This window comes from Macrotis lagotis, chromosome 5, assembly GCF_037893015.1.
Source record: "Macrotis lagotis isolate mMagLag1 chromosome 5, bilby.v1.9.chrom.fasta, whole genome shotgun sequence".
NCBI lineage: Eukaryota > Metazoa > Chordata > Mammalia > Peramelemorphia > Peramelidae > Macrotis > Macrotis lagotis.
The window spans coordinates 213,828,121-213,900,209 of NC_133662.1; the positions used below are offsets into that span (position 1 = coordinate 213,828,121).

Sequence of the window (72,089 nt, forward strand, 5' to 3'; positions counted from 1 at the left end):
GCTGATTTTGTTTCATTCTAAATAAATTGTTTCTTTTGAGGAAAATGTTTTTCTGCTTGGAAGTGAATTGACGACAAACCTTTGACCCCTTTGTTTGCAGCCGAGGGGGTACTTGCTGCTGCTCAGATCTTGTATGTCCTGAGCAAGAAGCAGTTAAACCATCATTCCATGTTGACAAGCCTGGTGTGTCCAGTCTGAAGGATCTCTAGTTGAATGTGTTACTGGGGGTCATTGGCTGCTCAATCCTCATCCTTTGGAGGGAATGGTGCTGTTGTTGCTGGGATGCAAGAAGCAGGGAGAGCACCTTAAGCCTCAGAACACTGCCCAAGTCTGGGGCTTTGCTGGTTGGAAGAGCTGGAGTTGCTGAATTTTAAGTTTTGATTTATTTTGTTCACCCAACACGTTTGGCCTTAGTTTCATTTTTAATTTGAAGAAAAAAAAAGTTTGAAATTGCTTTGTCTTGCACTTTAAAACGCTCGCACCAAATTGCCAAAAGAAAGAAAAATGCTCCGTTTGCTTTTAAATGTTAATGATGTTAATAAAAACCTTTGCTGACACATTTGAGGAGCTCCTCCGTCTCCAGGGGCTTCTCAGCAGTTATGCAGTCATGGGTTTAGTTCTGAATGGATGAAGAGTTCCTGAGAGCTAGCCTTTGTAATTAAACCATTCATGGGTCTCAGTGCCTTATTTGACCTCTGGTTCCACAAGCCTTGGATGTGCATGCATCGTGATGGTTTCGTAGGTACGAACGCACACTCAGTCCCTGTCACACTCCGGTTTGTAGTACAGATTGTGAGGAAAAAAAAAAAGGCATTCCTAAGGAAAGAAAGGGTTGCCTTAGTTCCTGCGTGGTCCTGTATGGGGGCTCCTGAGCTTTGGAAGGCTTCTCCCACTGTAGGAGCACATCTCCCATGTTTGCCGCAGGAGACATCGTGGCACGGGGACGCCGCCAGAGCCCAAGAGGAAGCTAATCTTGCTGCACCCTTCTGGCTTCAGACACCTTTTGTTGTTTGCCAATTTTTAAAGTTAACTAGTTGCAGACGAAGACAACCTTGAAATGCAGGCTTATCTGGCTTGTGTTGAATTGTAACCTCGGATGGAAGAGCCCTAGTGCTGTCCGTCTCCATGCAGGATGTTGATTGCTAGGCAACAGGTGATTATCAACAAAGGATGCCACGATTGTATTCTGCACAAGGTGGTGTTCCCGTGGCAAACAGCTGTGTAAACTGGTAAACAGGTAAGGGGGGGGGGATTTCAGAAGTCAAAATGCATTGTGGTCTATAGGGTGAGGGTTTTTTTTTTTGGCTTGTATTCCCTGCTGGATTTCTGCAGGTAGAAATTCTCAGGTGCTTGTAAAGTTCAGTTACTAACACCTTCCTCCTTCACTAAAGGCCAGGTTACCAGTTTCTACATGGGAGGTAGAAGGAGAACTTTGGCACCAATGCAGTTTTTTTTTTCCCCTCCTATTCTTAGAGGAAGCTTCCTTAAAAGAACGATCACTTAGAAGACATTGGAATCCAAGCTATCCAACCTGGACTTTTGCATTTTAAAATCCTCTGATTTGGTCCTCTCTACATTTTAAATATTACTTGGGCCCTAGTTTTGCTACCCAGTCTGTCCCCTGATCTTGGGAGCACACCCTTGGAGGAGCAGGTGAGGAACTTGATTTTGAGATATGAACTGCTTACTGTTAGCAGAGAGTAGAATTTCTTCTTTGTAGGGAAATTTACTGCCCAGTGAACTCAGGTGTGAAATATGAGCATTATTCCCTTACCTATTTTGGCAAGAGACACCTGCTATTCCAAAAGTTTTGCTCTCATCTGTAAGCATTGACTTTTAAACCTAGATTTTGATGGTATCAACATAATTTTCGTATACAAGAATAATAGACTACCTGGCTTAGAAGGAATGAGATTACAATGAAAAAAAATCATTGACTAGATTAAATAGGTTAGGCTTCTCATCCAAGGAAGGGGAGAGATAGCTTAATTATAAAATATAGTAAATCTACAACTTTTTGATTGAGGAGAAGAATATTTAGGGAGCTTAAAAAGATGAGTTACTTTAGATTAAAAAAAAATTTTTTTTCCAAGTCCAAGTAGGAGACTTAACACCCTTTCACAACTCTTCATGTAGCAGTCATTGCTCAGTTCCTAATACTTTTTTTTTTCCTGTTTAACCAAGGATGTAACTTTTTTGGAGTTTTCCCCTGCCCTCAAGGACTCCTAGAACTTGGGGTAGGGTGCAGGGCTGTTTCATTTCCACTTAAGAGGTTTTATTTCTTCACTGGCTTTATGCTTTACAGTTATCTCAATTTATCCTTCCAGCAAGCCTGGAGGCAGATGCTATTTAACCCCATTTTATAGACAAAAGTAATGGGTCCCAATAGAGGTTTGGGGACTTACCCAGGGTCACAGCAGATTGGAACTCTTGTTCTTTCCTGACTCCAGTCCCTGTGTTCTGTGCCACCTAGGAATCTGGTTTTTATTTCAGGCTATTCAGAGTCTTAATTTTTGAACAGGGATACTTTCAAAAACACACACACACACACACACACACACACACACACACACACAACAAAATTTGCACAGAAGATGATTTTCATTGAAGATTTTGCAAAATGATTTCTCATCCCAGTTTAAAAAAAATATTTTTATTTGCCATAGTTGCCATTTTGCTATTTAATAATAGCAGAAGGTAGTTATCTCATGTACCTAATTGTAGTAAGTAAACATAACTTTTATGGAAGCTCATGCTTTAGACTTTTATAAATTTTAAATACACTTCCAGTGTATGTCATACAAAGGGAAACAAATTATACACATGAGAGGGTTCATTTATTTTACATAGGGGTAATTAGACTGGCCACAGGGTGATGATTTTATTTTTTTGTTCACAAGGACTTGAAGACTAAGTCATAGAGGAGTTATGATCTAAATTAGTAGAGAGAGAGATCCTATACCAGTGAAGTCATAAGTTATAGAAAGGATGAAGAATTTTTATGGAAAGAATACAGAAGAAAAAAATTTTTGAAGAGCAATAGTGAAGCCCTTCCCTTCTCCCATCCCGCCCCCCCAATAGTTTTGGAAAGAGATATGCCATTAACTGATTTAAGGATGTAGAATGAACCAGACCTCCGATTATAAAATGAAGACGCTTCCTTTGAAGAGTATAGCCAGCTTTCTAGATAACAATCTTTATTATGATTTAAGTTTAAATACTGCTGTAAATAAAGAGCACGGCTAAGTACTTATACACTTTGAACTAGGCTGCTTAAAAACACAGACACACCAACAAGTAAAAAGAGGGGTTACTCAGTGAAACATTTAGGTAATTTTTTTTTTCCCCTGGCTTGGTGGTAGGTCACAAGTTAGTATAACATGACAGCTTTGACAGAGGCAGTATATTTAAGGTTCCTAGCACATAATTTTCCTAGAGAGTAAGAGAAAGATGATCTACATTGTCAGTCTGCCTAGAGGGACAGTCTCCTATTCATCTCCTCCCTCAACACCTTTGTGGGAGTTCAGAGTGAAATCCTGGATTTCATCCATCATGCTCACCTCTTGGTTCGTAATTATATCGGTCTAATCGTTAATCTAAATTGTTAGTTGTTTCTACTTGAAATAACACATTATTCTTTTGAATATATAAATTTAAAATGAACCTTGAGATAAAGTAATGTCCTGGGTGATACAATTCAAAGGACCCGACTATTTTCTTAGGTGTCAGAGTTTCAAAGTCAACTTAAACAGTTACTGAAAATCCAGTTTTGTGTAAGGTCTTTGCAGTGTCAAGAGTCTCAGCATAAGAATCTTACCCTCCAGGAGCTTACAAATCAACTGAGGAGGTAGATGACACGTTAAGTGAGAAAAGCTAACAACCCTAAAAGAAATAACACTGCAAACAGTAGAGCTATCATCCAGATGTTTGCAGTCATTATAGACAACCACATAAGATGAGCAGAGAGGAGGGGTCATTGGGAGATAATGCCAGGCTGCCCTTTAACAGAAAAATAAAGTTCAATTGGAAAAGGGGGAATGAGGATCTCCAGAGAGGAGTCATCTGGATGGACAGCAGCACTCTCGAGGTGGCTGAGGGAGCTCTGAGGATAGAGGGGGAGTAAACCAGAGAGCCCGCATTACACCTTGGGGAGCTTCTCCATTTGAGGGCTGGCAAAGGAGAGAGAAAGAAAAGACTCCTCCAGAAGTAGGAAGTAGAAAATGTCATTGGGGGAACAGGAGTAGTCTTCAGGTTTTAATGTGGGAGAAAGTTAGCAAGAATGAGGACAGTCGTTAAATAGGGTAGGGATAGGGACTGCCTTAGATATTTAGATATTCACTGACTTAGAAAATTCTTAACCATCCCAGGGGACTAGCTTCTCTACAACTTTGAGAGTTGCCTTGAACTTTGAGACTAAATGACTTGTCCAGGGTCTATAACTAGTATGTGTCTTGTGAGATCTGAACCCAGGTCTTGCAGGCCTGAGGCCAGTTTTCTGTCTGCTAAACCATGCTATTTCTCTATTATTGGATGGAATATGTTTATCTAGCACTTTTCTCTTGGAACTCAGTTTTATCTTGGTTGTCTAATTTAGCCTTGGTGAAGAACCCTTATTTTAGAGAGACGCTGACCAATCTCTGAAGAAGTTAAATGAGTTTACCCCAGAATGCTGTCAGTGGCTTAGCAGGGGAGAGATAGTCTCAAGGCTCTGTAAATGAATCTCCACAGAGATGTAACTACTAAAACCCATTGGCTTTATATGCCTAGACCTGAGAGTTGATGATGCATATATTGTTCACTTAGCTATGATCCTAGCTAGGCTGCTAACAGAAGGATTAATGCTGAAGGGTTGGAGCTGAAGGTGAGTGTATGTGTGCTAACTAGTGTTCCAGAAGAAAATATAAAATCATTTTTCTGTTTTCAGTGATTCATGCTGCTGCTCCCCATCATCAGTGCTATAGCATCGAGTCAGTGGCTATAATGGGTACAGATTTTATCTAGTCACATCAGAAATTATGAGCCTTCCATGTGCCAGACACATTGCTTGGTGAATACTGATTCAAAAAATGAAAATTGCCCAACTGAAAGTTTTATGTTCTATTGGGGAAGGTGACCCTGCCTAGGGCCAGGGCCAGGATTGGAATGCCATCGATGTTTGGAGCTCCCTTTACTATATGGGTTGGTACCTGCTCTGACTCAGGGTCTGCAGTGGGGCCTCAAGCCAGGGACTCTTCCTGGAGGCCGGTTCTCCGGCAATGCCGCCTCCAGCATAAATGTGGATGAGTAGAGCTAGAATAATCAATACAGGAAAGTTAGAGAAGGCAGACACAGAGGGTTAGGAGAATCAGGAGAGGTTTCAAGCAGAGGCTTGAAGGGAGAGAAGGGATTCCCTGAAGCCGAGAGTGGGGGGATACAAATGGGAAAGGGGCTGCTGTGTGGATGCTACACAGAGGAGGCTGCTCTGGCTGGACCGTGGTGTGGGGGAAGAGGCCCATGCCCACCTGTGCAGATCAGCAGAATGCTTTTCCTCTGAAGGTAGTTTTTCTTATAATTGTTATCCAGATTGAGACTTTCAAGGCATCCTTCCCCCTATTTCTTTCTTCAACTTTCTTCTCTTCATGCTTATAATAATGTCCTCCTTAATCACTTAGTTGAACTGCAGTCATCACTGTGTTACAGCCTAACGAGCTATAATACTTTTTCACATTTATAACTTATCTTTAGGCAATTGTTTCTTTCCTTGTTGATCTAACATTAGTTCCTCTTTGTAGCTTGTTATTGTACATGGACCAAATAAAGAAATACTGTGTGTGTGTGTGTGTGTGTGTGTGGTGTGTGCTTGTCTATGAGAGATTTCTAAAGTTCTGAAAAATTTGTTAACCCCTTTTTGCTATTATCTATTAATAGTGACAAACTTTTAAGAAAAATAAGCTATATTTTAGCTACAATAATGGCTAACGAGAACTGATGTTTGAAATTCCTTCCCTTCAGAAAGACAAAGATATTCGATCCAAAGAGATATACTTTTACTGTATTTTCAAGACAGAAGAGTTTATTAATATATATAAAGATTTTTTTTTTTAGTAAGGAAGGGTCAAGCAAAAAATTTTCTTAACTCAAAACCTCAGGTTAAACAGAATAACAGTGTCTGAGCCCTTGTTTACTTTCTGGCTAATAGCTATTGGGCTAATGCTTATGTGTTTTTGAAAGAAAAGAAATCATTGTTTTGCCCTTAGTTGCTCAGTGTTTCTGTAAAATTCTTTAGGTCTGAGACTAGAAACAACAACCTCTTGATATAAACCTCTTCTTGATTTCATTTTGGCATCTCATTAAACTGTTGTGTCTCGGTTTCCTAATCTGTAAAGTTAGGTATAATAACTCAAGTGCTCTAGAAATCTCCACACATTATACTGTTAAGCTTGGGTTTCTGTCTAGCCAAGTTGCATAGTGTGATTTTTACATTTCCAAATATTTGACGCTTCATTTCCTGAGTTAAAAACTGTTCTTCCCTTCTGGGGAAACAGGCTGAAGGCTGAATTTGGCCCTGGGGCCCCTGCTGGCCCAAGGTAGAGTGTCCAAATTATTTAAATACTTAACGTTAGACTGAAGGAGCTGTAGAAAGGTGAGATTTTTTTTTTAAGGCTTTGCTCCAACTTACTTTGCAGTATTTTAAGTGATTTTGGGTGCCAGAAGGATGTACTTTGCTGTTTTGTTGTTTTTTTTTTAACCTACATTTATTTATTATTCCAACTACATGCAAAGATAATTTTGAACATTTCATTTTTGTAAAATTTTGAGTTTCACATTTTTTTCTCCCTCCCTTTCCTTCTGCCTTCCCTTAAACAGCTAGTAATTGGATAGGGGCTATATATTCATTTACAGCCATGATAAATATATTTCCATGTTTGTCATGTTGTGAAAGACAAATCAGAATAAAAGGAAACAAGAAACCATGAGATATTTTAAAAAGGAAAAACATAAAGCAAAAACAAAATTTTTAAATGAAAATATGCTTTGGGTCTGCATAAAGACTTCATAGTGCTTTCTCTGGATGTGGATGGTAATTTCCATCACAAGAAGGATGCACTTTGTATCTAAAATTTTTTGCATTGACTCGAAAAACCTGTATTTTTTCCGTTTTACAAGTTAGGGCATCTCCTCTTGTCCTGGGGAGTGGTGGCAGAGAGCAGCTCACCCCTGCCTCCCCCTCGGCAGGTTCTCAGGGCTGTCCCAGCATTAGGACCAAGAGAATCACTTTGCTGGTGAAAAGCATTGCTTATAAGGATCACTCTTCATAGACATTTCTATTTTTGAAATCAGTTGGAAAATTCATTCTGCAGACTCTCTGTGAGCCTTAACTTGGTTGTTTGTATGTGGTGAAGGGGAGCTTGGGCTGCTTTATTTCAATTAGAGTGTATATTTAAAAAAACACAATATTCTTGTAGTAATGATAGCGATAGTTCTTTTGAATCCTATTCTTGCTCTCTGTCCTCCGAGAAGTTTAAAGCCCTGTTTCTGTAGTCCCAGCAAATTTACTGTTCTTTTGAAAAAATTCCTTGAAGCAAGTAGTATCAAAATGATTGGTTAAACAATTTTTTTCCTCCTGGGTCTCGTTTTAGGCACCACTGACAGTCAGAAATGTATAACGGGCTTTGGAATCTGTTTATGTTAACCAGCAGCTAAAATGATGAGTTCTCATGGGCAGACCTCAGGCCTGGACACTTGTCCTCCTGTTTCTGTAGAAAATACAAACTGGGTTGGAAGGCAGAGCTGCTCAAAGGGAAGGGTAAGTTTCCTTTAAATTCCATATTTAAACCCCTCGTTTTCTTGATGGTGGCTTAATGTCTGTTTGAACCTGGGAATGTCCACTAGCTCTAAGCTCGCTCTCTTATCAAGGATGCTGCTGATGGGCACTGACATCAGTCACCCAATGAAATGGAAGGGTTTAAATCTGGATGCACTCTTCTGGGGATTCTGGCTCCCCTTTTCTTGAGCAACAGGGTTAGAAGAGCTCGCTAGGAGAACGACTTTGTTGTCCCTCCCCTCTGGGGCGTCTGGATTTTGTCTTTTTGTTCCTTTGCTTGTTGCGCTTTGTGATAAAGAGTGAAAACAGGAATATTAGTTAAATACAAGTGACATAAAAAGTCATATGGATTATACTCAGCTGTGCACGGCAAAAGAACAAGTTTACCATTAGTCATATGTCCTAGTCTCATAGGTTATAATTTTCTATTTGGGCCATAATATTTGATATCCTTTTTTAGACAGATGCCCCCCTTTTTTCATACAACCTAAGCCCCCTACCAGAGAGCAAATTATTTCCTTGCTGTGGGACTGGGGCACACTACCCCCATTTGGTCCCACCACCACACTTGTTCCCAATTACCTTGGGACAGCTGATGTTCTCTTATTAATTAATAATCACATTTTGATTAATTCTCTAAAATTCTTGATTTTTATCACCGGTCATGATTGAGAGTTAGACTTTTATCTTCTCAGAAAATATTATTGTCTACACTCAGTTGCAAGACAACTGGAGAAAATCTTTTTTTTTCCTTTTTTTCTTTTTAGCAGTTCCAAATAAAACTATTCTTAGGAATTACACAAGTAAAAGAGGAAACTATCCCATTCGTGCAGAAAAGAGAGAGCTTCTAATTTTGTCCCTTTGGGACATGATACATTTAAAAACTCTTAACAAGTGAGATGTTGGATCTTTTCGAGTTCTTGATGCTGGAGCTTGAGTCGGCAGAGGGGGATTGGTCCATTGGTCTAAGTGTCACTCTCCTGTTTTTTAATGCCTTCTCAGATTGTTGTTCTCTTTGGTACCAGAGCCTGGCAGAATTAGGCTTTAGCCTTCCTCTCTGTCCAAAGGGCCCGCCTTGCTCCTCTCCTTGCCCATCGTTCCTTCCCTAGCCTCAATCCCTTTGCACAGGCTGCTGCTCCCTTTCCTCACAGTGTTCTTTAACCCCTCACAAACCAGCTTCTGACCTCAGCATTTCACTAAAACTGCAACCTTAGCTCAACCCAGTGGCCTGTTCAGTCCTCATCCTCCTTGTCCTCTCTGCAAAACTCTGACCTTACCCATCACTCAGGAGGACCTAGCTAATCACAGCTTCCCTGTCTCCTCCAGACCACCCCCCTGACCCTAGGTGTCCCTCATACCCTCCCCCCACCCCCACCCCCCCGTCCGGCTGTCCTGGGCTCTTCTCTCTTCTGTCCTCATTCACTTGGTGGTCTCAACAGCTGATCTCAACAGGTGATCTTAGTCTGACAAGGCTCGAATCTGTCAGGCTTTCCCTGACCTCCCTCCAGGCCTCCAGTCTTCCATCTCTGCTTCCCTTCAGACATCACGATCTGTGAGTTTGGCCCATTCTCTCTTCTGACATTGCCCCCACTCCGGTGCCACCCTCATCACCTGCCTTGAGGGCATGGGCCCAGCAGGGTAATCTGTGGGTTGGCCATATGTGTGTCTGTGTCTGTGTCTGGCTATATCTGTGTCTGTCTGTGTGTAATTAAAAATAGCTTTCCAGAATGGTCTGACCAGTTCAAAACTTCTACCACCAATACACTGATGTGTTTATTGTTCCATTGTGCTTCCAGCCTTAATGATTCCCCTCTTTTGTCAATTATCTGTGAGGTGGAAACTCAGTTACTTTGATTTGTATCTTTTATCATTCATTTCTAGTGTCCTTTTATGTGGTTTCTAATTCTATAGTTTTTCTTTTGAGAACTCTTTGTTCATGACCACAAATTGCCTTTGATTTTATGTCTTAGTTACCTATACTTAGATATCAGTCCCTTATCTGAAGTATTTTATATACATTTTCCCCTTAATTTTTATTTTCATTTATTTATTTATTTTTAGTTTTTGCAAGGCAATGGGGTTAAGCGGCTTGCCCAAGGCCACTCAGCTAGGTAACTATTAAGTATCTGGGGGCTACATTTGAACTCAGGTCCTCTTGACTCCAGGGCCAGTGCTATCCACTGCACCACCTAGCTGCCCCTTCCTTAATTTTAAAAAGATAATAATTTTATTTTAAAATAAAATGTTTATTGTTCTTTTGTTTTAATGTCCCTTCAATTTCCCTCTGTGTTCCTTTCCTTCCCCACTCTTAGAGAGACAGCCCTTATAGTAAAAGAATCTTTAAAAGAAGAAATAGAATAAGAAATTCCAGAAAACTAATTCTTTGAAAAATCTAAAATGGAAGCGGCTAGGTGGCACCGGCCCTGGAGTCAGGAGGACCTGAGTTCAAATGTAGCCCCAGACAATTAATAATGACCTAGCTGAGTGGCCTTGGGCAAGCCGCTTAACCCCATTGCCTTGAAAAAAACTTAAAAAAAAATAAGAAAAAGAAAAATCTGAAATTCAGTGTTTCATATTCATGTCCCTTTCTTTCCCAACTCTCCAAAGGAAGTGGCAGAGTTATCTTCTCATATATCTTCTTTGGGGTCATGCTCTCTTTGTAATTTTACAATATTCATTTTCCTTTATTTTTAATTACATTTTTATTTATAACTTTTATTTTTAAATTGATTGAATTTCCTCCATATCCCTCTCTTCCCCTTTTGGAGAACCAACCCATGTAAAAGTAAAGTAATTTTTAATAAAAACAAGAAAATGAGCAAAGCCAATTGATATGTCAAAAATATCTGAAAATATATGTAATATTTCATATCCATGAACCTAATGAGCAAAGAGGATATCTTTTCATATATTCTTCGGGGCCATGATTGTTTCTAGTTGTCTCCACATTGTCATTGTGTATGTTATTTTCTTGGCTCTGCTTGCTTCCTTCTGTGTAAAGTTTTTTAATTCTTTACATAATTCTCTATATTTGTCATATCTTACAGTTCATTACACTCACATGCCACATTTGGGTTAGCTATTTTACAGTCAGTAAGTTTCCACTCTGTCTCCAGTTTTTAAACAGGAAAAGGTCTTGCTGGTGTGTATGGAGTCTTTTTTTTTAATTGGCTTTTGCAAGGCAGTGGGGTTAAGTGACTTATTCAAGGCCACACATCTAGTAAGCATCAAATCTCTAAGGCAGAATTTGAACTCGGGTCCTCTACTCCAGGGCCAGTGTTCTATTCACATACTTCACCTAGCTGCTCCCATCCTTTCTTTTTGTCAGTGACTTCTTAGGGTAGGTGTCTAGCCTGAGCACCTCCATTTCAAGGGGAGAAGCTTTTTTATTTGCTCTCTCCAGAATGCCTGTACTAATTCACAACTTCAGAACAGGGCCCTTGCGTCTTTTTTCTTCCCATGATCGGTCCAGTGGCTTCCTTTATTTCTCTCAGTGACTTTTTTTGTCACTTTGAGGCCTGAGGATTATATTGTGCTTTGGGACATTGGGACATTTTTTTTCATTTGGCTGTTTGTAATTTTCCTATTGAGAGCTTTTATTTAATTTCCTTTGACCATTTATCTATTGGGGGATGACTTTTGTCATATTCATTTCTATGAGTTGTCTGTGGATAGGACGGTAGGAAATGAATTCACAGAAAACGAGAGACAGAAGAAATTACAAAAGCCAACACAGATAGTATTTATTACACGACATTGAAGAGCTTTCGCAGAAATAAAATTAATGTATCTAGGATTAGAAGGAAAGCAGTTGACTAGGGAGAAAAACTATTCTACCAGATAATACTGAAAAGGGTTTGGTATTATTATTTCTGCGTGTACCCATTTTGTACTAATTTTATTTATGCAAAAGCTTTCAAAATATTAATTGAATTGAATTTTTAACCAGTTACCTATTTTTGTTTTGTGTAAGAGGCTCTAACCTTTGGTCAAAAAAAAAGTCACCCTCTCTAGTTGTAGCATTGGAAGATATTAGACCTGCCTTTTTTCCCTTTCGGCAAGTTCCAATTGTGCTAAATTTTATTTCATGAGTTTTCCTCCCAAGTTCGGCCTGTTGACATCCCTTTCAATCTTGGCTCTCCTCAGTACATCTATTGGAGGCAGGTTCTTTAGGACATACCAGCTAAGGAACAATGTAGGAACACAAAACTCTGAATTTTCAGGTAAAATTATTATCCGTCAGCAACTGTAGATTCAGCTTCTGTTGTGTGTGAGGCATTGCGCTAAGAGCTGGTACACAAAAAAGAGGATAAACTCTTTCCTCAAGGAACTTCCAGTCCACTGGGGAAACAAAGAACCAACAAGTATCTATAAACAGGCTTTCTCAGGATTAATTAGGAACGGCCCTAGGCCAAAGAGGGCTTAGCAAAGGCTTCCTGTAGGAAGTGGGATTTGAGTTAAGTCGGGGGGTGGGGGGGTGGGGGAGTGAAGCGAGAGAGAGAGAGAGAGAGAGAGAGAGAGAGAGAGAGAGAGAGAGAGAGAGAGAGAGAGAGAGAGAGAGAGAGAGAGGGTTGGAGCAGGTAGGGGCAGCCGGAGAAGATGGATCCTATGGAGCAGCCGAGCTAGGGATGTGAAGACTGGGAAGAAGCAGGGAGGGACAGGTGATGAAGGGCTTTGAATGGCAGGCAGAACATTCTGTATTTGTTAACTGGGGACAATCGAGAGCCATTGGACTTTGAGGACTGGGGGTGTGACATGGTTAGAGCTGTGCTTTGGGAAATTGAGTGGGGCCTCATTGGAGGATGGAGTGGGGAGAGCCTCGAGGTAGCCTGGACCAGGCAGGACCCCCCTTCCCACCACCTCCAATAGATGTGAAGTGATGAGGAGCTGCACTGGGAAGAGGACCATGGTGGTGGTGGGGGGTAAGAGTCCTAGGGACTGGACTGAGGGATGGGAGGATGGTATTCTTTTCTGCAGTCATTGGGGATGGGGAGGGGTTAGAAGGAAGATCTTGAGTTCCGATTTAGACATCCTGGGTTTAAGAAGGAGACTCGCTATAATTTGAATGTCTAAATGGCAACTGGAGATAGGAGATTGGAGGTAAGCAGAGAGATTAGGGCAGGAAAGGTAGATTTGAGAAGAATCAGAATAGCTAGAAATAGTAATTAATCCATGGAGCTGCCGAAATGACCAAGAGCAGTGGTCTAGGAGGAGAAGGTGGCCCGGACAGAACTTGACTGGAGGCATGCCCTGGATGGGGGTCCAGCCAAGGAGACAGAAGGAGCGGCCCGATGGGAGGAGGAGGGTTGCTGAAAACTCAGGGAGTAGAAAGTGAGGCTGAGGGGCCAGAAAGCACTGGGCACTTGGGGGACCAAGAAGTCAGAAGAGAGGCACGGGTGGCACCTATTATGGGAAGCCTCAAGGAGCTTAGGGATGCCGGCTAATAGTGGATTTGGAAGTGAGGGTCTTCTGAAGATGGGGGAGACACTGGAGGAGGAGGAACTGAGCTGGCACAGGAGATGGAAGAGAAGAGAGGAGGGTGGGGTTGCAGAGGCCAACCTGCTGGAGGGGACGGACAGACAGGATTGCCCCTGCTTTGATGAAGAGCTGAGGCAGCCTCTGAAAGAGAGGGTCAGGAGGTGTCTGAGGGAAGGATGAGGACAAGGAAGCGCCTGGGGAATGGATCCAGTTTTATTTTTTATTTTTTTGATAAAATATGAGGCAAGGTTCTGGGAGGTTTGAAAAGAGACAGAAAAGTTTGGGAGAGCCCTGGTGGAGAGTGGCATGAGTCAAAGGGAGTTACGGTAGGATTGCCGACAGCAGCGAGGGCCCCGTGGGGTCGGGAAGCCCAGCCAGAGGTGGGTGGCATGTGGCTAGGTAAGGCTGGTACACCCAGGGGTCAGGACAGGGAGAAGAGGAGAGAATGACCAGTGTAGTGTAGAGGAGAAGCCTGGGAGAGAAGTGAAGAGGTGTGTAAGGGAAGGCAAAGGGAGAGGTGAAGAGCCAGCAGCTGGTAGCCAGACGAGATTTCAGAGTGCTTGAACGTTGGTGGGTAGTGGCAGGATTAAGTGGGGGACCACCTCTGTGTGTGACTGAGGTGAGGTGGAGGAATATGGCAAGCAAACATTTCAGAACTGTGGTTGGGTGTTTGAGGAAAGGGGGCCCATGGAGTGGGGAAGGCTGGCAGGCCCTGGGCTAAGTAAGCACTTAATAGACAGATTATCTGATCCTCCAGATTATCTGATCCCCCAGAAATCCTGTGAAGGAGGGACTGCTCCCACCCCCAAGTTACAGTTGAGGAAACTGAGGCAAACACATTCAGTGACATTCCCATGATCACACAGCTGGTTAAATTCCTGAGGTCAGATTTGAACCTAATTCTTCTGCCTCCAGGCCCATGTTCCATTCAAGAGTCAACATGTACATGGAAACGCCTTTGTATGAAGGGAGGACTTAGGGAGGAAAGAAGGCACGTAAACCAAGGAGGAGGGGAGGTGGCTGGAGGTGTGCGCTGGCAGCCACCAGGCCCCGTGCTCTATCCACTGCGCCACCTAGCCACCCCCTCTTGATTAGTTTTAAGGGAAAAATAATAGTGCTTTGCAGGAAGAATAGACTTCAAATGATTTGGAAACATGACAAATGTATTGAATCTTTTTCAAGTTGATGTATAAATAAAAATGGAAAATTCCAGGATCATATATTTGACTAGTTCTGTCTGGATCTTATTTACCATTTATCATTTGATCTATAGGATTGTTGATCTTAGAACTATCTGATGATGACAAAATGGTAGTCCACACTGACACAGGTTAGATTAAAACTAATTTTAATTGAAAGTCTAGTTTTAACTTCATCATTGGCTAGATGGAGATCATTTATTCTTCATGCTTGTCAGGGATCTCTGGTTTGTTAGTTTTTCTCCAGGCTTTAGTGATTGTAGGCTTTATTTTGAATCTTTTGTATTGCTGCTGCTTAGTCGATGTCCTCTCCTGGCAGCCCTTCTCTTTACCCATTTCATGGCCAAGGGCACCAAGAACAGAGGAGCTGATGAAACCAGAAAGCATGTCCCAGAAAAGATAAAGGAATAAATGTATGTCTGGGTGCTGTCATATAGCCAACCTGTAGAGAAAGAGACATTTCTGTGAAGCTGATTATCTTTTCTAAAGAAAAAGTAAAAGACTCTTCTAGAGCAGAACATTTTATCCCTTTTAAGAACTTAGCTCATTTATTTGGGATCTCACTTAGACTTCATCAATTTAATGTAAGTCTTAATCCAAAATTTGGAGATTTTAAAAATAGGACTTAATTTTGAAAAATGATAAAAAGGTAACAAATGTCAGAAAATTCAGAGTATGCTACTTGACTCAAAGAACAATGGTCTCTGGGTTTGGCCCTCATGCCTTTCAGGACTCACTGTTAAGACTGAATGAAATAATTAGGTGTAGAGCACCAAAGAAATACATTGAGATGCTATATGTAGTTTCCTGATCTGTAAGACCTTTGATAAATTCAGGGTTCTTGTGAATGGAAATATATTTAAGGTAAATTCCACATTATAACTTAATTTTAAGAAATTTGATGTGTTTATCTTGGTAGATGAGAAAGAATACAGAATCACATTCTAAAGTCAATCACAGTGTGGTTTTCTATTTCTTGACATAGCAGATCACTGAGAGAGGGAATGGGGATAATGAAAACCAGAGGAGATCCGTTTCCTATTTCTATGTAGCTTGATTAGGCTATTGAACTTGGTAGAATCATTTCCTTATTCCTGCACTAAAGCAGCAGTATGACACTATGCTCCCAGGCAGCTAGGTGCTACAGTGGATAGAGCACCGGCCCTGGAGTCAGGAGGACCTGAGTTCAGATGTGACCTCAGCACTTGACACCAAGTGTGTGACCTTGGCCAAGTCCCTTAATCCTGACTGCCTGGCATCCAGGGCCATCTCCAGTCTCCTGATTCATATCTGGCTACTGGACCTAGATGGCTCTTGAGGAAAAAAGTGAGGCTGGTGACTTAGCACAGCAGCCCCTCACTCAAATCCAGTTCACATGCTTGTCATGGCATCACCTCCCAGATGCTGTGGTCTTCTTCAGAAATAAAGGAAAAACATCAAGTCATCCAAGTAGCTGTTTTGGTCATTTCTTTTCTCCCAAATTCTTGGGGGTTTTAAAGAGAAAACCCCCTGGGCCATATATCCCATTTTTTTCTTGACATTTATTTATCATATGGAAGAGAATACATGTTGTTTATCACTAACTTCAAAAGGATATGTGAACAAATTCACTATTTTTTAAGTTACACATAAACCTCGATTATTGGGCATCCATAATACCATGGTGAACCTTAAGAAAATGAACAACTGAAGACAGATTTATTTATGTCTTTGGTTATCAAAAGAGCAAACAGAATTAGTGAGCTTTGCTAGCAATAACGTAGAAGGTTTACAGATAGGCAAAAGGCGCTTATCTTGTGTCTGTGGATGTAAAAACACAACACAACTATCATTCCATGAAAGTAGTGTCTTTTTCTTTCATGTGATGGATGTGTTGGGTTATATCTCTTTCTGTTCCCTTAATTGGCTCTTCTCCAGAACTGAAAATGTATTTTTGTTTCCTTTTTTTAACGGCAGTACAATAGCTATCTCTTAAAAAAAAAAAACCCAAGAACTTAAAAAATGAAAGCAAGCAGTTCTTTATTCGTTATTTCCTCCCCTTTGGCTCTTTGGTTGTCAGGAGGAAAAAAAAAAGATAACCTTGCTGTTGAATCATTTTCACCCCCTTGTACAAAAAGTCTCTTGTCCAAGTCAGACTGATCACGACTAAACTGTAGAACTGGAAGATGGTGAAATGGTTAGCATCTTACCTGGTTGCCACCACCATGCCCTCATTGTGCCTTTTGAAGAGGAAGATAGATAGTAAAAATACCCATTTTTATTAGTTTTTTTCCTCCAAAATTTAGTAATCTTAAAATTTTGAGAGGCAAAAATAGATGTTTAGGGAAAGTCTGGCCATCTCTATTCTATGCGCTTGAGAGTAGTTACTGATATTTTAAAGGAAATCTTGAATGTTGTTTAAAAATAGAAATAATGAAGATGATTGGGAGAAACAAGAAAGAAGATGGAGAAGGAATTTGTTATCAACTGTTGGATTACTATTGATTTTTACAAGGAAGGTAGCCATGTGCTATTGCTCATTAAAGATGAAATGTTGTTTTAATGTGTCAAGTAATGCTAGGATAGATATATTTCAGAAAGCTCTAGATGAAAAAGGGCTTAAAAAATATCATTGCATTCCCCCAGCCTCTTAGCAAGTAAGGTTCTACCAAGTCTTCTAGACTTTACTGCCCAGAATACCAGGTCAAGGAGTTACTTGTTGGACTGCCAAGCCTGTCAGGTAACAAAATAGGATCAGATAGGTAGATTCATTAGAAGGAAGGGGAATATCATTGATATCTTTTATAGAATATTAGTAGATGACAGTAAACCAGGACTCTAAAAGCTTCTAGATTGTGGAGAAGTCCATAGTAGAGATGTGTAAGAGACAGGGATTGATGTGCAGAGTTTGAGTTATGGGGTCAGAAGGTGACCCAGTTTCAACTGGACTCATGAAAGTCTGGAAACATCTAAGTGTCTACTGTATGTCCAGTAGTAGTCAAACTGCCTCTTCCTCGAAAGAAAGCTCATTTCTCCCAAATAAGGCAGTGATTGCACCCAGTTTATTTCTGTTTATATAGGATTTAGACCTAGTTGTTTTAATGCTTGAGTAAAAGAATTCTTATTTCAGTGTCCAGGATACTTTAAAGACTGTAATGAAACATGGCCCCACAATTCTGAAAACGAGGTGCTTTGAATGGTTTTGGAAATGTCAGTATGCCCAGGGTCCCCAAGAGAAATACTCAAAAGTTTGGACTAAAACCACATGCTTTTACCAGATCTTAACTGAGTAATCTTTTTCATTAAATTGTTAGCTGCAGGATTCCCTAGAGTCTTGGGTCTTGGCAGTACCTTGAATATAATAAATGCTTGTTGAATTGTGTTGATATTGGACTGAGCTATCCTAAATTTATTTCACAGGAAGTGCTGTTTAATTTTCCTGTTCATCTTCAACATAAATTGAAAAGCCTCTCACTTTAAAGATACACCTGCCTCTCTTTACTGGAAGGTATTAGGCACTTAAAACCCTCCCACCCACCTCCTTGATATTGTAGATAGGTAATCCCTTAAGGAGGCCCTCTCTTGAGTTGTTAGAGTTGTTTATCAAGAGAATCCTGTATAGATAATCTTTTGTGTTCTGGCTCTGTGTGTGTGTGTGTGTGTGTGTGTGTGTGTGTGTGTGTGTGTACCTCTGTGTGTATAGGGAGAAGGGTTAGGGTTAATAGAAATTCTTGAATAGAAGTGATCTAATTTTCTAAGGAGGGAGGGGGGATTCAGAGCAAAGTTTCATTTTGCTAGCATTTCATAAGGAGTTGACACGACCTCTGTGTGTTCTCCCCAAGACACAATATCCTATCTGGAAGGGACTTGAAGGTAACCTTGCCTGCCTCCCTTATATTTTAGATGAAGACCTTGAGATTCAGAGGAGGAAAGGACTCAATCCCTGGTTACCTAGCTAGTTAGTGGCAAAAGTAGCATTAAAATTCACTTCTTCTGACTGCTGGAAAGCAACAGGATTAGGTGACTAGCTTCTTGAGGGATCTCATTATATACTTGGAATTATAATCAATTTGTCATTATTCACTTTGGAGACGGGATTCTTATAATAGAGGTTGCCCAGAATTGTACTACTGACTGGATAAATCATTTAATCTTTGTGGATCTCTACTTTAAAAAAAAAACAACCCATTTCTTAAATTCTATCCATCTTAAAGATAAGAAAATGGAGAGAAGTTTTAGCATACTCTTAAACTTGCACCCTAAGGTGGAGGAGTTAACTCTCATGAGATGCATAATTTCAGGGTTGGAAGAGTCATTAATGGCTCTAGCTCAGGCTTACCCCCAAAGAATTCCTTTTACAAAAGACCTCATGTAACAGCAAATTGCACATGTATTGTAATTCATACTTCTGAATCTTTGAAGGAACTACTGTTGGTAATTATAATTTGCCATAAATGCAGCCTATTGTTAATTAAGTATATGGGGTCTACATTGCTCCTTCTCTAAGGGTCTACTCAGGCTCAGTGAATATAGGAGTGAATTTTTTTTTTTTAAACAACATTTTGGAAGGAGGAAAAATCTTTAAGGGAGGAGGATGCATAGTAATAAAAATTTTATGTAACATCATAAGTGAATTGAGGGAAAATGACTTACTTTTGTACTTATGACAGGTAAGTCTTAATTCCAATCCTTGATGAGGCAATTTAACAAATTTGAGCTTTTAGCAGTTTGAGATTGGTCACACAACATGGATGGAAAATGAAGAATTGCAGGTAAGTGATTTTATTTTTTACTTTGATTTTGTATTTAGGATTTGATGACTGTTTACTTAAATAAGCAGCCCAAGTTTGTTAAAGGTGTTACATTTTCTTTCAAATTTACCTTAAATCAATAAAGACTCATTTGGCATACAGAATAAGAATAGGGAATGTTCTGAAGTATGAGCAATGAGAAATCTGAAAACCAATCCCAGGGTGATCTGGTCAATAGGTAGTAAGTCTAGTGACTTAGTTGGGCCTCAAGTCTCTAGGGCAGTGCTGGAATTCACCCCAGGGTTAGGTCTAGGAGAGGCTACTTCAGCAAGGCTGCTGAGTTTGTCTTGAAGCAGAGCCAGCTTTCTGGAAGATCTCCTGCTGTATTCCTGAGACTTGACAGAAATCAAATTGACTTTTGGGGGTTGGAAAGGTTGGTGGGGAGCAATATAAAATTCATTTTTATGGTCCAATATCTGTGGTGTTCTCATCAGTAAAGTTATGTTCTGATTATGAGTTTATCTACTCTTTATTCTGACAGAAATGGATATAATAATTTTTATAAATCCTTGAAAACATATGTGGATATATTTAGGCTCTAAAACAGTATAAGTGCAATTATGGTATGCCTAAAATTTGACCCACTCTTTGTTGACCATCATTGAATTGAATGAAACAAGTGATAAAGAATAATTTTTTTTTCCTATTTCACTTCCTTACAGAAAGGGGAAAACTGAATTTTCTGGTAAGGTATTAACTCATTCTGACTAGGGATCCCTGGGGAAAGTTGTCTTCTGTGGAAGACTTACGTGATAAAGGGACCTAGAGAGTCTTATAGTCAATTTAGGCAGTAAGAAAGAGAATGTGCTTCCACATGCACTGAAGTTGAAAGACCCATCTTTGGCTTTGTTTCCTGGCATTTTTCACAGATAATTCTTAAGACTATTAAAACTTAAGACAATTCTTAAGAGTATTCAGTACTGTTGAAAAGACTGAGTCAATCAGTGGGTTAATATTTCTGCTGCTGCTTTCCTACTTAAACTGGAGGAGGGATGAGAAAGGTACAGATCTGACTACTGCTATCAGCAAAAGCCCTCCCAGTCATTGTGTTACATGACAGAAAGTTAAGTTGACAGACCTGGGAGCTACCAGAGGATTCTCCCCTTCTTGGTTGCTTACAATCAGATTGGCTCCTGCAGTTAATGAGCTGTTATAGTGTAGGGAGAAGAGTTTAGCTTAATTGTGTTTTCAGCAGCTCCCTGATTCAGGTCCTTAGAGAAACATTTACTACCTAGTAATGACATCTCTTTCCTTGACATTACAAAAAATTAGAATTTACACGAGATTTACAAGTTGTTTGCTTTTAAAATATATATGTATAGATAATGTACATATATATAAAATATACATAAACAGACATACATATGTATGTGTATACAATGTACATATATAGACATGTGTATGTGTATATGTGTGTTTATATGTGTATATGTATATATACACATGTTATGATACAGAATTTGGACATTAGAACATCTGTTAGGATTTCCCTGCTCATTCTAAGTATTTCAATATGCCAATCTCTTGGTTTTGTAATTTCTTTATTATTCTTCTTCCCTTACCCCTCAAGACCTTCTTTTAGTTTTCCAGTATGCAGAAATCTTGAAATTTATTTTTAAAAGTTTAAACACTAGAATTTCAAATCTCTGTGTGTTCTACCTTTAGGATTATGAATGAAATTATATAATCTCTTACTGATGTATTATTGAGGAACATTTCTTGGTGTCTGAAATCTAACTCTAGTATTAAATTGCTTAGGTGAAAAATAAAAGGTGGAAGATCAAATCCTTTCTTGTCTCCACCTCATGGCTGGTGGAAGCATAAAAGTGAGTTTCCAATGGTTGTATTTTTACCAGATTGGAGAAAGTGTGATATCTATTGTCTGTTGTCTAGCATGCAAAAAACATCTTCTGATAGAAATTGTTCCTCACCTCCTCTGACTCTAGCCCTCAATATGCTGACCTTGTTCAAGAACAGATACCCAGGTGAGATTAAAAAAAGATGGATTTAAGTTGAATTCTTAGTTTGAAGAAATCAGCAAAAAAAAGCATAGACCTGTTATTCTGCTTAGCCTTCTACATCAGAGTACTTCTTTGTCATATTTTGTTCTAATCTTATTAGTTTAGACGATCCCCACATTTCTCATGAAAAGTCAAATGGCTTATCTCCAAGCCATTGTGGAAAGATAAGAATTGAGGAAGATACCTTTGACATGGCCCTGCTGCTGAAGCAAGGAAGGAGACTGGTGAGGAAGAAGCTTCAAGAAGTCAGTCTCAGTGATAGTCTGACAGTTCCCAGGAGATCCCAATAAGCTGTGACCACAGAGTTCTGAAAAGCCCTGACTTTAGGGAAACAGGACCCAGATATCAATCCATCATAGTGGGGCCAAATTCTTCCCCCAAAACCTGTTCCCTTGAAGAGAAGACTCAATTCAAGAAGCATATTAAGTAGACAGGCATAAGACCCATGGGCATGCAGTGCTGGGGGCATAAGGGTGAAGCTGGAAAATGACTCTGGCCTCAAGTGGCTTATCCTTTGAAAAGAAGCCAAGGATTTAAAAAGAAGTATAAATGAAGAGAAAAAGTGTTGAGAGGCACGGCTGAATCTGTAGGAGTGTAGTGTCTGAAGATGTTTGGAGAAAAGCACATAGATCATTTGGGAAAGAAGAAAAGAGGCAAGGGAATAACTCAGAAATGAAACAGTTTTTTTGGTTAATTGTTGATAGAAACTTAGGTGTATATATCAATATTTTCCTGCCTTTTGATTCAGAAGGTAGATCATTACCTGCTATGGGTGGTCCAAAAAGAACAGACAGCCCAGCAAAAAAGGCAGCAAATCCCAAAAAATTGTTGAATAAAGAATTCCCAACGAAATCAACCTGTTGGAATCAGAGAACCATTGTTGGAATATGTAAAGAAATCATTTTTTAAGAAATAAAATTCCAGGTTATTCCAAGTTTCTTTAAAAAAATTTTTTTTAATACATGAAAATTTCAGAGATTCACAGGTCTGAGTGCTGAATGATCACAACCAGATTTCTGGTGTGTTTCATCAAACAACTACAACCTGGAAGTACTTGAAAGAAGGACTTTCCCCCAAGGTACCATGGCCTATTTCATAGAACTAAGCGGCAAACAACTGGTAAGTAACCAACGTGTAGAAATTGAAATTTTAACTAGAACTAATTCAAGGATGCTGTAAATAACCTGTTTTCTTGTCCTTTTTTTTATTTGAGGTATAGGTCTCCATTTAAACCACCATTCATCCCTTGAGCAGGAGGCTGTGACCATGGAGTTCTTAGAGCTCCTTGTGTTGGCAGTGAGACCATTCCTATGTTTGTAGGATCTTTGAATTTATCCTGATTAGCCAGGCCAAAACTTAGCTAGAGAGCTGGAAGCTCTGGCCAGGTTTCAGAATGAATCTGCAGCAAATGGGCAGGGATTTTCAGACTGGAAAATTGGCACACAAGGTCAGGTAACACCCCTTTCTATCCCACAAATGAATATTAGCTCCATTTTTGTGTTTTGTCAGGAGACAAACCACAGGAGCATAGCGGACTGAAGGTGTCTGTAGCCCCTCCTGAGTTTTGCTACGCCCTTCAGTTTCTCTCTTGCCCTACATGGATAGAGCTAAGCTTTCCCAAGATTTCCCCAAGCAGACTTGGGTCTGCTTGGCCATCATAGGCCCCGGGGCAGTTTTCTCTGGCCACCAAATTAACATCTAATTTCAGTCTGTTTAGGGAGAATGCAATAAAACATTGCCTTTCCTTGATGTTTCTTCTAATAGATTTAATGAGTGTGCCTACTCACTATTATAGGGAGTATCAGCGCCAAGTAACAGCCGCAGAACATGGCAAAGAAGATGGAGTAGGTCATGAGCAGAGGAAAGGTGGTGGCCAGAGGGCCGAGCAGGTTGGTGATGCCACAGAGGATGAGGTAAGACTTGTAGTAGCTGTAGTTCTTGATCCAGTGTTGGTCAGCAACCCAACCAGACAGTAAGTGTGCCACTGTCTCGGTGATGCCTGAAAATTGGAAAAGATGCACAGGAAAGCCTGGACTCAAGTTCCTCATCACCTTGAAATGAGAGAAATTATAATGTGACTCAATCCTTAGGCCAGGTGAGGAATGTGAGCCAGGGAGAACAAATGCATTTTATGTCATCTGCCATCCCTGTCTAGCTTTCACAGGTCTGTCTTAAGCGTACCCAGTGAAATAAGAGGAACTCTAAAAGGACTCAGAGCAGCAGGGCTTCAGGGGTGCCGTACTAAAGAAGAGTTGAAACTAACTCAGGATCCCCATTAGCTTCCTTCACACTGAACCACCTTCCAGTTTTTTATTTTCTGCTAAGGAAGCAGAATTCCCTTCAAGTTAGTGTCTTCTTGGGTTTCTGATGGTTGTGAGATGAAAAGGGGCTTAGAGTATAATTAATAAAGTTTTTTAAAAAGGAAAATTGACTCTTTCTTATGACCTTATGTAAAATGTTGATAACCTGTGGACTCTGCAAGTTGTCAGTACTTAGCAATAATGGATGGCTCAAACATGACTGGTAAGAAACCTGATGATCACATTAGCTTACAGAACACTGGCTCCTTCCGTCTATTCTCCTGTGAATTGATTAGAAGGCTGGAACATAAATCATGTTTGTGATTTTTTTTCCCATTGTGGTAGGCTCTCATCAACTTTCTTCTTAAAATCCTTTATCCTATTAAGAATTTATATAAAATCAAAAATTCAAATCAAGGGATTCATGGACAAAAGTCTGAGTGGCATGTGGTTTTTTTAACTATAGATAATATTTCTAGTTTGGATATAACATAAATTGTTAGAGAACTTAACTTGCTCCAGGAAAGAGGGATACTTAAAAGCCCCAAACCACACTTTGTATATCAGTTTCCCATAGCCATCAGTAATGGAAGATTCATATAGACAGATAAGCCATTTTTATTTGGCCCAGTTGTATAGCAAAAGCCTTAGTATGGATTTACAAGATATATGAAAAGTTAATTCAATAATCATTTATTAAGTAATCTGCTCTGTGTAGGCAGGAATAGGAATATGAAGACAATATGAAAAAAAATGGTCCTTGTACTCAAATAGTCAGCATTCTACTGAGGAAATGCAATTGTGCATAGATAATTAAGTGAAAAATCTGAAGAGGGTGAGAGTAGTAACAGTTATACAAGCATCAAGAAAGGATTTCTTCTTACAGGACATAGAAGATGAATTGAACCTTGAAGAAAGCTTAAGATTCCAAGAGGCAGGGGAAGAAAGATTCCAGCCGTGGGGAAAGTCTTGGAAACTGGGAAATGAGAAAATGAGTGCAGGCAGCATCAGCTAGATTAGAAAAGCAGCTAATTAGCTTTTTTTTGTGGATTTTTTAAATGTAAATATTTTAATCTCAATTTGACTTTGAAATAAAGCTATTATGATACAAGATCAGCCAAAAGAAAAGGAATCTACAATATAAAATAGGGATGCTTTTGAATACTCTGCGACTCAAGCAATTATTGAATCAGCTTTATAGATGATTATTAAAATGTTCTGTATAGGATTTCATATCCTAATTAGAGGACTATGCATCAGCGAGTTCCGACACAAGTTTCCATAAATGCTGGTACAAAATACAAATGGAAAAAAAAGGCAGTAAGTCCAATTATGGGCCAATCCCTGCTTATTGGTAGGGTTGTTAAGTATAAAAACTAGATTGGAGGTGCCCCTAAGCTCTAGTAGGGGGAGAAAAACCTCTAGGGAAATTGTAGCTAGGGAAGATGTTTGGGTTGGGAATTCACAGGGCTAGTTGAGTAGCCCCAGGAGGAGTTGATTGGTATACCCTTCCAGAAGCAATGACAGCATGATTTGGTTACAATTCTCAGAGAGGTAGAGGTGAAAAACTTATTCATGAATAGAAGTTATTCCCCAAAATGCAATTATTATTATTTATAAAAAAAAAATTTGCAGTGTTTTCCATGCTAACCTGAGATTGCTACTATTGACTGTATTCCCTCATTTATAGCTATGGAAATGGGCTTAAAGAGGTTATGATTTGTTTCTGGTCATCAAGCTAGTAAGCAATAGAACGAAGATTTTTCTTGGGCTAATAATAAAGCTAACTTGGTTCAGTGGACATGGACAATGCCATTGAGACCTGGGGTGTCTTGTTTCTCCCATTCCTTCGCTAACTAATGCTTTGAGCCAGTCAATGAAACAATAGGATTTCAGTTTTCTCTCTAAAATGAGGGAGGTTTGATAAGATATCTGAGATTCTTCATCTCTAAAATTATATAATTTTATATTGAACTATCCTAATTTAATGAGAAATCATATGATGAGTCAGGAAGATATTTTACTTATAAATGGGTCTTTGGAGCTAATTGCACATTGACTGGCATATAATAAGCCTAAATAAATAATGATTGATTTGATCATTTAATAGCATAGTTTACAAAGGTCTGTATTTAGGGAAAACCTTAAGCAAGACTGGGGGAACTCCTTTTACAGACCCCATTTTGTTATTTTGCGGTCTCCTCATCCCCCTTCTTCTTAAAAAAAATGATAGGTTGTTCTTCTATAAAGTTAGACCCATCCTTACTTTTTGAGTATAAAGCTAACAGCCTGGAAAACAACCAACATGAATTAAAGTCTCAATTTTCTTACCAGCCATTGAAATTAAATAGGAGGCATCCATGGTGTCTATCCCCAGAGTGTTAGCTCTGGCTACCAGATGGAAAGTAGGGATGAAGTATGCTAGCTGGCAGAATATAAAAGAAAAGGTGAATATGTAGAATAAAGGGTTCTTAAATAGAGAGAAATCAATGAGCTGCCTGGGAGTCTTTGGGGCTCTATTTCTGTCACAAGATTGAGGTTTGCTGCTAAAGATCTCCTGGTCATCGTCTTGGGATCCTTGACATGTTTGTTCATCCTTTCTGACCAAGAAGTTTCCAGTGGGAGACCCCAGGCCATCATCTCTGGCCGAAACTTCCACTGGTCTCACTGCATCCAGATTTGTGGAAGCCACATGCACTTCACTTTTGAGGTTGATGGGCCGTAAGAGCATACTGGAGGGTACCAAATTCAAAGAGATCGCTCCAAATATTAGAAGGGTACCTAGATAAAAAAAGAGTTAATGTAACTTAGCTGCTGCTTCTCATGTTTCTAGGTTTGGTAGAGATTTCATTATTAAAAGTTTTGAGCTGAAATAGTCATATCCCTAAAGTTGATTTAAAAAATTCCTTGTAATTTGAAATTATAACTTGAAGCATTAAGTTTCCATGGTTACAAGGAACACTGCAGTTTTTACTGGGGAAGAAGGGTCCTAGAAGGTAAAAGAGGTATGTAAAAACAATTTTTTTTATTAAGGATTTTATTTATTTTCAGTTTTACAATTTTTTTCCTAATCATACTTCACTCTCCCCACCCCCCCACAGAAAGCAATTTGTCAGTCTTTACATTGTTTCTGAGTTGTACATTGATCCAAATTGAGTGTGATGAGAGAGAACTCATATCCTTAAGGAAGAAACATAAAGTATAAGAGATATCAAGATCAGACAATAAGATAACAGGTTTTTTTTTTCACTAAATTAAAGGAGATAGTCCTTGGACTTTGTTCAAACTCCATGGCTCTTTATCTGGATACAGATGGTATTCTCCATCGCAGACAGCCCCAAATTGTCCCTGATTGTTGCACTGATGGAATGAGTGAGTCCATCAAGGTTGATCATCACCCCATGTTGCTCTTAGGGTGTACAGTGTTTTTCTGGTTCTGCTCATCTCACTCGGCGTCAGTTCATGCAAATCCCTCCAGGCTTCCCTGACTTCCCATCCCTCCTGGTTTCTAATAGAACAATAGTATTCCATGACATACATATACCACAGTTTGTTAAGCCATTCCCCAGTTGAAGGACATTTACTTGATTTCCAATTCTTTGCCACCACAAACAGGGCTATGAATATTTTTGTACAAGTGATGTTTTTATCCTTTTTCATCATCTCTTCAGATACAGACCTTTTAAAGTATGACTCAGTTCTCTGTATATTTTAGAAATGAGTCCTTTGTCAGAAACATTAGTTGTAAAGATTGTATCCCAGTTTACTACATTTCTGGTTTTATCTGTGCAAAAGCTTTTTAATTTAATCGAAATCATCTAGTTTGTTTTTAGTGATGTTCTCCATCTCTTCCTTAGTCATAAACTGCTTCCCTTTCCATAGATCTGACAGGTAAACTAGTCCTTGATCTAATTTTCTTATAGTATTGTTTTATGTATAAATCCTGTATTCATTTGGATCTTCTTAGGGTGTGAGGTATTGATCTAATCTAAGTTTCTTCCATAACAGTTTTTATCAAAGAGAGAGTTTTTATCCCAATAGCTGGACTCTTTGGGTTTATCAGTTGCACCTAGTCTATTCCACTGATCCACCACTCTGTTTCTTAGCCAATTCCAGACAGTTTTGATTACTGATGATTTATAATATAATTTTAGATTGGGTAGGGCTAAGCCCCCTTTTTTGTACTTTTTTTCATTAAATCCCTGGAAATTCTTGACTTTTTCTCCATATGAATTTACTTACAACTTTTTATAACTCATTTAAAGTAATTTTTTTGGAATTTTGATTTGGTAGGGCATACAGTAGTTTAGTTTTGGTAGAATTGTCATTTTTACTATATTAGCTCTACCTATCCATGAGCAGTTGATATTTGTCCAGTTATTTAAATATGATTTAATTTGTGTGAGAAGTGTTTTATAATTGTTTTCAAAAAGTTTCAGAGTCTGCCTTGGCAAATAGACTCCCAGGTATTTTATATTGTCTGAGGTTACTTTGAATGGGATTTTTCTTTCTAACTCTTCCTGCTGTATCTTGCTAGTTATATATAGAAAAGTTGAGGATTTGTGAGGGTAAAAACAGAATTTAAAGATACTCAGATCTGGCTCCCCCCCCTTCTTTTTTAGGGTCTAGATAACAGGGGCTCAAAATAAGCCTGCCTCTCTTCAAAAATCTGGGGCATTGGGGGTGGGGGGTGTCCAGCATTCTACTAATTAGAGATTAATTTGTAAGCTTTTAGAAATTGTCATGTTTAAGCATTAGAAATCATTTCTACCTCATTTTAAATTATTTTAATTATGTTAGCATTTAGTAAGAATTACTCAGGTTTTAGGCAAAGAATTGTAGCATTTGGGATATCTTCAAGTGGGGTTTTGGGGCCTAATGTATAAGCTGCCACAGGGGCCTGTGAAGTGAAGGGCTAGGTGGGGTTACCAGAGAGTTCAGAATAGGAAATGAGAAGGGGCTGCAATTTCATCCATAGATCACTGAAAATCATTTTACATATTATCTATTCATTACCAAATCAATTACCAAATAATAGTCACATGAGAGTTAGTGTAAATTGAATTGGATAATTGGTCAGATTCTTCAGTGGGTGGTACATAGTGGCACCTGCCCCTCTAGAGTTACTGTGAACAGATAGAGAACAATGCATTTAGTTTTGTGATCTTGGGCAGATGTGACAGGGAGCTGATATGGGAAATATTAGCTTATGCTTTGCAGATTTTATCAGTCATTTTTATATAACTGTAACATTCAATATAGGAAGAGCTAAGAATGAGGGATCAATATTTTTTATAAAGATATTTGTTTTAAAATGTTATCTTTTAAAAAAAGAATGACTAAAAGGAAAACCTGGAGGTGAATATTTCAACTATTAGTATTCTACTAGTATGGGGAAGGTAGGGTCATATTGGAATACCTTGGCAATGTAGATTTAGTGTATCTAGTTAAAAAATTTTTGGAACTTAGTACATAGGCTAGATGGGGGAACTGGTTTTCATCCTGTGACATTTTGAATTATATTAGAAGAAAATAAATAAGCATGAAGCCCAGTTATTTGTTAATTTCAAAATGTATGACCAGAACTATAACATTCACTTCTCAAGTGGTTTAAGAAGTATCAAGAACCAGTTGTATAGGCTTTGTACTCTCTGGAGAATGAGTATTGAATATCATCATAGGACAAATAAAACTTGTGGAGCTGGGCCTGTGGACCCAGGTCCTCTGTGTATTTCAGTTTGATGGATACCTTGTTTTGCACATCAGCAATGTCCCCATGAGTCTTCCCTTATAATAAAGTAAAAGAGTTATGGAAAAAGTATACAGATCCTTAATCAACAGCACTGTTGACATCTGTCCCCTCCCTCTCCAAATCACTACCCCCTGTCTCCAGAAAGGGGATCACTCCTCTAGGGATAGGATGGTATGAGGGGGTCTGGGGTCTATATGTGTGTGGTATGTGTATCAAATGTTGATTTTTATCCTCATTAAATTTACGAAATGTATTTACTGTCATTAAGCTTAGAATTTATTTTCTGCTTTATTGCTAATCTTAAAGGAAAAACTGCCAAGATATCTTTTTTACTTGGTCATTTTCACTGCTATTTATTTCCAAGTTCCACAGAATATTTCTCCCTGGTGACTGAACCCTGCTAGTTAATAAGAGAGTGGTAATGAGCTCTAAAAGCCTTTGTGTGATGCCTGATGGTAAAGCTGTGCAGACAATTTACCTATTCCACTAGTTCATCTCTAGGGAGTAGGAAATGAAGGGTCTTTTCTCCTTCCACTCATTTCCCATTAAATTGGTTGCTCCAGCATCCAGCCATCAAGTTACCAAGGAAGAAAGGAATGTATAACAAAATTTAAAATGTCAGTAGAGTCATTGTCAGGACAACTCACCTGGCCAGTCATATTCATCTATCAGGATTTTTGTGAGAGGTGCCAGCACAAATGTTAGTCCCATCCCCGAACGAGCAAGAGCAGTTGAAAAAGCCAGTCGTTTTTTGAAATATTTAGCAACCATCACAGCAGATGCATGGTACAAGAAACCAGAGCCCAGGCCTAAAAAGAACAAAAACAAACCAAAAGCAAAAACTTGGAATCATGTTCTCTACTATTGATATGTGTAGGGATTCAAAAAACATGTACAAGATGACATGTGAGTAAACAACCCTAACTGAACCAATCTAGAACAAAAGTGATTAGCTAATGTCAGCAAATTGGATAAGTTTAAACTCACCTGGAAGAAATCCCATAGAAATGCAGAGAAAGGAGATGCTTGTGGCCAAGCTGCTGATGAAGTATCCAGTGCAAATAAGGAGAGCACCTAGAATGGAAGTTGACTTCTCTCCTAATTTTTCACAGAAAATGGCAGCTAGTGGAGCTTGGGAAAAAGGGAATGAAACTTGAAAAAAAGTTATTCTCGAAATAAAGACAATGATTATTAAACTTTGTAGTGTAAATTAGGAAAGAGTGCCCAGACTCATTATTATTTTGTGATTTCTAAGATGAAGAGGTTTTGAAGGAAAATTTAAAACCTTAACTTTCAAACTGCATGCATACCCTATAGAACAATAGCTATGCTGAGTTATTGGATTGGATGGTCACAACATCCTGGTTACTCTGTTGTAATCCAGGATTAATTAGAAGTAAAAGAAATTTGGAGTTCCTTTTGGAGTATGGCTGAGGGCCAGGGGTAGGTCAGCTTTGTGAAAGTGTTAAGAGAGAGAGGGGCAGTGAGAGATGAAATAATTAAATAGGAAGTGTATAGGAGGGGGGATTTGGCATAAGTGTTCTAACAATTTATTGTGCAATATGTATTGAAAAACTAGTATTTAAGCTGAAACAAAAGGGAGGGGTTTCCAAAGGGTGAACGAGGGGTTTTGTGTGTGTGTGTGTGTGTGTGTGTGTGTGTGTGTTTGTTGAGGAAGCTGATTGGGGTCCCAGATAAAAGGCAAATTGAAGTGGTTAGGAGCAAAAACCTACCTAGGTCAGTCCTTGAAGTCATCTTTTTATTCATAGAAAATCAGCAGTTTCTGCTCTATCTCTTTGCATCTAAGGGGTATTCTTATGCTAAATTCTTGTGAACTTGGAATATTCAGTGTAATAAATTCATTTTAAATTATCAGTGCAGTTTGAATCTGTTGTTTGCTGTGGTACAACATCCTTAGAATTGAGGTGGTTAAATGATGGCTAGGAGAGGATAGTTATATGTGGTTATAAATTAGATCTTGAAAACTTGACCTGATAGTGGTTCAGTCTGCCAGACAGGTAATTCTATTCAATTTGCAGGGTTTGGGAAAGATAACATGTCATCCAGGGACATCATCTGTAGTTCTGGAAGACAGGTCTGCATTGAAATTGGACACTCAATGGGATGTTGATGTAAGACTTGGATATTGATAGGTCAGTGTGAATTTTGGCAAAGGTTTCCTAGGTTAAAGGCACTTTCTCAGTGTCTTCCTTCAACCTGTCATGGCTGCTACCTACTAATACCTGTAAGAAAGCGCAACGAGGACAGTAATGATCCGATCCAGCCAATATGCTCTGAAGTATCACCAAATTCTTCTTGAAAAACCACGAAGAAAATTGCAAAGGTTTTGGTCAGTCCCATTAGAATCATATTTACCTAAATCAAAGCAGGCCAGAGAGTTCTGGTCAGTGACTGGGTTATTGGGCAATTCCCAGAGGAGAGCAATAGAAAACCATCCTATGAGAGACAGTTGAAGGAGCTAGTATGTTTTATCCTGAAGTGCAGAAAGGATTCAGTCTTCTAACTGAACTCCCTGGGCCTCAGCTTCCTTATGTGTTGAATCAGGGATTAGCTTCAGATCCCATGTTTTTTCCCAGTTTCAAAGTGGTCCAGGACCCTGACAGCTCAGGTTATTTCTAGGTGAGAAGTGGTTTTGCACAGGGATAAAGAGTCAGAGAAGCCATCAGCTGTGTGACTTGGGGCAAAGGCCTTTCTGTGTTAAATGAGGGGACTGCACTAGGTTCTGGGAGATCCCTTCCAGCTTTGAATCTGGGGCATTTTGAGGACTGACTCCTGATTGTAAATTATCTGATGGGTTTTGTCCTGGGTCTCTTGAGAGATTTAATTTTGTGAATTTACCTAAGCATTCATTATATTTTCATCTTGCTTAGCCTTAAGATAAGAATCCTTTTCCAGTCATCTTTTAAGGAAGAATGGTATTTAGCCCAAAGATGGTGTTGATCCATAGCCCAAATTGTTACCTGGGCTTCCTTTCCAGCAGCAACTGATGGACCCTCTAGCATTGTATCAGCTATTTTAACACAGTGCTCAGACTTCCTTTGGGCTTTATCTTTGAATTCTAAGATAATCATTGAGCTACGAGAATGAGTGGGGAAGGGAATATATATTATTAACCCACCATGTTATACATTTACATTCATGTTTTCTATACTGACTGGAGGCTAACATGAGGGCATCCATGTGAAGGCTTGTCTCATTGCACACAAGCTTTTTTTTTTCAAAGTTGGGTAGGATTCTTTTCCTTTCCCCTTTTTACTGCACCTTGGGGGTAAGCCAAAATTTATTACGGATTAGACATCTCCACAAAGGAGTGGAGTAGAAAAATGACTGTTGACAAGGAAATTCATCGCTCTTAATCTATGACAGCATGGTTCCTTAGCTACTCGATAGGTGACCCTGCTAACCTTGTAATCCTCATCTATCGCTTCCCCCCTCCCCAGTGTCTTTGAGGAGGACCTGAGTTCAAATCTAGCCTCAGACACTTAATAATTACCTAGCTGTGTGGCCTTGGGCAAGTCACTTAACTATATTACCTAGTAAAAACAACAGAAAAGGGGTAGCTAGGTGGCGCAGTGGATAGAGCACCGACCCTGGAGTCAGGAGTACCTGAGTTCAAATCCAGTCTCAGACACTTAATAATGACCTAGCTGTGTGGCCTTGGGCAAGCCACTTAACCCCATTGCCTTGCAAAAAAACAACAAAAAAAAGATTGATTTCCTTAGATGCTAAAGGTTAGGCCTCTTCTCCTCTAGCTACACAAGCTAGGTCCTTGACACAAATTTCAGTACTGTGCTATTCACCTCATTGAGGTCCACATTGAGAAACTGCCGATTTACACTTAGCCTTATTGACACTCCCCCAAGTTTTAGGAGCAGTCTGTGGCATCTTGTGTGCTTCCTCTCCCATCAAATGGTTACTGTGTCCATGGCCATCTGAAGTTGTCCTGATCCATATTGGACCACTGAACCAGAGGGCTCCAAAGGAGAAAGTAAGGCTGGTAACTTAGCATGCCCCCTCACTCAAATCCAGTTCATGTGTATGTCAGGGCATTACTTCTCCTATGTCATGGTCTTTAAGACCGAAGGACAAACATCAGTCTTCACTATCTTGGGTATCCTCCTGGAACACTTTTTGGAGAACACTTGGAATTGAAGTAATGGTCTCCCTGACCACTCTGATAATCTGTCTCACTGGCTAGTCTATCTCCAATGGACACTTAAGACTAAGGAGTCTTGTTTACTAAAGCCAAAGGCAATTATGTATTTCTGAAAAGGTTTTAGGACCTGACAAGAATTCTACCCATCAAATAGCAAAAGAAGTGAGTATTCATTTCCATTCTGGACACATTAGGATCATTGCCAACAAACTTGGACACCTACCAGCACCTTCTGTACTTGGTTACTGAACCAGAAGATTCCTGATAACATTTCCTAGTCATGCAGGTTGAGGGGCAGAAAATAATACTGGGGAGATCTTTTTCTTGGAGCCCCTAGCAACTACCCTCAGCCTATCTTTCAGAGAATGTTCATACAGTTTAGCTCAGACATTTCCAAGCTTTGATTAGTAAGGAAAAGCTTGCCCGTGATCCTGTTTTGTAGTGACCTATTTGTTTCTTTCACCAGAGAATGATCTTCAGTGAAGTAAAGATAAAGCAAAAACCTTTAGCAGGAAAATGAAATCCTCACTGAAGTAAGGTCATTTGGCCTGAATGATTTACATCCATAGGTTCTAAAAGAATGTGCTGTGATTATTAACTTGCTTTTGGTCATCTTTGAAGCATCATTGGGGGAGGGCTGTGCTTCACCAGGATGGTAGAGACTCAACTGTATCCTAAAAGGATGGGTTGAAGAAACTGGAGATATATCTCTTTGAGGAGAGTATTTTATTTAAATTTCTCCCTAATGTGACTTTCTGCAAACCTTTTCTAAACTGCTTGTTTCTTCACACTTTTAGTGGATGACTTGGTCTCTTCTAGGTACTTGTTCAGGTACATACTGGATTAGGTGACCTCTGAAATAGCTTTCAATTTAAGATTTTATATTTCAGTGAAATAGGGGATGCCTGACAAAAGCTTCCTAAACATTATGGTTTAATTCTATTCTCGCCCAACTCTGAGGAAGAAGAGTTCCTCTACCTGTGACCAAAGATTCAAATTAAAGATGCCACATTTTAGGGAAGGACATTGATAAACAGGAGTAGGTACAAAGGAGTGTGAGGAATCTAAAAACTGCTCCAAAAGAATGGTTTGCATTACTTTACCTGTGTCCTTGAACCCATTTTCTCTAGTAATTATCTCCCTATTTTTCATCTGCCAATAAACATATTTAGGCCTACTCAAATTACTGTTTTTGATCCTTCTACAATGTTTCTACCCTCTTTACTGCCTTTCCTTTTTTTTTTTTTGGAAAAAGACCAAATTTGATTGCCTCTTTTTCCTCACCATCTCTCTTGAAATATGGCTTCCCTCACTATCACTTTATTGAAACAATTCCTATGGGTCCTAATAATTATCACATCTGATGGTCTTTCTTTTAGTCCTTCATGGCATTTCTGTAGTATGTGATACTCAGTCACATTCAGATAAAAACAAGTCTTTGTAGAGTTCACACTCTTCAATAGTCGGGATGTGAACTGTGCATAGATAAACTAATACAATCCAGAATGAAGACTTCGGTTATTTTAGCTATAGTGGAATTAGGAAGGACTCCATGGAGGATATGGCAAGTAAGCTGAGCCTTGAACAGAATTAAGAGATTGATAGCAAAATCAGGAGTAAAATTTGAATGGAATTCAAAATGTGAAAGTGAACAGAGTGAAATGAAGTGGAAAAAAGGATTAAGGCAAGTTGAGGCTACACAGTGGAGGCCTTTTAATGTCAGTTGAGTTTCTACTTAAAATTCTGATAACTATCCTAAGGGAAAGGACTTGACTCTTGCCCCATAATGCAGCTCTAGAACCATAGAGTTCTAGAGCTTAGAGTCATCTTTCAGTTCCCTTTTCATAATCCTTTTAAAAAGGGGGATTCAAGGGGGCAGCTAGGTGTCAAAGTGGATAGAGCACCAGCCCTGGAGTCAGGAGTACCTGGGTTCAAATCTGGCCTCAGACACTTAATTACCTAGCTGTGTGGCCTCGGGCAAGCCACTTAACCCCATTTCCTTGCCAAAAAAGGGGGATTCAAGTTCATTTCCAACCTCCAATTTAAATTTATATAGCCTAGAAAGCCTTCCCCCTAGTTTTGGCCTTACTTCTTTTAGAATAATCTCACGCACTTTCATAGGTTAAACCTAACATCTGGTGATGCTCATATAAACATCTCTAACATAGGTTTCTCTTTGAGCCTCAACTTCATGAAGAGCACCTCTTGGCCAGTTCATAATGTACTCTCTTTACTAGATTTAACATATAAAGCTGAGCTATTTGGCGGTTTTAGATAGGCACTACAGATGGATGAGCTGGGTCCAGAACTGATAAGAGGAAGGGAGTGGCCAAAGCAGATTGCCTTCTTTTGGGAGATGGGAAGGAGGGAGAAAAATTGTAAAACTCAAAACCTTGGAGAAAAAAAATAATTGGTGGAAGCCATTGAATATAACTGGAAATATTTATGTAATATAAAAGAGTGGGCCAGTTTGCTCTTCAGAAATTATTAGTGATCTAAAGATGCTACTTGAAACAACAATCCTTTTTTTAAAAGAAATATTAAGATAATGCCATGACTCATTTGGGCCCACCTTTTCCTAAAATGTGACCAGCAGTTTGTATTTAGTCCAGCTTTGAGAAAGCCAGCCTCTTGGCCTCTTGCTAAGTTTTAGTCTAGTCATTTTTGGCAGTTCTGCTTGTTTTTTTTCCTTTTATAGGCTAACTGAGCATCCTCCACAGGCTTCCAAAAGCCACTATTGCTTGGATCTAGCAGCTGATTAGATGTTGAGAATTTAATTTCAGTCATAGCAGTGATTCACAGTTTAAGTTTATTACGCATTCTCTGGTGGTTGAGTGGAACAGCTGCTGGGGACAATCCATCCATTCTCAAAAACTCAGGTGACTTGTCAGTATAAGTTTTCTTTTGATCTTGGCTATGATACACCTCATTTTCAGTCGTATCATACATGTTTTTGACATATGGCTTCCCTCTGGTTCTCAAGTTAGAGACACCTCAGATGGGCACCTGTGTCTTAACTGGAGAGATGGCACCAAGGCCTTCTTGGGAAATTAATGGTGTTGATCATCAGAAGTTGAAGTCAGCGACCTCCTCTAAAGACTTTGGGCAACATGAAACTGATTTTACCACTACAAACAATATGCCTTTGGAGAAATTTTTGTAGAAAGTATTTTTTTCAAACAGGATAATTTTAAGCTTTCTTTCAAGGTGGCAAAAGGGTGAAACATTTCTCAAGTTTTTTTTAGTTAGAATCATGCAATCTGTGAAGTTATTAAAAAAAACTTCCACAAGTGAAAATCAGTTTTTGGCACATGATTTCTTGAGGACAATTTACTCTTTTCATTCATTCCCAAGCAACTTGCGAGTCTCTGAAAGTTGTACAAAGCATTCACTTCTTCCTAGTATATATAGCAGTAGTCTCCTAACTGTTCCCCAAGTCTGTCCTGTCCCCTTCTGTCAATTCTCCCTCCTTCCAGCTGCCCACTGAAGTACAGTTTGGACCACAAAACTACTGCTCAGGAAGCTCTTCCTAACTTTTAGGATGACATAAACACCTCTTTGTTTGGCATTTCAAATCCTTGACAGTTTGGCTTTAGGCTTTTTATACAGGATGATTGTTATTTTGCCTCATATACAGACTGTATGTAGCTGTAGGAATTTTATTGATGCTTTTCATGGACAGCATCTCTAGTTTCCATGCTTCTGCCTATAATAGGACTGTTCCCCAATTTTACTCTCTCCTCTTCTTTCTCGGCTTCAGCTCAGGTGCTACCTTCCCCAAAGTGCCTTCCAGGTTATAGTGTCCCTACCCACATCCCCTGTATATTACAGTGTGAATCCTGTATTTCAGGTTATGTTCTAAATATAGGATTTTAACTGGCTTACTTTACTATTCCCGGGTCCTGACACAGTCCTGGCACATAGAATAGGAGCTTAATAAGTACACACTGAATGAAGACCCCACCCAAGGACCACCTCTTCTACTTGCTGACTTACCAGGACATTTCCTTTCCCTCTAACCTTAAGACATATGATAGCTAGCCTTGTAGAAAAAATTCTGGTATCTACCATGGATACTTTGCCACTTTCTAGACAGTGTGGGTAGTTAGGTGGTGCAGTGGATAAAGGGGTGGACTTGGAATCAAGAGGACTCAATTATTTGATTTCAAATCCAGCCTCAGACACTTATTAGCTGTGTAATCCTGGGCAAATCACTTAATCCTGTTTATCTCAGTTTTCACATCTGTAAAATGAACTGGAGAAGGAAATAGCAAACCACTTCAGTATCTTTGCCAAGAAAACCCCAAATGGGGTCATGAACAAGACATGTGGTCTGCTCATTGTTGGGCTGAACTAAGAAAGGGTCACCTGAGGAGTAGTTTTATTTTTGAAATTTGTTTATCTTAGATAAAATTATTTGGACCATCTCTTCATTTTCCCTCTACCAACACTATCACACAAATAGTATACACCCAATGTAGAATTGCTGTTAAGAATAGCATTAAAATTATACTTGTGTATGGTTGTGTGTAGACCCAGCTTTGGACTTTGCTACCATTGTAGGAATGGATAGTAGGCAAGATTCAAATCTGCCTCTCTTCATTATTCCATAGGTTAACTTGATCCTTCTTTGCTTTTCCCCCTCACAACTCCTTGAGGGAAAGGGAAGGAGATTATTTGTAGAAGTGTTCGTTAAGTCTGGTTACTTTTTAACAATGGGAAAACTCAGGGTAGGAAAGATTAATGTCCTAGTAGGTTTTGGTTTATTTTTTCAGTTAAGAAAGTTACAAATTCCAGGGGCAGCTAGGTGGTGCAGTGGATAGAGCACTGGCTCTGGAGTCAGGAGGATCCAAGTTAAAATCCAGCCTCAGACACTTAATAATTACCTAGCTGTGTGACCTTGGGCAAGTCACTTAACCCCACTGCTTTGCCAAAAAAACCCAACCTAAAATAAAAAAAAAGAAAAGTTTCAAATACTCATGTATAGACGATGAATCTTAATCCATTTTGCTTAGCAGGAAAATTCTGCTACTCTCTTTGCCCCTTTCTGTAAAGATGAGTGTTGCTATCTTGCATGATTGGTTGTCCTTCCTTCTAGAAGGCCACCAAAATGACATCACTATGTTGGGGTCAAGGTACACTGTACTGTGTCTAACTGCGGCTCATCAGAATGGATCAGGCACCAATACTCCATATGAACGTTTAGAGTAGAGATGTCTCTAAATTTCCTCATCCCATTTCTTTTGAGCTGCTACAATTCTGCTTTGCTCATAGAGCACAGCGCCTTCTGTGATACGTTCTTGTTAGGCCGGGCATTCCTGTGCCAAGGTTTCCCATGACTCCCATACTTGCATATATACTTGGGGTAGGGGCATTTTTCTATCAATATCCTTGCAGCAGCCTCCCAGACGTTGTTCTCAGTAAAGGAACAGCTCTACTCACTGTGTTCTCCCCATGTCCCAACTGCCAGGAAGCTACAATAAAGCAGTTAATAGTAGTTTGGATATTCTGGCAGGAAGGAGAAAATATATTCTCACAAATTTTTACCAGGAAGAAATGAAATACTATCATCCATCCCCATCCTCCATCAAGGGGTTCAGTATAAGGATGTAACTTTGTTCCCTTCAGCATGATTGATTCCACTTCTCTCTCACTCGTAACAGAATCCTGTAAGAAAGTTTTCTAGTTGTAGTTTAAGTCTCTAAAAAGTTTTAAAATTCTATTCATTTTAGTGATTGCTTTGCACTCCACTAATTTAAAAAACTCATTATCTAATTTATTCTATCCTCTTTATTTCTAAACTTTTAACAGGTTCTGTGACTTCAACCTAAGAATTCTTTTTGGTCTACGCTAGATTTACAGTTTTGACAATTTTCTAGTCCTGTTTTTTTTTAAACAAAATTGACATCCACGTGATAGCCCCTGAGACTTATGCTCTTCCAACTTATCCGACCTTCATAACTTAAGTATGTTTGTAGGTCAGAAAGAGATAGTAATCACTCTAGTTGTACTATAAAATGGTACCAAATTCTGACCATTTTGAAAATCTTTGATACAAATCCTTGATACATCAAATTGGGGCATTCCTGATTTTCTCACTTATTTGAGGGGAGGGATGTCTGATCATTCCTGTTTTAGTTGAATGAAGAGCATAGTTCTCTGGCAGAGTCCTTTTCACCCCAATTTCCTATGAGTTTGTCCAAACTAATTCCTTTTTACTTCCTTAGCACCTCTGTATGGAAGTACTTACAATGATAAAGAATTATAGGCTCCCTCTTCTCATTAATATCCTCTATAAGGTCTAATTTCCTCCATAAGGTTAGCCTTTCCCAACCTCCAAAAAATCTGAGGCATGTTAAAATACCTTCAAAAACCTCTATCAAAGTTAATGTTAGAACAGGGCCTAGTTAATACAATGCATTGGCATGGATTAGTTTATCAGATCAGGATAAGTGATGGTAGTCAGGTAGGACAGACTCAGGTTTGGGGCATTATGGCAACACCAAATACTTAAATTGCAGGACTATGATGGAGGGCAGGGAGGGGACAGGCTGGTATTGGGAGAGGAAATGTATCCCCACTAACAGTCAAAACATAAAATTCGATTTCCGACTTACCTTTTGAAGTGAAACTCAGGAAAGAAAGCCTCAAGTAAAGCAGTTTAAGAAGAAACGCAATTTATATCATCTTGGATTTTTATTCCCTTTCAATAGCCTCTTGCTTCAGCACTATGAAACGTAGCACAAGTGAGCATTTATGAAAGTCTGAAAAAAGAGCAGACCGAGCAAAACCAGATTTGGTTCCCAATGGACTTTACTTCCTGAAGGGAGGAGCAAAGTCTGTCATATGATCTGAACAAAAATTTTTCCCTAACGGCCTTTTGCTTGGCTCAGATGCAACCCACCCTAGTCCCAGAGTTGCTCTGCAGTCTACAAATCCTACGAAGGCCACAATGCACCCCCTTTCATTCTTAATCACTTAAACTTCAATCATACCGATTTCTTCTCAGTGTCCCTTGATGTCCAATGATTCTGGGAGCTCTTGGATCAAGAAAGTTAGCATTTCTTAATCTTGGCTGATAGCTATGACTCGTCTCCTTTGAAATTTATAACACCCCATTAATTTTGGTGTTCAGGTTATTTCCCTGTCTTAATTTACTTCGATTATGCCCTTCTAAAGAAGCATGGAGTGATGAAGTTTAAGATGTGATCCAACTGAATTATACAGGGCCCTTTTTATTCTTTTTTCCTCTTGGCTTTCATGACACTGCTTTCCTGGAACTGACCCATTTCCACATAACCAATACAGACAACTAGTTTTATCATACCCATTGTGGCTTAAGTGCTTGTTGATTCCTACTCTCCTGAATTTAGTTCTGTGCAATTAGCATCATCAACTTCCCTACTTTAACACTTCCACGGATAGCTTTCCTCAAACCTGTCCAAAACTGAACTCATATTTGTTAACCTGCCTGCCCTATTTCTGTTGTTGGAGTACCACCACCCTCTCCGTTACACATGCTAGGTCAGAATCAGTTTTTTTTTTCTCTCCACATCCAGCTGGTTTTTGCATCGGCATCTATCTCCTCCCAATTAATCTACCACTATATGGAATAAATCAACATTTCTTATACCTGGCTTCCCACCCTTCAGTTATCTCAAAAGCCAACTTTTTCTTACCTTTCAGATGGAATGTAGATTCCATCGTAAGGTGGTCTCCACCTGCTTCAACAGCCTTCTTTGACTACTCTGCTTGATACATTGTGGTCTTGTCAAAATAATCCCAGATTTCTCCTACTCCTAGTCATCCTCTATAGAAGTTCATGCAACACATCCACACCCAAAATGCAGTTCTCCCCACCATCTTTAAAAAAGTAGTCATCTCCCCCTTTTCCTGAAGCCCTCCCTTTCCCTTATTATACTCTGATCCTCAAAGGCATCTTTTTTGGCAGCCCCAATAAAGTAATTTCAGTATCTTGTTGCATGGAAGTGACTGAATTCTGGAACACACAGTTGGCAAGAGCTAAGAAGGTACAAGATTGTGGGTCTGATGGCATTTACCAACTGGGAATCAACCTGGCTCAAGTGGACATTCATATTCAAATTGGCCACAGGATGTCAGTGTCACCACTCCTAATCTAACAAGTTCAATTGCTTCTATTAACATGTTTAAGTGATCTGAGGAACACTGCACATTTACATCTTAAACATCCCTTATAACCCTGTAGCACAGGTAATGCATTTAAGTATTTAAGATGGGGACATTTGTTCATGTTTCCTGACTTCAATTTTTTTCATGGGAAGACAACAGGAACTAGAGATAGCTCAAGAAGCTAGAATGGTGGGGTGAATACACCATGCTGACATTTACTAAGAATAAATGTGAAATCTTTCACCTAAATCAGAAATATCTAACCACCTAGGGAGAGTATGGGGAGGATAGGGCTAGAAAACAGGTGTGGCATTCCTGTCATGAGTAGTCTGAGGCTACATGAGCAATAATGTTGTCTTATACTGATTAGAATGTCCCATGAATGGGGCAGTGGTGTTTGCTTCAGGGTATCACAGTTTAGGGGAGAGACCGAAAAAAACTGAATGCTTCCAGAAGGCACACAAGATGAAGACTCAATGTTCTGATCCACATATGTTTGTAGGACTTGAAACTGACTTCATATGAGTGATATTCAAAAATCGTCTTCAGAGCACAACCTTATCACAGGTGGATTGGAAAATGAAGGGTGGCAAATTTTAGCTTGATACACGGAAGAACTTCCTTAAAAGGTTGCAAACTGGCATTCAATATTTACTGCATGGAAAATATATTAGAGAATTATTTTCTCCTACTGTCAAATTACACTTTTCCCCCCTAATACCATTGACAGTTGCTCTCAGTGTAGAGCAACAAGGATTAAATTTAAATTAACACTTGTATGAGATCAAATATTTGCTTGCCTGCTCATACATGGTATTGAAATAAGTATCATATAAACTTAGGTCATATTCCTTTCAGAAAATTAATATTTCAACAAAAATATGCTAAGTGTCCTTTGCTAGTGAAATTAAGGTTAATTAACCATCATATTCCTACCACTGACATCATTCTTCTGGAAAAGACAAGGACTTTAGGAAAATTGGGAAAAGTATGAAGTTGGGATCGCAGGCCTTTTGAAAAATAGAAAATATTGATTCTGTGCTGTATAGGCTATATGATACAAACATTTTATACAATTTAGGAAAAGCTCATTGCTTTTCTCCAGCTATATTTATTGAGCATACCCAAAGAACAATTTGAATTGACAAGTCCCTTAAAACATTATTACTCTTTCTCACTAAGTGCTTACCAAAGACAACTTTAAAAATAATAAATAGGAAAGAAGCAAGTATTACATTTAATGGCTAGCCTAAGTACTGGCACTTAAAAGTGGAGCAAGAAAAGAGAAATGAGATGAAAAGATTTGTTTGAGTTCTACAATTATTTGGGAACTAGATCTGAGAGATCAAGATGCCATTTTGTGCACTGCCACGGTGATGCCATCATGTTTCTGGATCATTATATTCCTGAAAGGCAAAGCAGAGGAAATTTAAAAATGTTTATTCAACAGGTCATCATAGGCTGGTCTCCAAATGAATGACCATATAACACTCTTATTCGCTTTATTACTGGGAAACAGAAGAACAAAGTCACAGCTAATGTGATTGGGACATCACATTTTAAAATAGTTTGGGTACATGTCAGTACTATCACGGAGAAAAATATTTTCTTTTAGGATAAAGCCTCTGTACTACTCATTTCTTAGTTCAAGGAAATATTAGGTCTATATTTATATAATGTACTAGCAAATCAGTTTTTAGTCTAATTTCTCTTAAGGTATTAACTTGATTTGCTAATGTGGGAATTGAGGCTGAGGTTGAAATAAAATTTGAGGACATAATGAATTAACAAAACTAGTACTGGGCATAGGTAAAAGCTATCCATCCATTTGCTAAAGCTGAGAATGTTAATGTCTCAAGGGATATGTGAACAGAGTTGAGGGGTTTTGTGAATTTGGATGAGAAAAAAAATTACTTTTAGTTTCACTAGCCTCTAAATTGAACCTTTCCTTCAATTATGAATGTGGGGGGGCACAATAACCATATTTTGAAAAGAGGTTCACATCTATATACTTTCTCAGTCTGCCAAAAATGTTCATAAAACACAAAAAGATAGAGCTTCTGCTTTAAAGACATGTAAATTCCCCTAAATAATATGGAAAACCTTTCCAGTCAGTCCAATGATAGTACTGAAATGTGAATGACAAATGGAGTGCTAATTTATTTGATATACAATTTCTCATCAATAAGGGAAAAGGGAGGGTCTTTAAAACTTACTGTACATACTTACCCATTGTCTGATTCCAGACAGACTACAGGAATGTCTGTTGGGTCAGAGGTTAATTTGGCTGCTTGTTGGGCTAGGACAGAGATCACCCCAGCATGTTCATCTGACAGGGTTCCACGGCCTGAAAAAAAGGCACACACACAAATGCTCCAAACTAAGCATCTATTATTTGGGATGTTAGTAATAAATAAATCATGGAGTTCCAATTCAATGAAGAATGTTTTGATTTACTGCCATCTACTCTAACTGCACAATCAAGTTAAGTAATTGTCACTTCTTAAAGAAAGGGTCACTGTAAAGCTTTGCCCTAAAATTTCATGTTTCACATCTTCAAGGGGATGAAAGTTATATTTCTAATCAATCTGGAAGTTACATCAACTGAAATAAGAAACTGATAAAACAAACTAATTTCTTTGGGGAGATTGAACTTTTTTTTTACTAAACTCAACCACATATGTTCCCTGAAGTCCTGTGTCTAAGATCATCAATAAGGCCAACTCATCTTGACAATGCAGGTGTACTCTAAGCACTTTATTTCTTGTTAGAGTAAACTGACTTTATTTCCTGAGGTGGGTTTTTATTGATGCCTATTTCAATCTTGGATAATAGGTAAGTCTCCCTAATAAGTTTACTTCAATGAAAAAAAATATTTTTTGAACTTTTAAACACAAAATAAAAGGGGACCAAAGATGATGAAATATAAGCCACAAGTCCCACCTCAAGCGCAGCTTGATTTTCCTTTAGCTGTCCTGCTTGTGTTTCCTTCTGTGCTTAAAAAAAATGCAGCAAATAGGGTATAATCTTCCTTGTCACTCCCCCTTCCATTCAGTTTAATTCACTTCATTACTAATTCCTTACACAATCTCCATCTTTTAACTCTGCCTGAGGTCTGTGCAGTTCTATCATCAGCAGTCTTAGGTTTGTCTCCCTCTAAGCACTATTGCTGCTGCCTTTAAGAGGCAGATGACCTTGCCTCCTACTTAACTGATATGCCCCAATCCCTTCCTCTTCTCCTTACTCCATATTCAAACACTCTTCCACATTTCTACCCATCATACCTATCCTCTTTTACCTCAGTCTCTGAGGACAACACAGCCCTTCCTAAAAAGGCAAGTACTTATAACCTCAATCTCATCTTCAAAGAGCATCTTAAATCATTTATTCCCTAATTCTAGGGTGGGTATTTATGTAATGGGATTATTTGGGAGATTACACAGGACAGGGAGATAACTACTCTCATCTACTGACTCACCCCCCACAAGCTTACAGTTGAACCTGTATGTCCCATCGTTTAAAAATTTATTTGCCTCTGCCCTCCCCACATTGTTGCCATACTTTTTCTGTGCCAAACTCCTTGAGAGAATTTTCTATACCCTGGGCCTCTATTTCTTTATCAGACACTCATTTCTCAACCACATATAATCAGGCCTTCTCCAAAGTTACCAAGGATCTCCCATCTGCCTAACACAGTGGCTTCTCCTCAGTCAAAATGCCCCTTGACTTCTCTGAAGCTTGACCATCCCTTATTGAAGATATTTTCCTTTGGATTCCTTGGTCTTGCTTTCTCCTGATTCAAGATGTCTCCTACCTCCTTAATGTGGCTGCACCTCCAGGGCCACTCTTGGATGTACATGTTCTCCCTGGTTTAGTCTGTTCCCATAGGTTCAATGTATTTTTACACTGATGACTTTCAAATTTGTACTTCCAGCTCTGACTTTTCCTAAACTCCATTTCTACATTGCCAATTGCTGCTGGATGATAGTTTATCACAAACTTAACCTGTTCAAAACAGAACTGTTATCTTCACCTTTAAACCTCTTCCCTTAAAATTCCTTGTGTTCTGAGGGTAGGAATATACTCTCACATCCTTAGCTTGTCCCTTTCCTTCTCCCTCACTCCTCTTCAACCACTTCCCAACTCTCATTGATTCCATTTCCTCTTCACCCGAAATGGTTATAACCTTAGTTTGGAGCTTTATCATTTCTTGCCTAAATTTCTGTGTTATAATAGTCTCCTAATCAGTCTCTTGACTCCCAGGCTCTCCATTCTCTCAGCTACCAAATTTACTTATTTATTATTTGGGTCTGACCATGACACCCCTCAAAAATCTTATGTCTGCCCACTGTCTAGAGCAGGATGTACCAATTCCTCAGCCTCCTATGATAATAACTGACAGTATTTTATAGATATCTCATTCAGGATCAAATCAGCTTTATGAGGCAAGCCTTGCAGATCTTATTACATACCCCATTTTTACAGCTGAATAATCTGAAATTCAGTGAAGTTCAGAAGCTTGCCGGTGATCATGCAATTAATGTATGGAGGTGTCTCTCCCTTAGATGATTCCTTCTTCCAGTGACTATTCACAAAAATCCTCTATGCTACATTGAAGGTCAATGTTTTCTATAGTGAAATGAGTAGCCACACAATGAAACCACAGATTTTTTTTAAGTTCAAGTAGATTAGATCCTTGTAGTTCCAGTAATGAAAATAATTTAGAAATAAGCATCCTTATAAAACGGAAGAACGCTGATCATCATGAAAAGGATACTATCAAGTCTTTTTTTGTTTGCAAAGCAAATGGGGTGAAGTGGCTTGCCCAAAGCCACACAGCTAGGTGATTATTAAGTGTCTGAGGGCGGCTTTGAACTCGGGTCCTCCTGACTCCAAGGCCGGTGCTCTATCTGCTGCGCCCCTACGTAGTCGCTTCTTAAGGAACACCCGCGGCCAGTGCGGCCTTGCCATCCCCACCTGCGGCTTGTGTCCCGAGGGCCCTTCCCCCAAGGATTACCTTCCTTTAAACTGCACCGTTTTTTGCTTTTTTAGCTGCAGCCGCGCCGCCCCCGGAAAAGGGGGTGCCACTGCCTTGGCTCCCGCCCCCCGGAGTGCGAGAGGCCGGGCCTGCCGACGGCGCTACTTACAGCCCAGGTTCAGTCCCTGCGAGTCCGTGCACAGGACGCCCACGATGGACGGGTTCTTCATCCTAAAACAGAGCGGAGGCCGCGGTCACCGGGGAGGGCTTGCCCGGCCCCCCGGGGCGGCCCGCCACAGCGCCCCGCGGCGCCGCCTCCCCTCCCTCCCGGGGCAGGCCTCCAGGGAGCCCCCCGCGGGCCCGCGCCGCTCACGTGTCCTCCAGGTGCTGCTCCAGGGCCGCCTCCATCTCGGGCCGGTCAGCGGACGGGGTGCAGGCCGCACGCCGGACGTCGCGTCACGTGACCGCCCCCCGCTGGGCTCGTAACGCGATCGCAGTCATGTGATCCGGGCAGCGCGCCGCCGCCGCAGGACGGCGAGGCGGGCGGGACACAAGTCATCAACTCGCGTTCTACGCGAAGAACCCCGCCCCTTCGCTCACCGCCCCCCGCCGGGGCAGGAGTCTGGAGCATGCGCAGACGCCGCCAAGCGGGGCCTCCAGGAGAGGGACGCCGCCTCCCAGACTCGAGAAGCCTCCGGTCCCCGGGGCCCCGCCCTTTGACCCCGGCCTGCCCTTCCCCCACCTTGGGGAGGCGGAATCCTTCCGCAGAATAAAACCTGGCCTGGAGTCGTGGGGAGGAGGATGGAAGGAGTCTGAGGGGGCGCGTTCACACCGGGCTTTGCCACCGACCAGGGGAAGTCACTTCTCGGAAAGGGCTAGAACAAAACCGGGATCTTGTGTTTAGCGGGGCTGTTTATATTCCGTATTTTTATTTAATTATATAGCATAGATACAAACATAAAACACACATACAAATATATTTAATACAGAACAGTTAAAATGTGCATCTATAGAACAAATAAAAATAAATTAAATCGTTGAGGTTTATCATTTATATTGTTTTATATATACACACACATTTTCCCCAAAATCCAGTTCATGGAACTCAGGCCCAAAACTCCTGAACGAAGCCAATTTCAACCCTCTCTGTTTACTTAACATGCCTGTCAATATCCATATTCCTGCGTGGATTTAATATACAAAAATACTTTGTAAATCTCAAAACAGCCATTTTCTTCAATAAACTCCAGTGGCTCCCTTTTAATCTACAGCATCTAACAGAAAAATCCTCTATTTGACTCAGATTTCATAACCATTCCACACCTGGACTCACCCCTAAGGGCCTCTTTGATCTAGGCCTCTTTGCTCCCACGATACTTCATCTCCAAAATGGGAGAGGCTTATGCTGTACCTCTGAGTCTCCCCTTCCTCTCATCCCTACCTCCAGGCTTCCTTCAAAAATCAGCGAATGTCCCTTAAACTTAATGCCCTTCTGAGATTACCTCCCCCAATTTTATTCATGGTTATTTGCCCCATTAGATTGGAAGCTCTTTGAGGTTCTGTCTTTTACCTCTTTTGAAGTAGTCCCTGTCACATAGTAGGTCCTTAATAAATGTAAGATTGGACAAACAAGATTGAACAATGGGGCACAAATACCTCATTGCTAAGAACTCTGCTACACTTGTGCTCTAATTTAATTGCTAATTGTACTGAGTCTTTCTTCCAGCAGCATTTATAAACATGCCCAGGTCTTCCCTATCCTTAAAAAAAAACCCCAACCAAACCTTTAATTTTTTTCCCCCCACATTAAAAACTCCTAGGGGGAAAAAAACTGTCTATCTTGGTTAGCTACATTTCCTCACTCAATTTTTAAGTAACTCGTAAACTAGCCTCAGGCCTTACCCATTAAAATGAAACTGTTTTCTCCAAAGCAATCAACTATTTTAAAATAGATTTTTACTATTTTTTTAAGTTTATATTACCTAGATCTCCTCTTGTATTCCTCCCTAGTTCTTCCCTTTAACTACCTATGAATTTGAAATAAATATATCTTAGTATTATTATGAAATAGTTTCTGTTTTGTTGACCTCCTATTGGGGGTCTCCTGAAAGGGTCTCAGGAGAAGTCCCTGGATCCCACCTTGAGAGATCCACTGAGTTAGACAGAGCAGACTTTGTAGAAGGGAAATTAATAAGCCTGGAAAAGGTGACTGGGACTAGACTGTGACAGGTTTTAAATATTTGAAATTCAAAATGGCAACAAGGCATTTCATCCTAGAAGTAAATGGGAGCCACTGAGCGGATTTCCCTTTGGCTACTCTGCAAGGATGAATTGGATGGTCATTGCAATAGTTTTAAGAGACAATGAGTATAGAGAGACTGGGACTGATTAGGAGAGATGTTGTAGGAGCTAACTTCAAAGCTGATTCAGTATGGGGGGGAGGGAGTGAGGGAAAGGGAGGAATTGCGGATGATTCTGCTGTTGGAAATTTGGATGACTTCAAGGATGGTGGTGGTTGTTGTTTGTTCATTTCAGTCATGTCTGACTTTTCATAACCCCATTTGGGGTTTTCTTGGATAAGATATTGGAGAGGTTTGCCATTTTACGGATGAGGAAACTGAGGTTGCCCAGGATGACATAGCTAGTGTCTGAGGCTGGATTTGAACTCGAGAAGATGACACTCTACACTATGGAACCACCTAACTGTCTTAAAGTTTTTATATTTCCAACATCAAACACCCACACCATGTGCGTTTAGTCTTGTCCAACACTTCAGAACTCCATGAGTATGATCATACTGTCCATAGGTTTTTCTTGACAAAATATTGGAGTTTGCTCAGGGACACACAACTTATAAGCATCTGAGACTAGATTTTGAACTCACTGTTTTAACCTAATTGTCCTTATTTCCTGTGTATAAGCATCATCTTAAATGGCCCTACTCACTCCACCATTAGACAACTTTGGAGAGGATAGTATCCGTTGAATGGTTGGGTCCGAAACAAGCTTTAGAACTCTTCTTCCCTTTACTTCCCATTACTCTTCTTCCCTTCCCCATTCCTTTGCAGGCTGGAAGGATCCTGTGCTAAATAAATATAAATACAGGGCCAAGGACAAGAGAAATTACAGAATAGTCAAGTCTTGCTTGTCCTGGTTATAAAGTTAAGAAATAGAGAAAAGAGAAGATTTCCTTTCTTTTGCTTTCCTTTTTTCTTTTTTCCCTCTTCCTTTTAAAGTTTTGTTTTGTTTATTTCTTACATTACAATAACTTTCTGATGTCTTTTCCTTGTACAAAGAAAAACTAATCTATCAGTGACTTATACCCCTATATTTTCCCCCAACTCCAATTCTTCTCCAGAATGAAGATTGGAACTTCTGGTTTGGAGCCAAGATAGCAGCATGAAGCTAAAAAGCTCCCAAAGCCTTTTCCTAGGGATAAAAATCCACTTAAAAAAATATAGAGACTCCTCTGAGCAAAAAGGAAAGTTTATTTTGACTTTTCTCTAGAAAAGGGCATACTCCGAGTCTCACAAAGGTAGTGAAGATTAAGGAACTGCCCCTAGGTGACAGTCAAGCAAGATTATATGACCTAACTTGATTTCTCTCCTCCCTAGCCCCCTCTCTTCCAACCTAATTGGTTAAGGTTCTTAGTTACAATCTTTACATGAAAAATCTACCCAGCAAGAAAGAGGAGAATAAAAGGTTTTCATAAAATATTACCTCATCATCTAGATGGTGAGGGTATCAGAAGAAAATTTCTAATGACCTTCTGTTAAATGAATTAATGTCTGAGTATGCAAGGTCTTCTTAGTTTAGCATTTATCAAACAAGAGAAGCCAGGCTATTGTTCTCACAGTCTATTATCAAATAGGTGACTAACTAAGACTGAAAGGTCTCTTATCTGGAAGTATTCCACTATTTCCCTCCCTAACAGAATCAATGCAAGTTCTTTCTAGAAATAGTTCACTGTTTCACTACCTAGCAGAATCAGGAGGGTGTCTGACTAGGAATGCAATTCTTCTAAGAATAGTCCAAGGGTAATAATCTGTCTTCGTTTTAATGATTTTTAACCCTGAGAGGACTTCACTAAGAATATTAACTCTTAAGAGGGAATTTTCCACTCGCAACCAAGATAAAAGAGAAGATTCAAAGAAGTTGTCAACTGTAGGCATTGTGGAAGATCTTCACTGAAGGTCTGTCTCTTTGGGGGAAAAGGGGAAGTGAAGCCCAGGAGGTGGGAGAACAGGGAAAGCCAGCTGGAGGCTTTTAGCCACAATACAATCCAGGTTCCAACAGCTTAATAATAACAGAAGTCCCAGCAGCTAGATAGCAAGACAGCAGGGAGGATTCCAACCCTAAACAAAGTCTGAACCCTGAAAGCACCAGGGTAAAAGGCAGGACTGGGTTGGGAACAATTCTCTGTTAAGTCAGAACCTGGACATAAAGTGTGTGTGTGTGGGGGGAGACCAAACCTCTGCAAAGGCAAGGTCTGGACTGCATAGGCAACATCCTGGCCAACAACAAACCCTGGATTGGAGCCCAGTCCCAACAAAATAAAAGCTTAGATCTATATTCCATATACCCCAGGAGCAGAACTAAAACAGCAAAAATGAAAAAAAAAAGCTAAAAGAATGCTCACCATAGAAAAAGACTTTACTGACAAAGATGACAGCAATGCCATGTCTGAAGGAAAAACCTGTGAAGCATCACTCACAGGGAAAGTATCAAATCAGTATATAAATTGGACTCAAATGCAAAGCTCATCAAAGAGCTTAAAAAAGAATTTAAAAACCAAAGAAGGGAAAAAGAAGAAAAAAGAAATGAAAGATATGCAAGAAAATTGTGAAAAGCTGACCAAAGAAAGCAACTCCATTAAAAGTAAAAATGACCAAATGGAAAAGGAAACAGAAGCTAATTGAAGAAAATAAAATCCTAAAAATTAGAATTGAACAATTAGAAACCAATGAATGTACAAGACTACAAGATTCCATCAAACAAAAAAAAGCTGAAAAAATTGAAAAAAATGTAAAGTACCTTCCAGGGAAAACAAATGAATTGGAAAATAGATCCAGCAGAGATAATCTATGAATCACTGGACTACTAGAAAGCTAGACTGACAAGAGAACCTGGAAAGCATCATGCAGGAAATTATAAGGGAACACTGCCCAAATCTACTAGAACAAGATAACAATATAACTATTAAGGAATCCACAAAACCCCTCCAGAAAGAGACCCCCAGGATAAAACTCTAAGGGGTGTAATAGCCAAATTCCAGAACCTTCAGATAAAGGAGAGAATATTGCAAACAGCAAAAAGAAAACAATTCAAATACAAAGGGAACATAATCAGACTAACACAGGACCTATCAGCCTCAACATTGAAGGATTGGAAGAACTGGAATATCATATTTCAGAGAGCTAAGGATCTGGGATTACAACCCAGAATGTTCTACCCTGCAGAATTCCACATTTACTGACAGGGAAAAAGATGGATGTTCAATGAAATAGAGGACTTCCAAGTTTTCCTGACACAAAGACCAGAACTGAACAGAGATTTCAATCACCAAATACACAACTGAAGAGTTACATAAAAAAGATAAATGAAAAAGGGACTGGAAAAAAACCCCAGAATGAAGATTGGTAATTATACTTAATTAGAACTCTTTCCTTTGTGTTGTTTTCATTTACATCTTCATTCTCTATCATTTCATACAAGTCTTATCATGTTTCTCTGAGCATATTATCAGCAATGGAATCTCTGAGTCAAAAATATGAACATTTCAGTGACTATTCTCCCAAAAGTCCAAATAGGATTCCAGAATGTTTAGACCAAGAGGCCAAGTTTACAGAACTGACAGAAAATAACCACAAATTTAGGAAACATTTCATCCAAACTCTTTTTTTACAGATGAGGAAACTGGGACCAGAGTTATTAAGTGATTTGCCAATAGACATGCAAGTTTGACATTTGAATTTACGTCCTCAGACTCCAGCCCCAGTGCTATTTTGTGCTGTTGTAGAGGTGTCATTTTTTACAAGGCCTTACCCGTTTATACCCCTGACCTTATTAAGAGACTGAGTTTTGGGGTTCCACCACTTAGAGGGTCATGAGTGTATGCCCCATTTTAGAAGCTGAGATATGCTTACAGAGAAGCGAATTAGAGTGAGGGGCATGTGATCCACTATACCACCAGAGGGCACTAAGACCATAGCCAAAACCAGTCCATCATCGCAAAAGAAGACTGCTGGCTTGAGTGAAGAACCACTACTCTTTCCCAGAATCAGAGGTTGTTTGGGCTATAAGGAATCTTTGACATCATGTTATTAGTCCAGCCATCTAATTTGCCTCAAAGGTGAAGTCACTTGCCTAAGGTCACCCACCAGAGCAGAGGGCACAACCAGAACTCTAACCATGGTTTATCTCTTTCCTCTCAATTGTGCTTTCAGGATATGCTGGGCTTGTGGTAATTCAAAAATAATTTTATGACTCTGGTCTCTGTTCTCAAGGTGCTTACGATATAGTTGGGAATACCTTTAAAAAAAGAGCAACATGGTAACTGCCAAATGAATATTGAAGCCCTCCTTCATCCCATGCCACCCTCTCAAAATTTCATACATTTTAATTAATGAACATAACAAGCATTGGTTAAAAGGAAAAAAAGTCATTTCTTCATAGCTAAGCTGTGCCAACATAATAAAAACAACAATACTACCAAAATTAATAAAATATTAAAATTTATGCCACCCTATTTAAATTACCAAGAAGCTACTCCACAGGGTTGGATAAAGTAAAACCAAAATTCATTTGGAAAAGCAAAAAATTAGAATATTAAGGGAAATTATTATATAGGGCCAAAGGGGGAATTAGTATTTCTATTACACTCAAATTACTATACTCAAATCAGTCATCAAAACCATCTGTCATTGATTAAAAAATTGAGGCAGATTAATGGAACAGAGTAGACAAGGGAGATCAGAGACAATAGAATCCAATAACCCTGTAGAAACTGATGGAAACCAGTGGGAAATATAAGCTGCCTAAGAAAAAACTCCCTATTTGATTAAAATTGCTAGGAAAACTGGAAAGCAGTCTGGCAGAAATTAGACTTAGATCAACACCTTACACCACACTCTATAATTCATTCTAAATGGAAATGACTACAACATTAAATATCATACTACTAAAAATTATAAGCAAAACAGTTCCTCTCAGAGTGATGGATAAGAGATATATTTTTAATCAAGAAGTGGAGGTGGAGCAGCTGGGTGGCACAGTGGATAGAGTACAGACTCTGGAGTGAGGAGTACCTGAGTTCCAATCCAGCCTCAGACACTTAATAATTACCTAGCTGTGTGGCCTTGGTTAAGCCATTTAACCCCATTGCCTTGCAACAAAAAGAAAACAAACCTAAAAAAAAGTGGAGGCAATTCTGAAAGACAAAATAGTTAACTGATTACTTGAAACTGAAAAATTTCTGCATAGGCAACTGTAAAGCATCTAGGATAAGGAAAGAAGTGGAATGGGGAAAAAAATCTTATCAAATTTCTCTGACAAGGGTTTGATATCCTATATATATAATCAAAGTATGTAAGAATAACAGCCATTCTCCAATAGAATAAATGGTCAAAGGATATAAATAAACAGTTCTCAAAAAAAAACTACAAAGAATTAACAGCCATATGAAAAAAAATGCTCCAAGTTAGAATAATAAAAGAAATGCAAATTCAAACATCCCTGGGGTTTAACCTTACACCCTGCAAACTGGCAAAAATGACAACAATGTTGGCGGGGTTATGAGAAGATAACCACATTGATACATATTTGGTGGAGCTGTGAAATAATACAACCATTTTTAAAAAACAATTTGGAATTGTACAAATGAAGTAACTAAAATGTCCATACCATTTGAACCTGAGACTCCATTATTGGACTTCTACCCTAAGGAAGCCATCAATTAAAAGAAAAACTCTCCATAGTCTCCAAAATATTTATAGCACCACTTTTTGTGATAGCTAAGAATAGGAAACAATGTATATGCCTGTCACCTAGGGAGTACTGAACAAAATATACATGAATGTTAATGGAATATTAATGTTCTGGAAAAAATGATGTGTGTGATATGTTAACCACTTTCTCCCTTTGGCTAAAACAAAACAACAAAGTTAGTTTTTATAAATGAAGTTTCATTCTCTCTCTCTCTAGGATCTTACCAAAATCCATGAATGGCATCCTTACAAATGCCAACATTGACCCAATATTTTGGGGAATTTTTATACAATTTAGACAAAGAACAGTAAAACTTTTAGAGGCTAACCAATCAGATTATACATTTGTTTGTCATTAATTACTTTGATGATTATCTAAACCTATTCAGAGGTCTATTCCTGTGTCAAATTGATAAGATTCAACTTTCTCCAGGATAACTGACTCTTCTTACTAAGGTGTCAACTAGAGAGTTTTCCCTATCTTTCCAGGATGACTACATTTAATATTCAACTTGAAAACCATTCTTTGAGATGCACATTTCAAAAGGTCTGCACAGACAAAACCTTTCCCTTTTGATCTATCAGAAGTACAGACCCTGCAGAGATAAACATTCTGAACCTACAATCCTCAAATAGAGCTAACAGAATTGGAACTATAGGGATCAGGAAATGTAAATAAACTATTACATTTCCCCCCCATTTTGATCAAGACAGATGTCATTTGTAGATCAATCATATAATTTTTTTTGGAAAATAATTAGTATATCATATATCAGTAGGACTTAGACTTTCTAAGAACCATGGGCAAGTAATACAAAACCCATCATAACAATACAAATAATACAAAGATTACAGAGATTCAAAAGGAAGGATCCCTTTCCTTGTACATTTATCATATAGATAAAAACACATAAGAGAAAATTTTTTAAGTCCATTTCTTCTGTATCACTTGATATAATTCTATGGCTTAAGATGTAGCTTCAGAGATTTATTCAATGCAGGTTGCTTGTAGAAATATTTTTTTCCCATTTTCTGTTGAAACTTCTTACTAGAAATTGAAATCCTATAATCCCTTAGATCTTGATGATTTACAGTTTGATCTGGTATTCACAGAAAATTCAATTACTTTCAAAGATTATAATCATTATTTTTGTTATTCTCCCATTTGGAGATTACCTTTCTACTTAATAAGTAGTTATGCTAAATAACACATTAGCCATGCTATTTCAAATTCAGAAAAATGTAGGCCACAATTACTTCAATTTCTAAAACCTGATTCTAATATTGATTGTCTAACATGATCATGACAATTTGCCATAAAAGTCAGAGACACATAAGAAAGGACAATAGTCCCTTATTTTAGATGTTGGTTCCAGGTAGATGAAGGGTAGATAAGTGTCTCAAGTCAAAATTCTCATTCTGTCACGTGAGAGACATTTTTCTGAAAATGTCACATTCATGGGAACTGAGTCAGGAAGAAGTCCAGTCTCAGATCAGCCTAAAAAACTGCTTCTTCTACTCTCTTACCCGAACAACCTTTTTCACCTGTAAATTTCAACAAAAATGATCTTGGGTTCCTTTTTTTCCTCCTCTGGCTTCTATAGACTATGGCTCACCTAGTCTTTTCCTCTGATACCTGGATATCAGACTTAAGATAGGAAGCCAATTTCAGTCCCATGACATTTTTATAGCAATTTTCTACAATCAGAGATTCATCTTTGAACTTCATAAACTAAAGGATAATGTCATATTTTGATTATAATCATATAGTGGTAACAATCACAAAATGTTAATCATGTTGCACAGGTGATTTTACAACAAAAGGTCTGAAACATATAACATGTAGAAACCAAAATTTTCTTTAAAAGCTTCCATTAATATGCTTCAATACATGCATATATAAAAGCACACATACTCTGAATTAATAATGTAACAATCAATAAATTGCAGGAAAATTGGAAAAAGAAATAAAGAAAAATGAGAAAATTTTTTTCTTTTTAAAGTGTAATAATGGCAACTGGTAAGTATATATAGTCAAGAACATTATTCATAATATGTTTGACCAACACAGAATATCCACTACCATATTTTACTAAATCTTATATCATTAACACTTCATCACTCCCCCTTAGTCAAAGGGGCACATAATACCACCTGTAGACCAAAAAAGAGAAAAAGGATGTTTTCACCTTTACATTTCCTCAGAGAATATGAGGACAAGTTCTTTTTTTTAAGAGAGATTTTATTTGAGTTTTGCAGTTTTTCCCCCCTATTCTTGCTCCCCCCCAGAAAGCAGTCTGTTAGTCTTTACATTGTTTCCATGGTATATATTAATCTAAGTTGGACATGATAAGAGAGAAATCATATCCTTAAGGAAGAAAAATAAATTATAAGAGATAGCAAAATTATATAATAAGATAACTTTTTTTTTTTTTCTAAATTGAAGGTAATAGTCTTTAGTCTTTGTTCAAACTCCACAATTCTTTCTCTGGATACAGATGGTATTTTCCATTTCAGCCCAGAATTGGAGGACAAGCTCTTTTAAACTTTCCTCATGTGACCCTGGGGTATCTATCCCTTCCATCACACACGATATGACTACAGATGTCATCACTTTATTCACCATTCACCAAAGTAGTCTCAGGAACTTAATTTCATACATGCTAATTTCAAAACATAGCAAGAACTCATCAACTTGCAAACTTCAAATGCTCTTAACAGTAACTCAACAGCTAATTGTTTCCTAAAGAGTAAACTTGAAATATATATATATATATATATGTATATATGAACATTTCTATGACAGCTATAAACAAATATCACATTATTTGTAGTAAATTAGGTTACAGATTTGAAAATTTAGTAGAATGTATACAAAATACACAAAATATTTTTTATAAAATTCTTTTTCTGAGTCTTGCAATAAAGATTCCTGATGTTAAAAGGACAATATATTAATTATGCATGTCTCTCTCATTCAATCTTTTTTTTTTTTTTAGGGTTTTTGTTTTGCAAGGCAATGGGGTTAAGTGGCTTGCCCAAGGCCACACAGCTAGGCAATTAGCAAGTGTCTGGGGCTGGATTTGAACTCAGGTACTCCTGACTCCCTGGCGGGTGATACATTGTGCCACCCAGCCGCCCCCTTCTCTCATTCAATCTTAAAACAACCACAAAAAAATTTGAAATTGGAATTTATCAAACGTAAGTTAGTATAAAAATTTATTTTTAGGTATTATAAATTAATCCCACCAATTCTTCACGGGCAATAAATCCCAATTACCACAGAACTTCTAAGTGCCATCTTCCTTGAACTCAAGGAAGGATCTGTTGGTTTAAGACATGGAGAAATAAACCTATTTAAATTACTCTTACAAACAACCTTAAGTCAAATTCCTCACAAACATTGGCTTTAATAGTGACATCACATAATTAACGCATTCATTGGTGATTAAGGTAATTAAAATTACTAAAATCAGGTGGCTAAAATTGTTATAGAAAAATTCTTGATAAAGATTTATGACTTGATGGTTCTAAAAATCCTTTTTCTTTATAATTACAAGATTTTTCTTTGTATTTAACAATCTTATGAAATTCATGAATCAAATATCAAAAACTATGGTTACAATAAGCAAAAATAATACATAAGAAATTTAGTTTTCCTTCATTCATGTTTGTTAATAGCACAATTATAAACTTCCAATTATTGAGCAATATTTCTTAATGTTAGTCATTTATAAATATAAAAATATTATGATTCAAATTATGTATTTTATAAATAAAAATAACTTGTCAAGTTCTGTAATGTATAAAATTAATAATATATAGAAAATCAGTCCATGTATGATTATCTCATTAAAAAGGTGATTATATAGCTTTAATACATTTCTTAGTTTATATAATAGTTACCTTTTCTTTCAGAACTAAATTTTGGATTAAATCAACCCAAAATCTGACTTCTAAATCCTTAAAATATCATATAAGTTCCAGATATTAATATCTGTATTAATATACAGATAATACATATGTTCCTTTATTCTATTATTAATTTTTTAAAACAAAAACTTTTCTTTCTGCAGTTTCTAACTGAGAAGATTTTCAGCTTTCATTCTTTATTCTGGAATCAACATTTATTTTATGAGAACTAATCAAACCAGCACTATTTAGAGATCAAAAGTTGTACACTGGCATCCTGTGTTGTGAAATTTTAGGGGCTCTGGCCTAGTCCTCTCAAATCCCCCAAAAGACCCAGTGGTCTCTTCTTAGATCTCCAGGCCAGAGACAATGAAAGAAGAGCTGCTGGGGGAGCAACACAGAGAGACCTTTAATCTAAATTATTATTATTGGTTTGTCTTTTTTTACATGCTAATTAAGACCAGTAAATGTAATTTGCCAAATCAGTATATAAAACCCTGCTAGTCAATCAGACCAGAAAAGAAACAATAGAAAATAATAGGAAATAAACAGAAAATAATAGAACCCTCTTCTCCCCCCAAAACAAACATGATTTTTCAGGAAAATCTGTCCCATGGCACAAAATCATGAGTTTTTGGGAAAGGAAAAAAATCTACTTTTGAAAAGGAAGAATGGAGAGGAAGATTGGTCAATTAAAATGCAGAGATACACCAGCAGACTTTGCTATTCAGAGAGACAACTGAGAGTTTCCCTCTGCCTATAATTTAGCACAAACACATATAAAAACACATAAAGAGTGAACTAGAAACCATTAACAAATATTATATTTAATGGGAATAATAAACTCAGAGCATTTCCAATAAATTCAAGGATGAAACAAAGATGCCCATTATCACCATTACTATTCAATATAGTATTAGCAATGCTAGCAGTAGCAATAAGAGAAGAAAAAGAAATTGAAGGAATCAGAATTCACAATGAGGAAGCAAAACTTTCACTCTTTGCAGATGATATGACAGTAAACCTAGAGAACCAGAGAAAATCATCTAAAAAACTTGAAACAATTAAAAAATTCAGCAAAGTAGTAGGGTATAACAAAAACCCACACAAATCATCAGCATTTCTATATATGAACAACAAAACCCAAGAACAAGAGATAGAAAGAGAAATTCCATTTAAAATAACTCTTGATAACATTAAATACTTGGGAATCTACCTCCCAAGACAAACCCATAAGTTGTATGAACACAATAATAAATCTCTCCTCACTCAAAGTCAGTTCTAACTAATTGGAAAGATGTCAAATGTTCATGGTTAGGTTGAGCTAATATAAAAATGACAATTCTACCAAATTAAATTACTTATTCAGTGCCATACCATTTAAACTGCCAAATAAATATTTGACCAAGCTAGAAAAAATAGTAACAAAATTCATCTGGAGCAACAAACAAGAATAGCAAGGGAACTGATGAAAACAAATGTAAAGAAAGGTGACTTAGCTCTACCAGATCTAAAACCATATTATAAAACAGCAGTCATCAAAACTGCCTAGTAGTGTTTAAGAAATAGAGTAATGGATCAGCAGATTAGGTTAGGTTCAAAAGAAAATTCAGAAAAGGACTTCAGCAATCTACTATTTGACAAGCCCAAAGACATCAGCCTCTGGGATAAGAACTCACTATTTGACAAAATTGTTGGGAAAACTGGAAAATAGTATGGCAAAAACTAGGCATAAATACACATCTCACACCCTATATCAAAATAAGGTCAAAATGGGTACAGTATTTAGACATAAAGAGTGATACCATAGATAAATTAATAGATCAAAAAATATTCTATCTATCTAATCTATGGAAAAAGGATAAATTTATGACCAAACAAGAATTAGTGCACATTATGAACTGCAAAATGAATGATTTTGACTATATTAAATTCAAAAGGTTTTACACTAATAAGATCAATGCTGCCAAAATTAGAAGAAAAGCAGAAAGTTGGGAAACAATCTCTACTACCAGGAGTTCTGATAAAGGTCTCATTTCTAAAATATATAGAGAATTGCATCAAATTTATAATGTCACAAATCATTCTCCAATTGACAAATGGTTAAAGGAAATGAATGGTTTTCAATAAAGAAATTAAAGCTATGTATAAGCAAATGATAAAATGCTCCAAATCACTATTGATTAGAGAAGCAAATTAAAATGACAATGAGTTATCATCTCACACCTATTAGATTAGCCCAGATGAGAAAAAGGGAAGATGATCAATGTGGGAGAGGTTGTAGGAGGACATTGATGCATTTTGAGTTGTGAATGGATCCAACATTTCTGGAGAGCAATATGAGATGATGCCCAAAGAGTAATAAAACTGTTCATACCCTTTAACCCAGCAATTCTAATTCTAGGACTATACCTGGAAGAAATTGTGGAAAATGAAAAAAGTCCTACATGTTCCAAAATATTCATAGCAGCTCTCTTTGTAGTGGCAAAGAATTGGAAATTGAGGGGATGCCCATCAATTGGGGAATGGCTAAGTGAGTTTTGGCACATGAATACTATGGAATATTATTGTTCTATAAGAAGCAATAAATTATTGGACTCTAGAGAAACATGGAATGACTTATGAGATCTGATGCTGAGTGAAGGGAGTAAAGCCAAGAGAACAATTTACACATCAACATTATGAGATGAACAACTTTGATGGAAGCAACCCCTCTCAGCAGTCCAGAGAGCTAGGACAACTGTATTTGACAGATTATGGACTATATTAACCCCAACCAGAAGAAGAAAAATAAAACAAAACAAAACACACAGAAAAAAACACCTCTACTGAATCTGATGAACACTTCATAAAAATTATCTCTTATGTATCTTTCCCTAAATCCTAATTCCTCATGCCAAATATTACTAATTTGTAAATATGATTAATAAAATATGTAGTAAAATGCTAACTTGACTGTTCCCAACTGAGGGGAGGGGGGTGGGAAGAGAGGGTGGAGGGAAACTTTGGAACTTGGAAACACATGTACAAATGGATGAAAATAAATAAAAAAAGACTAATGGAAAACAAAACCAAAAAACCCAGCGAACTAGAGAGCCCCCCCCCAAACTCCAGGGAAAACCCCACCTTGCTCTCACACTAGAGGGTCCCCTAAACACTACACAAAGACATGGGGGTGCCAGGCAACTCCTTTATGCTTATCTAAGAATAAATCTTCAGCACCCTTCCCAGCGAACAAAACAAACACCACTATAAGTGACAAATCTCCAACAAAATAGAGTTAAAAATCCAGAGAATATTCTACTTCCAAACAAATGAGTTGAGCCTCATTACATTCCAAAGCATACATTTTTTTTTAAATAAGCCTATTCACGCAGATTGCTCACCTTCCCAATTGAAAGCAAAAATGTATTTGCTGCTGGAAGAAACAGGTATGGATAGATAGCCATTGCATAGGTCAGCCACAGTGAATACTGCAACAGAGGAAGGATTGAACATCACAGGAGACGGAGACAGGACAGTAACTGAAAGTGGTTCTGTCTAAGAGGAGCAAAAAAGGGGGTTTTAAAAACTTGGAAGGACTTCTTAATTTATGTTTTTGGTTTTTTTTTTTTTTTTACTATTTTTCTAAATCTCTGAGAAGGATCCTACTCTGTGTTTTCTGATGTCCAGGCTTTTTGCAATTATGACAACCCTGGCTGCCTTATTCTCAGACTACCTCCTAGGGACTGTCAATTGCTTGGGGTGCAAAGTCAGAATCTTATTTCTCTTTGCCTTTAATTTTCTCTTTTCTTGGAGATCTTTTTTTTTTTACTCTATTAAATTTGACTCAATTTCTGAGCCAATTCGACAATGTATTGAGGGTGTTTATCCTGCCAGCTCCACTCACTTGTCTTAATATTCCTGGACAGGTTAGGCTGCAGATTGTTACTAAATGAGAGAAACTGAGTCTGCCCTCTTTCCTTATCATGCTTCATTACTGAATTTGCATCAAAGGCTTCTGCTAATCTATCAAAATATTGGAACACTGTTTCATCTTCCTTCTGAACAATAGTTTTAATTTTTGCAAGTTTTACATCTCCAGCCTGTGCTCCATCTGCAGGTTGAACAGCCTGGGACATGGTGTATTTATTACCTTTGAAAGGATGGGCCCTCACTAATTCAGGCTTCAGACTTTTATCTGGAGCTGGGGATCAGGTGAATAGGATAGGAGGGTAAGGAGAGTGAACAGCCAAGGGAGAGGGAGGAGGCAGGTAATCAGGAGGGGGCCAAGAGAATGAGTTAGGAACAATGTTCATGGTCTGCTCTCCTGGCTCAGTAAGAGGCAGAGACCTCATCTGGAGGAGAGTCAGGGACCTTTTCAAGAGGCTTTGTACCTCTTCTGGCTGATCTGAAGAAATTTTCCTTCTATTCCTAAACGAGGCCTTCTCAGATTTTCTTTCTCTTTCTAACATTTCTCCATACCAAGTATAGAAGCATCACCATTCTTTTTAGAGGTTCTTCTAGTTTTTAATTTTGTCTTAAGATAATTAATTTTAGGGGTGGCTAGGTGGCGCAATGGATAGAGCACCAGTCCTGGAGTCAGGAGTACCTGAGTTCAAATCCGATCTCAGACCCTTAATAATGACCTAGCTGTGTGGCTTTGGGAAAGCCACTTAACCCCATTGCCTTGCAAAAAAAAAAAAAAAACCTTAAAAAAAAAGATAATTAATTTTAGTCCTGTCAAATGAACCCCACCTAGGCCAGCTAAGCTGGGGATTATCACTAGTTAATTTTGCCACTTTTGGCAAAATATGTGATCACTGGAATTGTTATTTTTGTTCATATAAAAAGCAGGAGTTCTCTCTACTGGATCTCTGATCTTAGATTCAGTTTGTCCTATATTTTCAACAGTCAGCTAGCAATAACAATACACAAAAACCACACACCAAAAGACGCTAAACAAATAACATACAACACACTAGACACAAGATGCCAGACAAATATTCCTTTATGTTTTTATCAAACCAAAAATGCCAAAGATCTAACCACTAGGCTGTCTTACCAACCAAGATACCTCCCTTAGAGTCTAGGAATAAACCATGACACCCACACTGGCTGCAGAAAAAAAAACACAATTAGGTAAAAATATCACCAAAATGAAAAATTGCCCACAAAAACCCTCAGTGACAATCCCAGAGAACTTCACAACTAGGGCAAATTGAGTTTAAAAAATAATACTCTCACCTGTAGATAAGTCACTAGTTCCAGGTTTAAATGTGTCCTGGTTTTGTTTTGTTTTTTCACTTAGGGATCTCTTTGATGAGTTGTCCAGAGGAAAAGTTTATCCTTTTTCAAATTCAAGCCTAGAATGTCACATGCACCATTAACTGTTAACCATTTTCTCCCTTTGGCTAAAACAAAACAACAAAGTTAGTTTTTATAAATGAAGTTTCATTCTCTCTAGGATCTTACCAAAACCCATGGGTGGATGGAATCCTTACAAATGCCAACATTGATCCAACATTTTGGGGAATTTTTATACAATTTAGACAAAGAGCAGTAAAACTTTTGGTGGCTAACCAATCAGGTTATACATTCGTTTGTCTTTAATTACTTTGATGATTATCTAAACACATTCAGAGGTCTATTCTTGTGTCAAATTGATAAGATTCAACTTTCTCCAGGATAACTGACTCTTCTTAACAAGGTGTCAGCTAGATTTCCTGTCTTCCCAGGCTGACTCTCCATCTAATACTCAACTTGAAAGCCATTCTTTAAGATACACATTTCAAAAGGTCTGCACAAGACAAAACCTTTCCCTTTTGATCTATCAGAAGTACAGACCCTGCAGAGATAAACATTCTGAACCTACAATCCTCAAATAGAACTAACAGAATTGGAACTATAGAGATCGGGAAATGTAAATAAACTATTACAGATGTCTATGGAAAGATCTATGTGAACTGATGCAAAGTAAAGTAAACAGAGTTAAGAAAACAACATGTGTAATAACTACTACAGCAATGCAAATGCAAATGAAAATAATACCACAAAAAAATCAAAAGTAAATGTGATAAAATTATGAAGATCAAGTGGGAATCAAATGAAGAGATGTGAGAAGATACCTCTAGCTTACCCCTTTGTGGAGGTGGTGGAATTAGAAGTGTTACTCATTGTACATGTTTTTGAACTTTTTTCACTATATGTTGACTTTTTTCTCACTATGTGTTGACTTTTTCTCCTGTAAAAAATAAAAATATTTGTCCTATGAGATGGCTCTTGGGGAAGGGAACAGAAAGAGGGATCATAGGATATTAAAAAGACATAAGAAACAGAAAAATAATATTTTTTAAAATCACAGTTCATGAGCCCCCATCTTTCTGTATCAGTCCAAACCAGAGAATACATTCATTCGAAGCATATATATATATATATATATATATATATATATATATATACATACATATATATATATATGAAATTAAACGGACTAGCAAGATAAATAAGAAGGAAAATATCCTCCCCTAATACATATAGGAACAGATTCTCCCTCAGAGTCCCAGTGGGGAGAGTAACATCCATGAGAAAGATAACGTAAATAGTATGGCCAGTTCATGCTCCTAGGACATAGCCAGTTGAAAAATCTGTCTTGGATGCTGCTACATACTATTTCCCTCCAGGCTGTCTTGGACTGTATACTGCTGAAATCAACTAAACTGTGATCTATTAGTTCTCTGTAAGCTGTTACTGTTTTTCTGTGATTATTGTTTTTTTGTTTTGTTTTTGTCTCTCCAGACTGGTCTCTGTTTTGGAAATCAGATTTCAGAAGGTTAAGAAGAGAGTCAGAGGAGAAGTGGGATTTTCCCAAGGAGTGGTGGAGAAAAAAACAAAGAGAAAGAGAAGAAAGAATGGGAAGAGAGCTGACTAAAATGGTGAGTTATGTTGTGGGATGAAGAAGGCAGAGACATAGAGAAATCTCAGGGAAGAGTGGAAGAAGAATGAAAATTGGAATATTGCTGAAAGTGGTGAAGATAGAAACCCTGAGATATCACTAGAGAGGTTATGGGGAGAGTGGTAGAGAAGCAGGGTGAAGGAGACATGGGACTACTGCTAAAAAGGTTGCTTTAGTAGAGGATCTATGAGTCAATGAGATTCTGAGTTGGGTTATTTTTTATGCTGCTCCTAATCTTTAAGGTTGTCAACACTCATTATATTTGTGGACCTGAGGGCAAAGCCTCGGGCATTCGAGTTATGGCTCTGGTCGTAAATGACCACTCAGACATCTCTTAAAGGGCACCAGTGACATCCTGCTTGATAAATCTAATGGCCTTTCATCATTAATCGTCATTCTCCTTGGCCACTTGACCCTGTGGTCATTCCTCCTCCTTCTAAATGCTTCCTTCTCCCTTGCTCTTTGCATTTCTATACTAGGGGGTTCTCTGATTACTCCTGTCTCCTTTGTTGATTTTTCTTCCACAAATAGTTAACAGATGCCTATAACATGCAGTTATAGTATAAGAGAAGCTAAGAATACAAAGATGAAAAATGGCCCCCCCTCAATGACATTACAATCTTTCTTCCTTAATTAGGGCACTCCCCTCCAAGTTCTGTCTTTAGTCTTTTATAATTCTTTCTCTGTTCTTCTCTAATTATTAACCCATCCACTCCCATGCCTTCAAATAACACTTCTGTTGAAAATATTTAGCTCTGCTGCTCCAATCACACATCACAGCTTCATAGAATTTTAGCTTTGGGAGGGACTTCATTGGCCATCTAGTCTACCCCAAATCTATTAAGCAATCACCACTACCACAAACACTGAGAGTTTTCATTGACTGTCTACCATGTCTGGAACACTAGTCCCTTCATCTTTGCTTCTTAGCTCTTTGTCTTCTTTGAAATCTAAGATAACCCCCCCCACCTTCCACAAGAAAAACCTTTCCCAGTTGTCCTTCATTTTAGTGCCTTCTGAGACCACTTCTAATTTATCTATTTCCTTTTCTTTTTTCTTTTTTTTTTTTTAAATTTATCTATTTCCATACTATGTTTGTACAATTGCTCTTTGTGCGCTATTTTCCCAGAACTTCTCCAGAACAGGGAATGTCTTTCTTTCCTGTTTCATTCTTTCCTTTTCTCTCTCTCTCCCTCCCTCCCTCCCTCCCTCCCTCCCTCCCTTCCTTCCTTCCTTCCTTCCTTCCTTCCTTCCTTCCTTCCTTCCTTCCTTCCTTCCTTCCTTCCTTCCTTCCTTCCTCCTTTCCTTTCTCCCTTCCTTCCTTCTCTCTTTCTCTCTCTCCCACTTTTGGATGGCTTTAGTTGTTAGGAAGGACTTCCCCTTCTTAGACATGACTTTTTTGCAACTTTCACCCCTTGCTTCTTGTCTTATCTCTGGGATCTGGTGGGATAAGTATGATCTAACATATGATAGTCCTTTTAATAGTTGAAAACAGATGATATATTCTTCAAGTATTTCCTTCTCCAGGCTAAACTTTGTCATTTCTTTCAAGTGATCTTCCTATGATGTGGACTCATGCCATTCGTCATTTCGCTTGCCATTCTCTCCCACTTGTGTCCTCTGCAGTGGTCAGAACTGAACACAGTATTCTGTAATTATCTAAGCAGTAAGGAAGTCAGGGGGTTACTCCTGGAAGGCATGCCTCCTTTAAAGTTGCCTAAGAATCAGATGAGTTTTTGTATTCTGACTCGTACTGAGCCTGTGGTCTACCCAGATGATTTTCAGACAAATCGCTGTCTAACTATTTCTCCTTTGAATCACATTTGTAGGATAATATTTTTAAAACAGTAAGACTCACAGGAGTTAGGTGGTACAATAAATACAGCACTAGGACTGGATTTGGGCCTCAGATCTTTACTAGCTGTGTGACCCTGGACAAATCACCTAAACTTGTTTGCTTCAGTTTCCTCATATGTAAAATGAGCTAGAGAAGGAAATGCCACAGTAGTCCAGTATCTTTGCCAAAAACCCCCGATTGGGGTCTCAGAGCTGGACATGATTGAGCTACAATAACATCCATCAAACTTTATATTTATCCATATTAGACACAACCCAATTCTCTAGTTCATCAAGATCTTGCATCCAATTTCTTTCATGCAATGTGTTAGCTATCCTTCCTGTTTTTGTGTAAAATGTGAATTTCGTAGGCATGTCGTTGATGCTTTCATCTAAGGTTCTGAGGAAAAATGGTAATTGTCACAGTACCAAATAGAGATCCTTGAGGTAATCAATCTATTGGAAGTCACCTTCCATGTAACATTAACCATTAGGCTGTCCTTTGAATTTGACCATTTATCTAGTCTTGAATCCATCTATATTGTCTAACTCCCTTCTCTCCATTTACTTTTACAAGATTTTGCTAAAATAATAAAAACTGAGTCTTTACCTATCATGTAGAGTTTTACAAATCAGCATTTATTAATCTCTTTCTTGTAGGAATACATTTTTTTTAAAAAAGGTAGTTATAAAGCAAAAAAGGATGAAATAATTTCAGGTCATGATGCTTACTTTTTAAAAATAATTTTTGGGGTTCTTTTTACATTACCAGGATTTTTGCCAGAATCCCTTCTTCTCCTTCCTCCCAGAAAGCCATCCAATAATAAATAATATTTTCCAAATATTTTTTATTATTCATTTTTAGCTTTTTTCTTTTTAAACTTAGAGGTTCAAATTCTCTCCCTCCTTTTCTCTTCTTTTTGAGGTCAAAATATCATTTACATATATTGAACCAAATTTTTTTAAAAAGCAAGAAAGTGATATTTCAATTTGCATTCAGTTAATCAATTCTCTCTTTGGAGGTAGCTAGCATTTTTTCTATCATGAATCCTTTGAAATTGTCTTAGATCATTGCTCCACACTTCATTTTGCCTTAGTTCAATATAGGTCTTCCCGTGTTTCTTCCTTTTCCCCATCATTTTTTATAGCATAGTAGTATTCCAACACAATTATATGTCATAATTTGTTCAATCTTTTCCCAGCTGATGAGCAGCTCCTCCATTTTCAGTTCTTTGTCATTACAAAAAGAGTTGGCATAAATCTTTTTGTACAAAGAAATTCTTCTCTTTTTTTTCTTTAATCTCTTTGTAAGTATAACCCTTGCAGTATATTTCTGGGTCAAAGTGTACACAATGACTGGACTAGTTCATAACTCCACCAATAGTTTCTTTAATGTAATGATTTTCCCTCAACTCTTCTAATATTTGTCATTTCTGATGGGTGTAAGGTGGTATTTCAGTTATTTTAATTCACATTTCTCTAATCAATGATGACTCAGAGCATTTTTCCATATAACTATAGATAGCTTTGATTTCTTCTGAAAACTCCCTGTTCATATCCTTTGACTATCAATTAGGGTATGGCTCTTATTTCTATGAATTTGACTCAGTTTCTTATAAATTTGAGAAATGCAGCCTTTTATTCAGAGAAAATTGCTGTAAAAAATTTTATTACTTCATTATCTATGATATTTTTTTAGGGAAATGTATTCTCCCTGATTATCTCTTTTAATTGGGTCTATTTTTGCTTTTGTTCTGAGATCATGATTACTAACCACTGCTTTTTTTTTTTTTTTACTTCAGATGAAGCATGAAAAGATTCTGTTCCATCCCTTCATTTTTAATTGCGTGTCTTTCTGTTTCATGTGTGTCTCATAAACAAAATAGTTAGATTCTGATTTCTAATCTATTCTGCTATCTGCTTTTGTTTTATGGATGAGCTCATCCTATTCCCAGTTATGATTACTGTGTATTTCCCCCCATCCGATTTCCTTATGGTTATCCTTCAATCTCTTTTTATTCTGTCCTTTCTTTTATCCAGTCCCCGACTCCATATCTTATTCCCTTCCACTCCCATTTCCTTATTGAGTTAATAGATTTCTATAACCAGCTGAGTGTGTGTGTGTGTGTGTGTGTGTGTGTGTAGTCTTATATTATCTCTCTTCAATCTATTTTCCAGATCACTTGTTTTTCTGATGAAATGTTTCACATATTCTATTTTTTCATTGTTTTGACTTTGTTTTATAGTTTCTTAATGCTAATGGAATCATTAACTTTCCTTGTCTAATTCTACTTTTTAAGGAATTTCTTTCTTCCATGTGCTTTTTTAACCTATTTTTTCATTCAGCCAATTCTACTTTTTTAAAGGAGTTCTTCAGTGAATTTCTAGCCTCCTTGGGGTGTAAACCTATTCAAAGTATATGGGCATTTTGATTGTTTTATTTGCATAATTTTAAATTGCTTCCTAAAATTGTCATACCTGAGAAACAGCTCCTCAATAATGCAAATAAGCTTATATTCTAAGAGCCTTACATACACTATTTCATTTGATTCTCACAGCCCCTCTATGATGTAAAATCTGTTATTAACCACCATTTTACAACTGAGGAAAATGAGGTTCAGAGTAATTTAATTGTCTGTCCAGGATCACAGCTAGTAAGTATCTGAGGCAGATTAATTCAAACCTTGAGTTCAAGTCCAAGGACTATGACACCTAGCAGTTTAAATCCAGTAAACTTCATCTATGGCATTTCCATGGTCTACCTGTTAGTAACTATAAAAAAATAAAAGGAAATAAGATTAGTCTCACATGACTTTTTTCTGTTGGATATCTCTGTTTAGGTATTTCCATAGAACCTTAAATTCAATGACCAAACTAAACTTATCTTCTTTCCTCCCAAACTGATTAATCCTTATAATTTCCCAATGTCTAGTAAGTGATCCACCATATGCTTAGTTACCTGGCATGAATCCTTTGGAGTTATCCAAGCATGATCAGAGGAGGGTGAGCAGGATGGTGAAATGAACTCTACCTATGAGGGATTTGGATTGGCTAAAGGAACAATCAGAACTGCTTAAAAATGATAGCATGCACTCCCACATCATTTGAAATTTTTAAGTTGAATTACCCCTTTCTTGGGGTACTGAGAGTGAGGATGGAAAATTGCTATTTAGATATAGATCTCTTGGTTCCTTTCCATTGTAATATTTGATTTGACCCCATCCCACAGCCCCAAGTCCTTCATGATTTGTTCCTTTCCTATCTTTTGTGTAGACTTTACTTCCCCCAATGTATACTAAGATCCAGTATCTCTGGTCTTGCTGTAATGGACACATGAAACTCTTCTCCCAATTCCTGTTATTTACCTAAATGTAGAATTTTCTTTCTTCTTCTCTTACCTCAAATCCCAGCTCCAATCACACTTTCTACAAGAGACTTTTCCCAAGGCTAATGATTACCCTCAATTTATCCCATTTGTACATAATTGTTTGCTTTTTCTGCCCAATCCTTAGCACAGTGACTTACTTAATGAATGCTTGTTGATTGACTGATTTTCATGTCTAATCATTAATCACATCTTATCTATTCTAGATTTTGGAGGGAGGGGGTTAGAGAATTAAATATTGTAAGCTTATATTATTTAAAACTAGTAGAAAATTTAGAGGCCACCTATTTCAACTTCCTCTGTTTACAGAAGAGGAAGCCTAAAAGGGCACACCTTGCATGTAGTTTACATATTCCTATATATGCATATTTTATATGTCTAATAAAACAGTAAGTCTTTGAGAGCAGGACTGTTTCATTTTTATCTATTGCCTGCCAGTTGCTTAATAATGGCTTGTGTTTGATTGTTATGTTCTACCACCATCCAGAAGGGAGTCTTGCTCCCTCTTCATACATACTGCCCTGAAGTTTCTTGAATTACTTGGTATTATATTGATTTATATCGATGCCATATTTCTCTACTTGCTGAACCATAAATTCATTGAGGACATGACAGAGACCAAAATTTATTTATCTTGACCTCATCTCTTGGGATTTGTGTCTTGGACATAGTAGGTGTTCAATATATTTTTGTTAAAGTGAATTGAATGAATAAACCCCAGGTACCTTTCAACCCTATCAGTTTATACACTTTAGACTTTTCCTTCAACTGACATTAATAAATGGCAAAAGGACTTTGCCTACTGAAACCAAACACTCCAAGCAGAGTCTGCCACTTATATGGCGAATTCAGGAATCTAAGATTGCTTCTGTAGCTTCTGTAGGGATCAGTACTGAAAGTTAGAGAACAGACGCAGCCTATATACTTCAGATGATTCAGTGCCAGCCATGAACTGGCAACCAGAAACCTATTTCCCCTCTGGTTTACTTATTTTCCTACTCAGGAGAAATGAGATATTTTCCAGTCAAGTTCAGCATGTAAGCCTTCATCAGTTGTTCAGTTAATGTGGCAGTGATAAATCAGAATAAAGCCCTTATGAATAAAAAAAAGCTCAATTCCAGCATAAAAAAAAATCATTGACCAGAGGAAAGAAAATTGAGAGAAGTTGATAAAATACACTGTCCTTAATTAGAGTGTCTGCATCACCTATCAAACCATTCATAATGCCCAGATTTATTGGCTCTGGGAAGATGTAAATGAAATAAGCTATAAAATGAATGGAAACTTCATTACCTGTATTAAAATTTATCTGGGATATGGGCCCGGGCAATGATGCTTTCAGTCAATTACAGAATTTCAGCAACTTGGAAGCCTTCATACCCTTCTC

General features: G+C 38.2%; 3 protein-coding genes across 10 annotated transcripts in view; 1 reads left to right on the forward strand and 2 right to left on the reverse strand.

Annotated features, from left to right (window-relative positions):
• Positions 1–2,568, forward strand: part of RBM15 (RNA binding motif protein 15) — a 9,878-nt gene extending 7,310 nt beyond the window's left edge. Inside the window, 1 exon segment of the mRNA XM_074188376.1 lies at positions 1–2,568. This exon segment is cut by the window's left edge and continues 4,880 nt beyond it. The gene's annotated coding sequence lies outside the window, so the exon portion shown is untranslated.
• Positions 2,569–14,626: 12,058 nt separating this feature from the next.
• Positions 14,627–42,635, reverse strand: SLC16A4 (solute carrier family 16 member 4). Of its 8 annotated transcripts, none has more exons than XM_074188380.1 (9): positions 40,139–42,635; positions 39,069–39,188; positions 31,588–31,720; positions 30,332–30,475; positions 29,992–30,153; positions 25,924–26,373; positions 23,080–23,291; positions 22,056–22,149; positions 14,627–14,923 (listed from the first exon to the last, which is right to left on the reverse strand). In XM_074188380.1, exons 2-9 carry the CDS (start codon positions 39,150–39,152, stop codon positions 14,748–14,750), a joined length of 1,455 nt encoding a protein of 484 aa, XP_074044481.1. In that variant the 5' UTR covers positions 39,153–39,188; positions 40,139–42,635; the 3' UTR covers positions 14,627–14,747. The 8 variants fall into 8 exon arrangements, with proteins under 8 accessions (XP_074044481.1, XP_074044479.1, XP_074044485.1 ...); XM_074188378.1 differs by having other exon boundaries at positions 38,964–39,188; XM_074188377.1 differs by lacking the exon at positions 14,627–14,923 and having other exon boundaries at positions 20,645–22,149; positions 38,964–39,188; positions 40,139–40,285; positions 41,201–42,635.
• Positions 42,636–42,886: 251 nt separating this feature from the next.
• On the reverse strand, positions 42,887–47,130 carry LAMTOR5 (late endosomal/lysosomal adaptor, MAPK and MTOR activator 5). The gene is made up of 4 exons (XM_074188385.1): positions 47,024–47,130; positions 46,820–46,881; positions 43,902–44,019; positions 42,887–43,078 (listed from the first exon to the last, which is right to left on the reverse strand). Exons 1-4 carry the CDS (start codon positions 47,056–47,058, stop codon positions 43,018–43,020), a joined length of 276 nt encoding a protein of 91 aa, XP_074044486.1. The 5' UTR covers positions 47,059–47,130; the 3' UTR covers positions 42,887–43,017.
• Between the last annotated feature and the right edge of the window lie 24,959 nt (positions 47,131–72,089).

Excerpts from the sequence above, each read along its gene's own strand:
- LAMTOR5 (XM_074188385.1), bottom strand. The coding sequence starts at position 47,058 with ATGGAGGCGGCCCTGGAGCAGCACCTGGAGGACAC. Across the intron at positions 46,882-47,023 it reads GAGCAGCACCTGGAGGACAC|GATGAAGAACCCGTCCATCG; the intron begins GTGAGCGGCGCG and ends GCTCTGTTTTAG. Across the intron at positions 44,020-46,819 it reads GCAGGGACTGAACCTGGGCT|GCCGTGGAACCCTGTCAGAT; the intron begins GTAAGTAGCGCC and ends CCTTTTTTTCAG.
- SLC16A4 (XM_074188377.1), bottom strand. The coding sequence starts at position 39,152 with ATGCTGAAGGGAACAAAGTTACATCCTTATACTGAACCCCTTGATGGA. Across the intron at positions 31,721-38,963 it reads TGGGACATGGGGAGAACACA|GTAAATATGATTCTAATGGG; the intron begins GTGAGTAGAGCT and ends GCTTTGATTTAG. Across the intron at positions 22,150-23,079 it reads CGCTGATACTCCCTATAATA|GTTGATTTCGTTGGGAATTC; the intron begins GTGAGTAGGCAC and ends TGATTCCAACAG.